Source organism: Somniosus microcephalus, chromosome 20, assembly GCF_052327205.1.
Source record: "Somniosus microcephalus isolate GS21.2 chromosome 20, FLI_Smic_1.0, whole genome shotgun sequence".
NCBI classification, from domain to species: Eukaryota; Metazoa; Chordata; class Chondrichthyes; order Squaliformes; family Somniosidae; genus Somniosus; species Somniosus microcephalus.
The window spans coordinates 57,297,558-57,369,646 of NC_141006.1; positions in this window are offsets into that span (position 1 = coordinate 57,297,558).

Below are 72,089 nucleotides of genomic sequence, written 5' to 3' on the forward strand. Positions count from 1 at the left end.
GAACGACACTTCTAGGCCCCCTGTCAGGGAATGGCTTGTGGCAATGAACGCAGCTGAATGCAGCCGCTCCGCAAGCCCTCAGCCGGTTAACGCAACAACCACTTGAAACATGACACCTGGACAAGCTGAATAAATAAAAAGCTTTATTTAACAAACTCAGGGCCCTTCCCACATGAAACAGAAAAACAGACAAGACCCCCAAAAAACAGTGAAAAACATATCTCACTCCCACAACCTGGGGAGGAATAACAAAACTTGTCAATCCAATTGGCCTTCATCTTCGGCCTTTCCAAAATAAGCCCCCCCCCTCCAGAACACAAACACCCCCACATAAAAAAAACAGTTGCCAACACCCTCTACTTGGTGTGCCGAGAGGGCGAGTCCTTGTGCAGGCTTCTCCGGCCCCTGCCCGACCTGTTGCTCCGCCTCAACCTGGGCCCTGTGGGTGTTGGAAGGCTGGGGGAAGGCTCCTGAGGGCCGCAATGCGTAACGGCAGATGCCCTTGGGGGTCGGCCTATACGAGGTCCGGCCCTGGAGGGTCCGGCTGCTGACTGCTGCAGCTGTGGCTGGGCAGCATCAGTCTCTGCAACAGCTCGTCGCACCTTGGCTGCGGGAGTGGCAGTGGCGGCTGCAGCAATGGGGGCAAGCTGGCTGATGCCAGGCGCTCGCTGGTCGCCAGAGACATTGGCACTCGGCCGGGCTGGCACTGCAGCAAGCGCAGCAATCTGGTGGAGGCCAGACCGCTGTGCTGCAGCAGGGCGGCGGGTGCCCTGTCGATGCTTCCGTGACACAGCGAGTGTGGCAGAAGTGAGTGCCCGAACTGCCCTGTTCTGTGCCCGCATCAGATCAGCCAGTGTCTGCACGGCACCACTCATGAACTCGCGACTCGCGTCCTGTGCTGCCGCGAGTTGGTCGACACCCCTGGCCTGTGCTGCCGCGAGTTGCTCGACACCCCTGGCCTGTGAGTCCCCGAAAGCGGCCACACTATGAGCCAGGGACTCAATGGCCTGAGGCAACTGTCCCACAACCCCCATGAACTCGTTGTGGCGCCGCTCGGAGGCCGCGGACATTTCATCAAGGAGGCGCACCTCCTGGGCGAGGACCGTCTCCGGACTGGAGGGCGGACTCTCCATCTGGGGAGAAGGCCGCCGAGCTGCCAGACCCTTCCTGCGTGCCTGGACGCCACTGGGCCCAGCAACTGCCCTTCCCTGCAACACTTCCCCCCTCTGGGGAGAAGGCAGCCGTGCTGCCCGACCCTTCCCGCCTGCCTGGACGCCACTGGGCCCAGGAGCTGCACCCCCCTGCAACACTTCCCCCTGGCTCTCCTCCAGGCAAGACGTGTCCCCTCCATTGCCATCCCCTGGCACGGATGAGGGTTCCCCCGATGTGCCGCCTTCCTCTTGGTCCTCGTCGTCCTCCTCTTCCGAGGGACTGGCACTTTCAGCTTCATGGACCTCCTCCTCACCAGCTGAAAGCAGGAAGGCACAAGAGTAGCTTTAGAGTGAGGACAGGGCGTCAGCGAGGGAGGCATGAGTGGTGGCATTATGCGCATTGGTCGGACAGTGGCAAAGGATGTAGATCTGAAGCGCAAGGGGAACGAGAGAGGTCCAAACGGTCATGTCCTTACCATTGGGGCCCAGCACAGGGTCGGCATCTCCAATAGCAACGGGGCCAACCACCCGGCCACGCATGAGTCGAGCCACGCGCTCCTCCAGGTCACTGAGCTCCTGGAACTGGCCACGGCCTCCCCCGGTGACATTCCGGCTCTTCATATTCTTGGCCAGCTTGGCCTGCAAGAGAAAGGACGGCCTCTAAGTACAGTGTGTTGCCCTGTTGTTGTCTGCACTGCCTCCCATGGTCGAATAGCATGGCCAGTGTGGTGCCCTGTTGTTGTGTGCACTGCCTCCCATGGTCGAATAGCATGGCCAGTGTGGTGCCCTGTTGTTGTGTGCACTGCCTCCCATGGTCAAATAGCTTGGCCAGTGTGTAAAGTGCAGAAAGTGCTATTGATGATCATGCCAGTGCCATAGCTGCGGGAGGAGGGATGGCCATTAGGCCTTTGAGGTCCCTTTGCCCATAATGTGAGGTGCACATGCAAGGATGAGGAGGACACTGGAAAGGGTACTCACCCTGACCATCCGAGTGAGGTCGTTGTACTTCTTGCGGCATTGGTCCGCACTCCTGGGGACATCGCTGGTGGATGACACCCTGTGGGCGATTTCCCTCCAGGCTCTCCTGTACTGCCTCCTGGGAGCCTTCTTGCCACTGTCCGGGCACAAGATCTCTCTTCTCTTTTCAAAAGCCTTAAGCAGCACCCTCAAAGCATGCTCTGAGAAGCGCTGCGCTCGTTCACGGGCCTTCTGCATGGCTTCAGGCGCTATTTGGGTCCACCAGCAGTGTTCAGGCCTAGCTGCAGGGCTCCACTATCCAGGGCGTGGCAGCAGACAAAGTCGACCCTTCCCCCTTTAAGAGCTGGCCGGCGTCAGGGTGTCTGCTGTCAATCAAAACATGACCGCACCTGCGCTGCGCCCGGCCTCGGCGTTATCAGTCCGCACCGCCGGCTTAGCGCCTAAAGATAGGAGTGCAACGCCAGTTTCAGCGCTCGCCCAAACTCCTTGGCCAAATCTACTGAATTTCGGCGAAGTGGCCTACACTTTCCGGCGGGCGCCCTACTTTAGCGCCCCAGAAGTGGCGCGACTGAATTTCTAGGCCACAGACTCAGGCTGTAGCTAACATGTTGTTAAAGGGAATTATATACAAACGATCTGAGTCCTTTAGTGGCTCCGCCACAATAGGCCCAATCTGCTCAATCTTTCCTCATAAGACAACCCTTTTATCTCAGGAATCAACCTCGTCAACCTTCTCTGGACTGCCTCCAATGCAAGTACAGTATATCTCTCCTTAAATAAGGAGAACAAAACTGTACGCAGTACTCCAGGTGTGGTCTCACCAACGCCCTGTATAGTTGTAGCAAGACTTCTCTACTTTTATACTTCATCCCCCTAGCAATAAAGGCCAACACTCCATTTGCCTTCCTAATTACTTGCTGCACCTGCATGCTAACTTTTTGTGTTTCATGTACGAGGACCCCCAGATCCCTCTGTACCGCAGCATTCTGTAGTCTCTTTTCATTTAAATAATATTTTGTTTTTCTATTCTTCCTACCAAAGTGGACAACCTCACATTTTCCCACATTATACTCCATCTGCCAAATTTTTGCCCACTCACTGAACCTCTCTATATCCCTTTGCAGGCTCTTTGGGCTAGATTTTACTAACGGAGGCGGGTTGAGGGCAGGCCAGCTGCTCGGCAGCTTTCAGACCCGCGCCTGCCTGTCGCCTCCCAGCAGTTCTGATTTTGGCTTCACTGGCCTCGTTACGGCCGACGTGCGGGCCCCTCCAGGCAATTGCTTGGAGGATGTCAGTTTCTCGCGTGTGATGACGTGTTGTTTGTTTGAAATTTAAAGGGGCTGTGTACAAATGTCATTGAGATGGCTTGGTGCTTTATTATCTTGAAAGGGGAGTTGACAGTGTCTGTTCTGAGCAAAATTTAATGAATGATATTCACAGAATCACAGAAATCACAGAAACCTCACAGTGCAGATAGAGGCCATTTCGGCCCATCGAGCCTGCACCGACACATATCCCACCCGATCCCCGTAACCCCTACACCAACACATATCCCACCCTATCCCCGTAACCCCACGTATTTAATCCCCCTAACACTAAGGGTCAATTTATCATAGCCATATTGCTGGTCATATTATTCCAGAAAGAGATTCATGATTTTTTGATATATGACTTTAATATCTGATTATGAATTGAAAAAGATGCCAGATGTGTTCCAATCATTTGCTTACTAATATTAATGCTTTTTCACTGAAAGGTGCTGCCTGCTGCAGGAACGGCAGCCCCAATAACTAAGGCTGCACCTAGGTTCAATGAGGGCTCTCTCCATGCTCTTGTTGAGGGAGTTAGAGGACGTCAGGAGCTCCCCTTTCCTGGAAATGGGAGGAAGAGGCCTCCTCAGCAAACCAAGGCAGTTTGGCTGCAAATTGCTGAGGAGGTGAGTGCGAGATCTGTGTGCAGACGCACATGGGTTTAGTGTCGAAAAAGGTTTAATGATCTGCTGAGATCACTTAAAGTGTGGCCTCCGTGTTCTGGGAAATGGAAGTTCAGGAGTGAGGGCTCAGGGCGATTTCTATGTAGAATGTTGGTGGTGACACTGAGCGCAAACCACCGTTTATTGGACAGGTGATGCCTGGGATTTGAGACTGTCAGACTTATAAAATTTATCCATGGACATGGACTTATAAAATCCATGTGCCAGCCACCTGTGGTTGAAGCGTAAGCTTACGCGAATCTGGCATGGATGAGTGCATCCCTTGACTGACCGCCATCAATGTGGTCGCCTGCTGCTGGATTGGCCACATCCGGCCCCGCAAGGCGTCACTCCCCGTCCTCCTCCTCATCCTCCTCCTCGTCCTCTTCATCTTCCTCCAAGGAGGCTGTGTGCTGAGCCACTTGTTCATCCGGCAGCACTAAGCCGCGCTGCTCTTCCTCCAAATCTGACAACCAGGATAAGAGGATGTACAGGAAATTTTGTTATATCCGGCACCGACGGGACCGAGCTGTTGCCAATCTATCAAAACTGCCGGACATACAAAGTTAATGTTGAAGCATACGGAGGTTTTCATCTCCGTATCTGACAACAAACACTGTTGCTTAGCAACAGCTTGTAAACAGTCGGCCCGTACCTTGGAAGCGTCTCTGTAGCTTAGCAACAGCTTCAGAGAGACATTCCAGAGCCCGACTGTTGAAAACAAAGTCACGAGAAGAAAAAAAACCTAACAAAACGGCTCCTGATTTCTGCCGGTAGATCGAGGTTTCCGGACATACAACCTCCGGATAAACCAAAGTTTCCTGTAAATGGTTCCCATCCCGTTGTTATAGATTTCAGTTGAGGCAAGAAGCTTGCAAGCGCACACTCAAAGTGGCCTGAAATTATTCCAATCAGTTCAAACAGCAGATGTGTGTCAGCTTGACCAGTCACAAGGTCAGTAGATTTGCAAAATCTTATCCCAAACCTCCAACAACAAAGTTGTTGCATTTGAATGCCAGCCATGTTTCAGGAGCGCTTTTAAAGTTCTGCACCAATAATGACTACAGATCATGTCCTCCACCAACTCGTCTCCTTGCAGCTGGACTGTTTCTGACAAGACGGGAAACAGGAGCCAGAGGCACGAAAATGGGAAACCACTATCAAAATAGGTTATCAAGGTAGTTAACAGGCTCTTAACTGCCTTAACGACCTGTCCCACCGGTTGCTGTCGGGTCAGTTTGGGAGCGGAAAATCGCGTGGGGGCGGGATGGAGGCGGGTTGGGTGTCTGCAGTCATTTTTTCTGATTTTCGCAGCCATCCCGCCTCCAAGTCCGCCTCCTCAGGGCTATTAAAATCGAGTCCAAAGTGTCCTTCTCATAATTTGCTTTCCCATCTATTTTTGTATCGTCAGCAAATTTGGCTACAGTACACTTTTCAATACAAGCTTGAATTCTGTGGTGTTAAATTTCTAGGGTCTCTGTGTTGTAGTGGGGACAGTTGGTAAATAAAGCGCCCTAGAGTATACCTGTAACTGGGGTATTGAATACATTTTTAAATTAATTAAAGGAGTAAGTCATGGCAGGAGAGCTCAGCCCCGTGTTCTGCTCCTCTTGCTCCATGTGGGAAGTCAGGGACGCTGCCAGTGTCCCTGGCGACCATGTGTGCGGGAAATGCATCCAGCTGCAGCTACTTGTAGACCGCATTGCGGCGCTCGAGCTGCGGGTGGATGAGTTTTGGAGCAAGCGCGATGCTGAGAGGGTCGTGGATAGCACGTTTAGCGAGTTGTTCATGCCGCAGGGTAGGGCTGCACAGGCAGAAAGAACTTGGGTGACCATCAGGCGGAGCAACAGAGGCAGGCAGGAAGTGCAGGGGCCCCCTGCGGACATCCCCCTTCAAACAGGTATACCAAGTTGGATACTGTTGAGCGGGATGACTCACCAGGGGAAGGCATCAGCAGCCAGCTTCCTGGCACCAGGGACGCTTCTGCTGCTCAGAAAGGGAGGAAAAAGAGTGGGAGAGCAATAGTGGTAGGGGATTCTATTGTAAGGGGAACAGATAGGCGTTTCTGTGGCCGCAAACGTGACTCCAGGATGGTTTGTTGCCTCCCTGGGGCCAGGGTCATGGATGTCACTGAGCGGCTACACGGCATTCTTAAGGGGGAGGGTGAGCAGGCAGAGGTCGTGGTCCACATTGGGACCAACGACATAGGTAGGAAGGGGGATGAGGTCCTGCATCAAGAATTTAGGGAGCTAGGTAGCAGATTAAAAAACAGGACCTCAAAGGTTGTAATCTCTGGATTACTCCCAGTGCCACGTGCTAGTGAGTATAGGAATAGGAGGATAGAACAGATGAATGTGTGGCTAAAGAGTTGGTGCAGGAGGGAGGGTTTTAGTTTCCTGGATCACTGGGTCTGCTTCTGGGAAAGGTGGGACTTGTACAAGTCGGACGGGTTGCACCTGAACCAGAGCGGGACAAATATCCTTGCGGGGAGGTTTGCTAGCACTGTTGGGGGGGGGGTTAAACTAACTTGGCAGGGGGATGGGATACAGAGGGGAGCTGAAATAGGGGGTGATGTGCTGCCAATTATAGAGAAAAAAACAAGTCAGCTTGGTAGACAGGGCAAATATACAAGGGCAAGGCTGGATGGCATCTATTTTAATGCAAGGAGTCTTGCAAATAAGGTGGATGAACTGAAGGTGTTGATAAACACATGGGAGTATGATATTGTTGCTATCACGGAGACGTGGTTGAGGGAGGGGCAAGACTGGCAGCTCAATATTCCGGGGTACAGAATCTTCAGGCGAGACAGAGGGGGAGGTATAAGAGGAGGGGGTGTCGCAATATTAATTAAGGAGTCAATTACTGCAGTAAGGAGGGATGACATATTAGCAGGTTCCTCTAATGAGGCCATATGGGTGGAGCTTAAAAACAAAAAGGGGGCAAGCACTTTGCTGGGAGTGTACTATAGGCCTCCAAACAGTCAGGGGGAGATAGAGGAACAGATATGTAGGCAAATCTCAGAGAAATGTGCAAATAATAGGGTAATAATAATGGGGGATTTCAACTTCCCCAATATTAACTGGGATAGTCAGAGTGTGAAAGGCACAGAGGGTGTAGAATTCTTAAAGTGCATCCAGGAGAGCTTTTTGAGCCAGCATGTAGAAGGTCCTACAAGAGAGGGGGCGGTACTGGACCTAATTCTAGGGAATGTGGCCGGCCAAGTGGAAGAAGTGCTAGTAGGTGAGCACTTTGGTGACAGTGACCATAATATGGTGAGATTTAAGGTGGTCATGGAAAAGGACAGGGATGGGCCGGAAATAAAGGTTCTAAATTGGGGGAAGGCCGATTTTAATAGGATAAGGCAGGATCTGGCCAAAATGGACTGGGATCAGCTACTTGTAGGAAAATCCGCATCGGAGCAATGGGAGGCTTTCAGAAGGGAGATTGAGATCATACAATGGCAACATGTTCCCGTAAAGGTCAAGGGTGGTTCCAAAAACCACAGGGAACCTTGGATGTCAGGGGATATACAAGAATGGATTAGAAAAAAAAGGAGGGCTTTTGGCAGATACAAAAGGCTAAAGACGGAGGAAACTCTAGAGGAGTACAAAAAGTGCAGGGGGATACTTAAAAAAGAAATTAGGAGATCAAGGAGGGGCCATGAAATAACACTGGCGAGCAAAATAAAGGAAAATCCTAAGATGTTTTATAAGTATATTAAGGGTAAGAGGATAACTAGGGAAAAAATAGGGCCCATTAGGGACAAAAGTGGCAATCTGTGTGTGGAGCCGGAAGATGTAGGAGGGGTTCTAAATGAATTTTTTGCATCTGTTTTCACTATGGAGAGGGACGATGTAGACATAGAAATAGGGCGGGGGGACTGTGATATGCTCGAACATATTAACATCGAGAGGGAGGAGGTATTGGCGGTTTTAGCAGGCCTAAAAATGGATAAATCCCCAGGCCCGGACGAAATGTATCCCAGGCTGCTGTGTGAGGCAAAGGAAGAGATTGCGGGGGCTCTAATACATATATTCAGAACCTCTCTGGCCACAGGGGATATGCCAGAGGACTGGAAAACCGCTAATGTAGTACCATTATTCAAGAAGGGGAGTAGGGAAAAACCGGGGAACTACAGGCCAGTGAGCCTAACATCAGTGGTAGGAAAATTATTGGAAAAAATTCTGAGGGACAAAATTAGTCTCCACTTGGAGAGGCAAGAATTAATCAGGGATAGTCAACATGGCTTTGTCAAGGGAAGATCATGTCTGACTAATTTGATTGAATTTTTTGAGGGGGTGACTAGGTGTGTGGATGAGGGTAACGCAGTGGATGTGGTATACATGGATTTCAGTAAGGCCTTCGATAAAGTCCCGCACAGGAGACTGGTCAAGAAGGTAAGAGCCCATGGAATCCAGGGTGCCTTGGCACATTGGATACAAAACTGGCTTAGTGGCAGAAGGCAGAGGGCGATGGTCGAAGGTTGTTTTTGTGACTGGAAGCCTGTGGCCAGTGGGGTACCACAGGGATCGGTGCTGAGTCCCTTGCTGTTTGTGGTCTACATTAATGACTTGGATATGAATGTAAAAGGTATGATCAGTAAGTTCGCGGATGATACAAAAATTGGTAGGGCGGTAAATAGCGAGGAGGGTAGTCTCAGTCTGCAGGACGATATAGATGGGTTGGTCAGATGGGCGGAACAGTGGCAAATGGAATTTAACCCGGAAAAGTGCGAGGTGATGCACTTTGGGGGGACTAACAAGGCAAAGGAATACACAATGAATGGTAAGACCCTAGGCAAGACGGAGGGTCAGAGGGATCTGGGTGTGCAAGTACACAGATCCCTGAAGGCGGCGGAACAGGTGGATAAGGTGGTAAAAAAGGCATATGGGATACTTGCCTTCATTAGCCGAGGCATAGAATATAAGAGCAAGGAGGTTATGATGGAGCTGTATAAAACACTGGTTAGGCCACAGCTGGAATACTGTGTGCAGTTCTGGTCGCCACACTACAGGAAGGATGTGATAGCTTTGGAGAGGGTGCAGAGGAGATTCACCAGGATGTTACCAGGGCTGGAGCGCTTCAGCTATGAAGAGAGACTGGGCAGATTGGGTTTGTTTTCCTTGGAGCAGAGGAGGCTGAGGGGGGACATGATTGAGGTGTACAAAATTATGAGGGGCATAGATAGGATGGATACTAAGGAGCTTTTTCCCTTAGTAGAAGGGTCAATAACTAGGGGGCATAGATTCAAGGTAAAGGGCGGGAGGTTTAGAGGGGATTTGAGAAAGAACTTTTTCACCCAGAGGGTGGTTGGAGTCTGGAACGCACTGCCTGAAAGGGTTGTGGAGGCTGGAACCCTCACAACATTCAAGAAGCATTTGGATGAGCACTTGAAATGCCATAGCATACAAGGCTACGGACCAAATGCTGGAATATGGGATTAGATTAGACAGGGCTTGATGGCCGGCACGGACACGATGGGCCGAAGGGCCTCTATCCGTGCTGTATAACTCTATGACTCTATGACTTGGTCCCTTCTTCCAAGTCATTAATATAGATTGTAAATAGTTGAGGCCCCAGCACTGATCCCTGTGGCACCCCACTAGTTACAGTTTGCCAACCTGAAAATGACCCATTTATCCCGACTCTCTGTTTTCTGTTAGTTAGCCAATCCTCTATCCATGCTAATATATTACCCCCAACTCCGTGAGCTCTTATCTTGTGCAGTAACCTTTTATGTGGCACTTTATCGAATGCCGTTTGGAAATCCAAATACACTACATCTACTGGTTCCCTTTGATCCACCCTGCTCGTACATCCTCAAAGAAGTCTAATAAATTTGTCAAACACAATTTCCCTTTCATAAAACCATGTTGACTCTGCTTGATTGTATTATGATTTTCTAAATGTCCTGCTACTACTCCCTTAATAATGGATTCCAGCATTTTCCCAATGACAGGTGTTAGGCTAACTGGCCTATAATTTCCTGCTTTCTGTCTTTCTCCTTTCTTGAATAGGGGCGTTACATTCGCGATTTCCCAATCCGCTGGGACCTTTCCAGAATCTAGGGAATATTGGAAGATTACAACCAATGCACCCAATATCTCTGCAGCCACTTATTTTAACATAACTTCACTACTTTTCAAGTCTATCCCTCTAGAAATAAACCCTAGTGCTTGGTTTGCTTTTCTTATGGCTTATTGATGGGCGTCGCTACTTTTAGTGATTTGTGTATTTGTACTCCCAGATCCCTTTGCTCTTCTACCCCATTTCGATTCTTATTTTCCAAGTAATATGTGACATCCCAGATTAACTCCCAGATGTGTGAGTTTACACCAATGCAGGGGCACTCTGTTGCTATAAATTCCCAGGGCCCCCTTGTAGATACTGACACACTCCTGAGGATTCCCTGTACATACTGGCTCACTCCCAGGGAGCACCTGTACATACTGACTCACTCCCAGGGACGACCTGTACATACTGACTCACTCCCAGGGAGCACCTGTACATACTGGCTCACTCCCAGGGACGACCTGTACATACTGACTCACTCCCAGGGGCCACCTGTACATACTGGCTCACTCCCAGAGACAACCTGTACACACTGACTCACTCCCAGGGAGCACCTGTACATACTGACTCGCTCCCAGGGACGACCTGTACATACTGACTCACTCCCAGGGACGACCTGTACATACTGACTCACTCCCAGGGAGCACCTGTACATACTGACACACTCCCAGGGAGCACCTGTACATACTGACTCACTCCCAGGGACAACCTGTACATACTGACTCACTCCCAGGGAGCACCTGTACATACTGACTCACTCCCAGGGACGACCTGTACATACTGACTCACTCCCAGAGACTACCTGTACACACTGACTCACTCCCAGGGAGCACCTGTACATACTGGCTCACTCCCAGGGACCGCCTGTACATACTGACACACTCCCAGGGAGCACCTGTACATACTGACTCACTCCCAGGGAGCACCTGTACATACTGACTCACTCCCAGGGAGCACCTGTACACACTGACTCACTCCCAGGGACCACCTGTACATACTGACTCACTCCCAGGGACAACCTGTACATACTGACACACTCCCAGGGACCGCCTGTACATACTGACTCACTCCCAGGGACAACCTGTACATACTGACACACTCCCAGGGACCGCCTGTACATACTGACTCACTCCCAGGGAGCACCTGTACATACTGACTCACTCCCAGGGACCGCCTGTACATACTGACTCACTCCCAGGGACCGCCTGTACATACTGACCCACTCCCAGGGACCGCCTGTACATACTGACTCACTCCCAGGGACCGCCTGTACATACTGACTCACTCCCAGGGACCACCTGTACATACTGACTCACTCCCAGGGACCAACTGTGCATGCTGACTCACTCCCAGGGACCACCTGTACATACTGACTCACTCCCAGGGAGTACCTGTACATACTGACTCACTCCCAGGGACCACCTGTACATACTGACTCACTCCCAGGGAGCACCTGTACACACTGACTCACTCCCAGGGACTGCCTGTACATACTGACACACTCCCAGGGACAACCTGTACATACTGACTCACTCCCAGGGAGCACCTGTACACACTGACTCACTCCCAGGGACCACCTGTACATACTGACTCACTCCCAGGGAGCACCTGTACACACTGACACACTCCCAGGGAGCACCTGTACATACTGACTCACTCCCAGGGACTGCCTGTACATACTGACACGCTCCCAGGGAGCACCTGTACATACTGACTCACTCCCAGGGAGCACCTGTACATACTGACACACTCCCAGGGACCACCTGTACATACTGACTCACTCCCAGGGAGCACCTGTACACACTGACTCACTCCTAGGGACGACCTGTACACACTGACTCACTCCTAGGGACGACCTGTACACACTGACTCACTCCTAGGGACGACCTGTACACACTGACTCACTCCTAGGGACGACCTGTACACACTGACTCACACCCAGGGAGCACCTGTACACACTGACACACTCCCAGGGAGCACCTGTACATACTGACACACTCCCAGGGAGCACCTGTACACACTGACACACTCCCAGGGAGCACCTGTACATACTGACACACTCCCAGGGAGCACCTGTACATACTGACTCACTCCCAGGGAACACCTGTACATACTGACTCACTCCCAGGGTCCCCCTGTTAATATTGACACATTTGAGGTGAAATTCGGGTCCCCACGGGCGAGTACGCGCTGTGTACTCACCCGTAGGGCCAACGGAAGTGCCGGTTTCACGTATGCACTGCGCATGTGCTGGAAATCGGAACTTCTGTTCTCTTGAAGAAAGTGGTTCGAAGGTCAACCGCGTGCGCTGGAGAGGCAGCGCGTACGCATCGAACTTCCGCTTTTTTCTCTGTTTTTTCAGTGCAGTTAAGGCCCGAGCAGCTGCGCGTGGGAAACCAGGCGCAAGGCCTGCTTTTAACAAGGTAAGAGGTGAAGTATGTAAAAGTTAAACATTTTTTCCACAGGTTTATCATTTTAAAATGCTTTAAAGGAAAGTAAGTTTATTTTTAGCCCCGTTAAAAACTTTAATTTTTTTTTCAAAAATTTAAATTTTTGTTTAAAATAGTTAATTTATGTAATTTATAGTTATTTTAAAAATGTGATTTTTATTTTTTTTATTTGAAGTTTTACTTAGGTTTTAAGGGGCTGATCTCTATTCATAGATTTGACAGGTCTTCCTGTCAAATCTATGAATAGAGATTCTCTGCTCCGATTGGCTCCCCATGGCCCACATGATCCCAGGGACGCTGTGAACTAACTGCGCCCCTGGGATACGTGGGCCCTGCACACCGGCAGCGGAGCAGGCACAGCAACAGAATTCAGCGCGGGCCCAGAGCATAACGGTAGGCGCGCTTCTTAAGTGCAGGTCGGGGGCTTGCGCCTGCGGGAAGCCTCCGACCAGAATTTCTGGCCTTTAATTTACAGAAGGAGGCCACTTCAGCCCATCTTATCCGTGCCAGGTGACAAAGAGCTATCCAGCCTAATCCCACTTTCCAGCTCTTGGTCTGTAGCCTTGTAGGTTACGGCACTTCAAGTACACATCCAAGCACTTTTTAAATGTGGTGAGGGTTTCTGCCTCTACCATCCTTTCAGGCAGTGAGTTCCAGACCCCCACCACCCTCTGGGTGACGAAATTTCCCCTCAAACCCCCTCTAAATCTCTGACCAATTACTTTAAATCTATGCCCCCTGGTTATTGAACCCTCTGCTAAGGGAAATAGGTCCTTCCTACCCACTCTATCTAGGCCCCTCATCATTTTATACACCTCAATTAGGTCTCCCCTCAGTCTCCTCTGTTCCAAAGAAAACAACCCCAGCCGATCCAATCTTTCCTCATAGTTAATATTCCCCAGCCCAGGCAACATCCTCGTAAATCTCCTCTGCACCCTCTCTAGTGCAATCACATCCTTCCTGTAATGTGGTGACCAGAACTGCACACAGTATTCTAGCTGCGGCCTAACTAGTGTTTTATACAATTCAAGCATAACCTTCCTGCTCTTATACTCTCAGCTAATAATGTTAATATATTTATGGGGACCCCCTGGAAATATTGATACTCTCGCTCGCGCTGATCCTCTGTAAATATTGGACCCCTTGTAAGTATTGGCACATCCCCAGAGACCTCTGTAAATATTAAAATACTCTGTGAGGCACCCTCTAAATATTGATAAACAATCCATTGCACCGTGTGCAAAGATGGAAACACTCTCTGGGAACTCCCCACCCTAATTTTTAAAAGCTGGTGGCAGATGTCCAAGGAAAACTGCTATTACTGTACAAAATTATTTTATTAGTTCTAGTTTTATTAGTAGCCCCTGCCACAGTACCGAAATGGCTCTCACCAAAGTCACAAATGACATACTTTGTGACTGTGACAAAGGTAAACTATCCCTCCTCGTCCTTCTTGACTTGTCTGCAGCCTTTGACACGGTTGACCACTCCATCCTTCTCCAACGCCTCTCCACCATCGTCCAGCTGGGTGGGACTGCACTCGCCTGGTTCCATTCTTATCTTTCTAATCGTAACCAGAAAATCACCTGCAAATGGCTTCTCTTCCCGTTCCCACATCGTTACCTCTGGTGTTCTATCCTTGGCTGTGGTGTATGTAACCTGTACCACCTTAAGAGAACTACCTTAAGAAGATGGACTACTTTCTCTTGCTACTGTATATTGTAGTACCGGTGGTGACCACACCGGTATATAAGCTCTGTGTAGTAATTTGTAAAGCAGTTCAGCCCTGACCTTCAAGTAGTAAAGACCTGTTTAAGTTTTTCCTGTTGTCTGTGTCCAGTTATTTAAAATAATTATATCTGGAACACACAGACTCAACAGTGGCGACGAGTCAATCTTACCCAGCGGCAATTGCATCCAAGGCAGCTTCGTCCCCAGAACGGGCGTCGAGAAGAGGCATCCGCCCTCATCATCCTGCTGAGCACCGCATTCGCACGGGAGGCATCGAGAACCCGGGTTGGAATTGCTGACCACGAAGTCCACCATCAGCGACAGGCAGTGATCATCCTTCTTCCACGGCGGTGGGTAAGCCGATCTAGCGACACGGGCAGAAAGTCGGCCGCGTTGTCAGTGGAGAAGGGGGGCGTGACCGGAGGAAAAAGGGCGGAGAACTCGACCGCAGCCAGTGTAAAGGGCCGGGCTGCAATCGGAACAGATGCGCAGCAAGAAAGGAAGCGCTAATACCCACGAGGACAGCGGGGAGTGAAAGCAGCAGCGTCGGGGGAAATTAAGGACCGTTGGGAGGCGAGAACGGCAACAGCGCGGTAATCGCCATTGTAGCCAGCGGGGGAAGAAGCCAAGCGCGGGAAGCCGCCATTTTAGTCGGCGCAGGAAGAAGACAAGCGCGGGAAAAGCCGCCAAGCATGGGAAGCCGCCATTTTGGAAAAAAAAAAATACTTAAAGAAACTTACAAGGATGCCTAAAAACGGTAACATCACTGCTTTTGATAGCGATGTCGAAGATTGGGCCACTTATGTGGAGCGTATTGAAGTTTATTGTACAGCAAATGAGATACCGGCTGAAAAGAAAGCACTAACCCTATTAAACTCGATGGGTGCGAAGACGTACGGGTTATTAAGGCACCTTGTAACACCAGATAAACCGGCGGATAAGACTTTCGCGAATATTGTTACTATCCTGCAAGAGCATTTAAACCCCACGCCGCTGCTGATAGCGGAACGATTTAAATTTTACAGAAGAACGCAGCTGAAAGAGGAAAGCAACGCTGAATTCTTAATTGAACTGCGCAAGCTATCAAAGTACTGTCAGTTTGGTACAGGACTAGCAGATGCTCTGTGAGATAAGTTCGTGTGTGGACTATTAAAAGAAGGAACTCAGAAGCGACTGCTAGAGGAAAAGGACCTTACGCTAGATAAAGCTGTCACCATTGCAGCATCGCACGAGGCGGCAGCACGAGGCACCACGGAAATGCAGCTAAGGCCATCGGAACTCAGCACCAATCAAATGGCATTGGGTGCAGTAAAGTGCTATCGTTGCGGAAGGACAACGCACGATCAGAACCAGTGCTGGTTCAAAGATCAAGAATGCAGAAAATGTGGCAGACTCGGTCACATAGCGAAAGTATGCCGGTCAGGAAAGAAGACCAGCAACAAAAAGTCACCACAGAAGAAGTACAAAAAAGTACACAAGGTGACAGAGAACAGTTCGGATGAACAGAAGACGGATTCAGACTCCAGCAGTAAGGAACTGGGTTGTCTAAGAATACATAATGTGGGTAACACAGCAGACCACCAAACTATTTGGGTTACACTCCAGATAGCAGGAGTCCAAGTGAAGATGGAATTGGACACGGGATCGGCATTGACGATCATGAATAAGCAAGATTACAAAAGGTTATTCTCACACATTCCCCTAAGGGATACGGAGATTGTATTAAAAACATACACGGGGCAAAGAGTGTACCCCATCGGAAAGATAAAAGTAAAGGGTAAGGAAAGCAAAGGAATGGACTTGTATGTGTTACCTGAGGGAGGTCCACCACTACTGGGACGGGAATGGATCAGGAGAATAAATATGGACTGGCATTCCTTAAAAGCACTAACTGTAGATTCCGGTAAAAAGGACGATGTCAAACCTAAACGACTGTCCAGAATATTGGACGATGCTAAGGAGGTGTTCCAACAGGGACTGGGAACACTGAAAGGAATTACGGCAAACATCAAGGTTGAAGAACATGCAAACCCGAAATTTTTCAAAGCCAGACCGGTACCTTATGCGATACGACCTGCTGTGGAAGCTGAGCTGGAAGGGCTAGAACGTTCAGGAGTACTGTCAAAGGTGGACTGGAGCGAATGGGCCATGCCCATTGTTCCCGTCATGAAGCGTTCATTGAGCAACAAGCCGGGGGAACCGGGGAATGTTCGCATCTGTGGCGATTTCAAGATCACTGTTAATCCGGTTCTTCATACGGTGCAATATCCGCTTCCGCGGATTGAGGATATCTTTGCTTCGTTGTCTGGCGGGAAACACTTCACCAAGATAGACCTGGCGCAGGCGTACTTACAGATGGAAGTTGATGAAGCGTCACGCCAGTATCTCACGATCAACACGCATAAGGGCTTATATCGGTATAATAGACTGGTTTTTGGAGTGGCATCGGCTCCAGCGATTTGGCAAAGGGCCATGGAGCAGGTATTACAGGGAATTCCTGGCACACAATGCTATCTGGACGACATTCTGATTACAGGAGATGATGATGAGGAACACCTTGCTAATTTGGAACAGGTGCTCACCAGATTGAAAGAGTATGGACTTCGAGTTAATCACCAGAAATGTGAGTTCTTTCAGAAGCGAATCTCGTACTGTGGTCACATCATTGACCAGGAGGGGCTTCACAAGTCACTTGACAAGATCGAAGCTGTTGTGAAGGCTCCCGCTCCGGAAAATGTATCCCAGTTGAGGTCGTTCCTAGGGTTGATTAACTATTACCATAAGTTTCTGCCAAATTTATCCACGGTGCTACACCCGCTGAACGCTCTTTTACAAAAGGGAGTGCCATGGAAGTGGAGCGAGGACTGTAAGCGGGCTTTTCACAAAAGCAAGGCATTGGTCACCTCTAAGGAAGTGTTGGCTCACTTTAACCCAACGCTGCCTATTCGTTTAGCTTGTGCTGCTTCTCCATATGGTATTGGGGCAGTGCTATCACATAAGTTGCCAAATGGCTTGGAAAGACCAGTCGCGTTCGCATCCAGATCATTGACCTCCGCTGAGCGCAACTATGCTCAGATAGATAGGGAGGTTCTCAGCCTCGTGTGGGGAGTAAAAAAATTTAATCATTACCTGCAAGGCCAAAAGTTTACGCTGCTGACAGACCACCAGCCGTTGGTTTCCATTTTTAACCCTAAGAAGGGTGTTTCGGTGATGACAGCGCAGGGGCTCCAGAGATGGTCCCTTTTCCTAGGGGCACATCAATATGAGATCGAATTCAAAGGTACAAAGCAACATGGTAATGCTGATGGGCTGTCGCGCCTGCCACTACCTACAGCGGAAGAGGCACCGACAGTTGACCCTGTTGAGTTATTTCACTCGACCATCATCGAATGTCTGCCAGTCACCAATGCGAGTATTGAGAGGGAGACCAGGAACGACCCGACACTGTCTCGGGTCTACGAATTGACAGTGAAGGGATGGCCAGCACATGGCGAACCACTGTTACCGGCATTCTCAGCCAGACGAGAACAGCTGTCCGTTTGTCAAGGAACATTGATGTATGGAACAAGGGTGATTATTCCTCCTAAATTAAGGGAGAGAGTTCTAAAGGAACTGCATGAAGGTCATCTGGGGGGAGTCAAGATGAAAAGCCTTGCTAGGGCTTATGTGTGGTGGCCAGGTATCGACAAACAAATAGAGGATCTGACTAAAAGCTGCTCAGGGTGCCAAAAAGTTCAAAATGCACCTCCAATTGCACCGCTGCATCCATGGGAATGGCCTTCAACCCCATGGCAGCGTGTACATATCGACTTTGCAGGTCCATTCATGGATTCCATGTTTTTGATAGCGGTAGACGCACATTCTAAATGGCCAGAAGTGATTAAGATGGCGACCGCTACCTCGGAAAAGATGATCGCAGTTCTAAGAACCATATTTGCAAGAAATGGATTGCCAGAACAGATATGTTCAGACAACGGACCGCAGTTCATGTCAGAAGAATTCCAGAAATTCATGAAGAAGAATGGGGTGAAACACTATACATCTGCCCCATATCATCCGGCTACAAATGGGTTGGCCGAGAGATTTGTACAAACGTTCAAAAAGGCGATAAAGGCCATGAGCGAAGACCATATTCCACTACAACACAAGGTGGACAATTTCCTAATGGCATATCGAAACGCCACACATGCAGTGACAAATCAAAGTCCTGCCATGATGTTTTATAACAGGAGGTTGCGGTCCAGGTTGGATTTGTTAAAACCAAATGTGCGTAGGGAAGTCGAAAACAAACAGTTCCAGCATGTAAATAACAAAACCACTTGGAGTTTCGAAATAGGACAACCAGTGTTAGCCCGGGACTATAAGAATGAAAAATGGCAATCTGGAATAATTCGTGCCAGACAAGGACCCCTGATGTACACGGTAGAGATTGGTGAAAAAGTAATACGACGTCATGCTGACCAACTTGTAGAATCAAGAACAAGGGTCGAACCCATGGCTACGGCAGAGACACCAGTGGAAGAAATTATTGAACCTGTAGCATCTACCTCAAACGCGAACGTACATGAGGATGTTCAATCCATAAGAGATCAATTAGAGGAGTCACCCCAGCAACCAGAATCAGAGACCCCTGAAAGGCGTTATCCAACTCAGATCAGGAGGCCTCCTCAGAGACTGAATCTTTGAACAGTTGCATGAAAGTTGTATATATGTTATCCATGTTATGTTTAAATTGGGGTGTACACTGTTAAGCTAAAAAGGGAGGAATTGTGGTGTATGTAACCTGTACCACCTTAAGAGAACTACCTTAAGAAGATGGACTACTTTCTCTTGCTACTGTATATTGTAGTACCGGTGGTGACCACACCGGTATATAAGCTCTGTGTAGTAATTTGTAAAGCAGTTCAGCCCTGACCTTCAAGTAGTAAAGACCTGTTTAAGTTTTTCCTGTTGTCTGTGTCCAGTTATTTAAAATAAGTATATCTGGAGCACACAGACTCAACATTGGCCCCCTCCTATTCCTCATCTACATACTGCTCCTTGGCGACATCATCCGTAAACACAGCATCAGTTTCCTCATGTACACTGACGACACCCAGCTCTACCTCACCACCACTTCTCTCGACCCCTCCATGGTCTCTAAATTGTCAGACTGCTTGTCCGACATCCAGTTCTGAATGAGCAGAAATTTTCTCCAATTAAATATTGGGAAGACTGAAGCCATTGTTTTCGGTCCCCACCACAAACTCCATTCCCTAGCCACTGACTCCATCCCTCTCCCTAACATCTGTCTCAGGCTGAACCACACTCTTCGCAACCTTGGTGTCATATCTGACCCTGAACTGAGCTTCCAACCACATATCTGCGGCATTACTAAGAACGCCTATTTCCACCTCCGTAACATCGCCCATCTCCGGCCTTGCCTCAGCTCATCCGCTGCTGAAACCCTCATCCATGCCTTTGTTACCTCTAGACTTGACTATTCCAATGCACTCCTGGCTGGCCTCCCACATTCTACCCTGCGTAAACTTGAGGTGATCCAAAACTCGGCTGCCCGTGTCCTAACTTGCACCAAGTCCCGTTCACCCATCACCCCTGTGCTCGCTGACCTACATTGCCTCCCGGTTAAGCAACGCCTCAATTTCAAAATTCTCATCCTTGTTTTCAAATCCCTCCATGGCTTCGCCCCTCCCTATCTCTGTAATCTCCTCCAGCCCCACAACCCCACGAGATATCTGCGCTCTTCTAATTCTGCCCTCTTGAGCATCCCTGATTATACTCGCTCAACCATTGGTGGCCGTGCCTTCTGTTGCCTAGGCCCTAAGCTCTGGAATTCCCTGCCTAAACCTCTCTGCCTCGCTACCTCTCTTTCCTCCTTTAAGATGCTCCTTAAAATCTACCTCTTTGACCAAGCTTTTGGTCACCTGCCCTACTTTCTCCTTATGTGTCTTGGTGTCAAATTTTTTGTCTTATAATACTCCTGTGATGCGCCTTGGGATGTTTTACTGCGTTTTAAAGGCGCTATATGAATACAAGTTGCTGTTGTTTAAATAACAAGCTAACATAATATGTAGTAAATACAGAAATAACAGACAGACCGGCAACTGAGGTTCTCACAGATTGCCTAAGGCTTGGAAATCCCTGTTTGAGAACCTAGGCCGAGACTGTGTATGTCTATTTGACTCCGGGGCTATTCAACTGTGGGGGCATCACAGCCAGGCCAGCCCGATTCTGTTATCTGATGCCTGCGTTCCATGCATTTTCCAACAGATGACATTGGGTAGTGAACAGGGGTGGTAACCTTAGCTAATTCAACATCCATTCCACCCCACCCCCCGCCCCCATCCCCTGGTTATGTGTCAGTTTGGTTCATAACAGCTCTCTAGCCCCTAAGTCAGAGGGTCATGGGCTGAAGCCCCCACTGCAAGACGTGAGCACATCATCTAAACTGACACTTCAGTGCAGCTCTGAAAGAGTGCTGCACTGTCAGAAATGCTGTCTTTCAGAGGAAACCTCAAACAGAGGCCCCGTCTGGATATAAGAGATCCCACATTTTTGGAGACGAGGCAGGGAGTTTGAGAAGAGTCTCGGTCAATATTCATCTCTCAACCAACACCACCAGGATACAAACAGACTATCTAAAGAAAGGACGAACTTGCATTTATATAGCACCTTTCACAACCTCGGGATGTCCCAGCTTTGCAGCCAGTGAAACACATTCGAAGTGTAGTCACTGTTGTAATGTAGGAAACACAGCAGCCAATTTGCGCACAGCAAGCGCCCAACAACAGCAATATAGTTTGTGGGATCTTGCTGTGCACAAATTACCCGTCGTGTTTATCTACAGAAAACGGTGATTGCATTTGAAAAGTAGTAGATTGGCTGTGAAGTGTTGTGGGACATCCAGAGGATGTGACTGTCGCTATATAAATGCAAGTCATTGGTCTTTTCTTTTCCTCTGGCCTGTTGAGCTGAGGTCAGTTGTGGTGCCCCCTGCTGCTGATTCATGGGTTATCAGCTAACACAGCACAGACCAGGAATCCAACATTCCAGTCAGTGTGGTTCGGTGTCACACTGGGAGACGCCGGAAGCTCGATGTCCAATTTAGAGACAATCCTCAGTAGGGGGAGCAAGCGGGGCAGTAGGACAACAACAACTTGCATTTATGTAGCGCCTTTAATGTAGTAAAACGTCCCAAAGAGTTTCACAGGAGCGTTATCAAACACAACTTGATACCGAGCCACATAATGAGATATTAGGGCAGGTGAACGAAAAGCTTAGTCAAAGAGGCAGGTTTTAAGGAGCCTCTTAAAGGAGGAGAGAGAGGTAGAGAGGTGGAGAGGTTTAGGGAGGGAATTCCAGAGCTCCGGGCCCAGGCAGCTGATGGCACGGCCACCAATGGTGGAGCGATGAAAATCAGGGATGCGCAAGAGGCCAGAATTGGAGAAGCGTAGAGACCTCAGAGAGTTGTAGGGCTGGAGGAGGTTACAGAGATAGGGAGGGGTGAGGCCATGGAGGGATTTGAAAACAAGGATGAGAATTTTAATATTCTGGCATTGCCGGACCGGGAGCCAATGTAGGTCAGTGAGCACAGGGGTGATGACAAAATTGGACAAATCGTGCGGACTACATAGATCGATGCCACTAAACCATGGTCCCGGTGAACGATATAATAAACTGTTTGACCAACCCACTTAGATACTTAGCAAGCAGCCTGCTCCTTATGAAGGTGAGAATGGAAGATGAGAGACTGCTGCTTAATTGTCCCTTGTTAAACCGGGCCATTCCTTCTATATGCTTATTACCAAGGTTTGATTGACAAGGGTGGATGTGGGGTTCCCAGCCCCCACTGGTGTATCCCTACCCGGGGTGACATACTTTTTGTCCTTGCGAGGGCTGGAATCCGCCCTATCTCTGCTGCATATCGACTGATTATTGATATTAAGATTATGCTTCATAGCAGATGGTCATAAATATTCTAAAAGGGTCAGGCTGCATGATTCCAAAGGATACAGTTAACCATTTGACTTCCAAGGGCAAGTTTTTGATGTAGAATTTTCTGTCTCTGACTTGCATTCCTTTCACAAACAAGAACTATCAATTGGTGGATGTAAAAAGTCCCATGGCACTATTCGAAGAGCAGGGGAGTTCTCCCCGGTGTCCTGTGCCAATATTTAATCCTTCAACTAACATCACTAAAAACAGCTTAGCTGGTCATTATCTCATTATCTCATTGCTGTTTGTGGGAGCTTGCTGTGCGCAAATTGACTGCCGCGTTTCCTACATTACAAGAGTGACTACACTTCAAAAAGCACTTCATTCACTGTAAGGTGCCGTGGGATGTCCTGAGGTCGTGAAAGGGGCTATAGAAATGCAAGTCTTGTTGTATTTTATACATAGGAAGATTTATCATTTTAAAGTATTTTTGTCTTGCACTTGATCTTGGTGTCCAACATCTCATCTATCAAGGTGCAGTCTAACTGGTACAGAGTGCGAGCGAGTCTGGCATATGGAATGACCTGTGGGTGACCAGGGAGTGGATCTGGGGCATGCTGGCCTGACCGGGAAGGACAATGCAGGAGGAAGTAAAGAGGAGGAGAGAACAGGTTCTCTGGAGGTGAAAGCAGATTCATAGAAACATAGAAACATAGAAGATAGGAGCAAGAGTAGGCCATTCGGCCCCTCGAGCCTGCTCCACCATTCAATGAGATCATGGCTGATCATCCAAACTCAGTACCCTGTCCCTGCCTTCTCCCCATATCCCTTGATACCTTTAGCTCTAAGAAATATATCTAACTCCTTCTTGAATATATTTAAAGACTTGGCCTCAACCGCCTTCTGTGGTAGAGAATTCCACAGGTTCACCACTCTCTGGGTGAAGAAATTCTTCCTCATCTCTGTCCTAAATGGCTTACCCCTTATCCTTAGACTATGACCCCTGGTTCTGGACTCTCCGACCATCGGGAACATTCTACCTGCATCTAGTTTGTCCAGACCTGTCAGAATTTTATAAGTTTCGATGAGATCCCCTCTCATTCTTCTAAACTCCAGCGAGTATAAGCCCAATCGACCCAATCTCTCCTCATACGTCATTCCTGCCATCCCAGGGATCAGCCTTGTGAATCTTCGCTGAACTCCTTCCATGGCAAGAACATCCTTCCTCAGATAAGGTGACCAAAACTGCACACAGTACTCAAGTAATTCAATAGTAACTTTCAAAAGAGAATTGTATATACATTTGAAAAGTATAAAAAAAAGTTGCAAGGCTATGAGGAAAGAGCAGGGGAGAGTGGGACTAATTGGATAGCTCTGTCAAAGAGCCAGCACGATGGGATGAATGGCCTCCTTCTGTGCTGTAAGATTCTATGAGCTGTTCGATGTAATGATTTCAAGTCTGCTAACAAAGAGGCAGCTTGGAGGGGTGGATGAGCACTTGTAAAGTTAACCAATCTCCCTCGTTCACGTGCTGGCTGCATATTTTCTGTTTTCCTTCCAACTACTGAAGCAGTTTGGGATTAGGCTGATGAACAAAGTGTTAAAGGGGCACGACCTTCAGCGTGTAAAACGGTCGACTGATCGGATCACATCAACATTGATCCCTCAACAATTGCTTGTCTGTAAGCAAACGGGGAAAGATAAAGGGATGGGATGCCCCTATAGCAGGACACCCCTTGAAACACTTCTCAAACGTGTTGCCCAACGTGTCAGTACATACACAGCACACATTGACACCTCAGCTTCCAACTTGGGATTTGCCCAGATTGAAGCCAAGCTAAAGAGCATCTCGTTCCCTGCCCCCGTCCCCCGTCCCCCTCGGCCCTGCCCGGTAACCTCTGCAGCAAGTATGGCAGAGCGAGCCATGCAGCTGGTCTGCAAATGACCCCCTATCTCTCTCTCTCTCCTGGGCAGAAAAAACGTAATAATCTGCTTCATTGTGTCCGGGCAAGCCTGCATTGAGCAGCGCGCGAGGAGAGAGCACGCAAGCACAGAGTGCAGCTGTCAGCTGAGGTCTACGAATGTGAAATATAACCAGACTTAATAACATTCATTTTTTAATTACAGCCCATCACACGGGATTAGGCAGTAGCTTTGCTGTCAATTCGCAAGAGGGAGAAAAAAAAATCGAATGAAAATTTAAACAAAAAATAACAGGACAAGTGCTGCTAAATATCATTCTGACATTGCACCCCAGGAACTTATTTCTGATCCCATCAAATTTGACTGTTCTTTCGAGGAATGGTCACGGAGCAGGAACGCAAATCTAAATGTTAGGAAAACTGTTTGTTCCCATATTTAGGTACCAAGTTATTTTATGAAGTGGATGTTATTGCAGTCTACAGGCCTGTCCCTGAGAGTATTTGATATATTATCATTGGCTTAATATCAGGGTCACTCTTAAACCTTGACTGCTGAGGGAATGTATTCGAAACAGCTTTATCTAACACTGTTTAAAATACATGTCATGGTGTGGAGATGCCGGAGTTGGACTGGGGTGGACAAATGTAAGAAGTCACACAACACCAGGTTATAGTCCAGCAGCTTTATTTGAAATCACAAGCTTTCGGAGCGCTGCTCCTTCGTCAGGTGAAGTGGAGAAATGCATAAAGACACAGCTTATATAGTCAGAGAATAATGTCAGATGTTTACAGGTAATATTTCCAACTGCCATTTATCACACCTCGGCAGAGAGATAATCACAGCAATCAAAGGTGTGAATGGTGTCCAAACAGGTCAGTCAGGGAAACATTACATCAAAGAACAATGAGGTGGGGTCACAAGGGGTCAAATATTGCAGATGCTGGGGTCTGTATGAAAAACAAAAAAACAGACAAAAACATTTTTTTTGCTGGAAATCACAGCAGGTCCGGCCGCATCTGTGTAGAGAGAACAAGCCAATGTCGACTCGAGTCTGGATGACCCTGCGTCAGGTGGGGTTACATGTAGCGTGACATGAACCCAAGATCTCGGTTGGGGCCGTCCTCATGGGTGCGGAACTTGGCTATCAGTTTCTGCTCGACGATTTTGCATATATAAACCCTGAGTAGGGATCTGTACTTTAGTTTTTGAGTAACCTGCATCCAGTAAACACCTGTTAATTGTTCCTCTGCAGTCTCTGTCGATTTATTGAAGAATACCATACATTAACATTCACGGATTCAACAAGCCCCACTCCAGATACTTAAGGCCATAGTCAGCAAGGAGTGCTGCGCTGTCGGAGGTGTCGTCTTTTGGATGAGATGTTAAACCACAGGCCCGTCTACTCTCTCAGGTAAAAGATCCCATGGCAGTATTCGAAGAAGAGCAGGGGAGCTCTCCCCTGGTGTCCTGGGGCCAATATTCATCCCTCAGCCAACATCACTGAAAACAGATTATCTGGTCATTTATCTCATTGCTGTTTGTGGGATCTTGCTGTGTACAAATTGTTTCCTACGTTACAGCAATGACTACAATTCAAGAAGTAATACATCAGCTGTGAAGTGCTTTGAGACGTCCCGGGGTTGTGAAAGGCGTTATATAAATGCATATCTTTTCTTTATAACCGTCTGTCTCGATCCATCCGCCCACCCCTGTGATATTTGCTGCTGCCCAATCGTTGACACGTGAGGAACATTTCCCAGCCTGTGGGGAGTCCCACCGCTCAGAAACAAGGCCACACGGTACGACCTTCTGTCCACTGCGCATGCAAGGCTTGCACACGCGCAGCTGTTTGTTGCTCAGGTGTTGTGCAGTCTGCCCTCCAAGGCTTGAGGGACAGAGTGGAATGTGCTGAGTATCACAGGATCCCCAAGCAGAGCTAGAAAAAAAAACCTTGTATTTATATAGCTCCTTTCAGGACCTCAGGACATCCTGAAGCACTTTACAGCCAATGAAGTACTTTTGGAGTGTAGTTACTGTTGTAATGTAGGAAATGTGGCAGCCAATTTGCGCACAGCAAACTCCCACAAACAGCAGTGTGATAATGACCAGATACTCTGTCTTAGTGATGTTGGTTGAGATGTAAGTATTGGCCAAGGTACCGGGGGTAACTCTCCTGCTCATCATCAAAATAATGCCACGGGATCTTTTACATCCACCTGAGAGAGCAGATGGGGCCTCGGTTTAACGTCTCATTTGAAAGACGGCACCTCTGACAGTGCAGCACTCCCTCAGCACTGGCACTGGGAGTGTCAGCCTAGATTTTGTGCTCAAGTCTCTGGAGTGGGGCTTGGTCCCACGAGCTCCTGAGTCAGAGGCGAGAGTGCCACTGAGCCACAGCTGATGGTCATAAAGACCTGACTAATAGCTCCTGGCACGGGGTGGGAATTTCCTCGACGCAATGCCTGTAAAGTTGGAGTGTGAGTTTCAAACGGAGCCGTATAAACAGAGAGAGACTGGTGGGGTGTGAATTCCCAACATTCTGTGGCCGCAAAAAGTAAGTTCCTTGATTTTCATGTCAGTTGGCTGGATAAGTGTCACGGTGTGTTTGTTCTGGAAAGTTCCGGACTGTTTGAACAGCTGTCTAATAATAATATATTTCCCCCGTCAAAAAATATGTGCAATAATGAAATTCCTGAACAGATTTTGCAGATATTTTTGTAGCTGATGTGATACCAGAATGATACCGGGGCTAAAAGAGTTCATTTATGAGGACAGGTTGCATAAACTAGGCTTGTGTTCCCTTGAGTACAGGAGATTAAGGGGTGATCTAACTGAAGTGTTTAAGATGATTAAAGGAGTTGATGGGGTAGAGAGAGAGAAACTATTTCCTCTGGTGGGGGAGTCCAGAACAAGGGGGCATAGCCTTAAAATTAGAGCCAGGCCGTTCAGGAGTGATGTCAGGAAACACTTCTTCACACAACGGATGGAAATCTGGAACTCTCCCCCCCCCCCCCCAAAATGCTGTTGAGGCTGGGGGTCAATTGAAAATGTCAAAACTGAGATTGATAGATTTTTGTTAGGCAAGGGTATTAAGAGATATGGAACCAAGGCGGGTGGATGGAGTTTAGATACAGATCGGCTGTGATTTCACTGAATGGCTGAACAGGCTCGAAGGGCTGAATGGCCTACTGCTTCTCCTCTGAGAAAGAAAATGGCTGACAGTGCACGGAGGAGGGCTATCTCTGTCTGCTGGTCATTGGAGTCCAGTGTAACATGAGTTTGCCAGGTGTGTACCAATGACCCTATTAGTTCCTCTCTATGCATGGCACAATGCTGTCCCTAACTGGCACTAAGCAGGCAATTTGGGAAAAGCCAGAATCATGCATTGGGTATGGGGGGTGGGGGGTTGCGGGTGGGGAGTTGGGGGCCCTCTTCACAGAATGGTGTGAAGATATTTGCATGATATTTTACAAGGATGACACCAGAACTGAGAGGTTATTAATATCAGGAAAGATTGAACAGACTGAGGCTCTTTTCTTTAGAAAAGAGAAGTGCTGCGGGGTGACCTCATAGAGGCCTTTAAAGTTATGAAGGGGCTCAATTAGGTAGACTTGGAGAACATGGTTCCACTTGTGGGGGAGTCCAAAACTAGGCCTCAGAAGTATGAGGTAGTCACCAATAAATCCAAAAAGAAATTCAGGAGAAACTTCTTTACCAAGAGAGAGAGAAAGTGAGAGAGGGTGAGAAAGTGGCAAAAAGTTGAATCCTTCCCAAACTCTGGTATCTATTTACAGGAAACTTTGGTTTATCCGGAGGTTGTATGTCCGGAAACCTCGATCTAACGGCAGAAATCAGCAGCTGTTTTGTTAGGTTTTTTTTCTTTTTTTTTCTTCTCCTAGCATTTTTTTAAACAGTCAGTCTCTGGAAAGCCTCTCTGAAGCTGTTGCTAAGCTACAGAGATGCTTCCAAGGTACGGGCCGACTGTTTACAAGCTGTTGCTAAGCAACAGTATTTGTTGTCAGATACGGAGATGAGAACCTCCGTATCCTTCAACATTAGCGCTGGTCTGTCCGGAAGTTTTCATAGATCGGCATCACGCCGGTCCCGTCGGTGCCAGATATCGCGAAGTTTCCTGTACTGTTATAAATTACCTGGGCAGCCTGCTTCCAATTAGCTCGGGTTGCCAACTCTAGTTGGACGTATTCCTGGAGGTTGAACCACATGATCTCCTGCCTCCAACTGCCCCGCCTGGTCAAACAGATGTTAGTCGTTATTTTTATGACTAATAAGCAAAAGTGCTCAAAGTAAATTTAAAAAAAACTCCATCTTTTTAATGCCTCTATGATTTTTCTCCTGGATTTTCTCACAGCAGTGCCCAGGAGATGAATCTTCAATTGCTGGAGACTCCAGGGCAATCCTGGAGGGTTGGCAACCCTACAACATGTTAAATTATTGGTCACCTATGGGGTAGCGTTTCAGCTTTGGACGCAAGCAGCGATCCGGGCGCAAATTGCGCTCGTTTTGTGAAGTGTTTTTTTTCCCCAAGTTGCTTTAGAAAATATTTATTGATGTATTTAAGAGTGGTAACTCGGTGCAGTTTGATTAATACAGCTGAAAATGGGTTTATCACCAAAAATAAACATTTTTAATCAGCAAATAACTGAAAATGACTTTCAAAAAACTATAAAGAACCATTTGCTAGTTATATTGGTGTACAACAACAACAACTTGTATTTATATAGCGCCTTTAACGTAGTAAAACAACCCAAGGCCCTTCACAGGAGTATTATAAGACAAAAAAATTTGACACCGAGCCACATAAGGAGAAATTAGGGCATGTGACTAAAAGCTTGGTCAAAGAGGTAGGTTTTAAGGAGCATCTTAAAGGAGGAGAGAGAGGTAGAGAGGCGGAGATGTTTAGGGAGGGAATTCCAGAGCTTAGGGCCCAGGCAACAAAAGGCACGGCCACCAATGGTGGAGTAGTCAGTTTCTTAGTAAATTGAAAAAATGATATTCAAAAGCTTTTAAAATGTGCCTATTAGCGTCCTTGTGCCTAAAAGAATCAGTTTAATTTTAAGAGCCACCTCGAAGGGTTGTAAATGGGCGCAATTAGCGAAAACTCGCCATGGTGATTAATTCTCCCTGGGGGCACGACAAGGCTTCTGGCTTCTAGCGCGATGTTTTTTAAACTAGCGCAAAAGATTGTGAATTTGCGTTTGAAATTCCGCGATCGTTTGCGCAGGCTTAGCCAATTTTCGGCAAATAGCGCCGGTAAAACCAGCGCAACTGAGCGGAAACTCTACCCCCCCACAAAGTTTAAATAGCTTTTAATCTGTCTCCTTTCAGCCGTATATATGAAGCAAAATGTTAAGCTATTTGTTAATGCAAAAACACTAATGTTATCGACTAGCCCGTAACCCAGAGATCAACGAAATCTGGAGAGAATAGCTAGAGTTGTTAGTGAGGGTGGTAGGAGTTGGGATGTAGGTAAAGGAGATAGGGGCTGCACCCAAAGTAGGTGATAGGTGAACTCATCCCATAGTCAATCTGGTGCAGCTAAAGGTATTTTAACGTGATTTAGTGCGGGATGGTTCAGCCTTCAGATTACGCCAGTGGTTGATACTGTGTGGGAGCCGTGGCACACAATGGCAGCACTCACCAGCTGCTTCCCCCTTTCTTTTAAGTCCTAACATTAAAGTGACAGCCGCAGATTTATTCAGCAGCAGGTTAGCCTGCAATGCCTCACGATGCCGGCCATTATCTTTCCTCGCTGGCAAATTGTGATCTGGTGAACAAGGAGAAATCGGAGAAGAATAAAAATCCAGAGATCAGGCCATCTTAGACTGGGTATTATGTAACGAAAAAGGATTAATTAGCAATCTTGTTGTACGAGGCCCCTTGGGTCGGAGCGATCATAATATGATCGAATTCTTCATTAAGATGGAGAATGAAGTAGTCAACTCAGAGACTAGGGTCCTAAATTTAAATAAACGAAACTACGATGGTCTGAGGCGTGAGTTGGGTAGGATTGATTGGGGAATGTCACTCAAAGGGTTGACGGTGGATAGGCAATGGCAAACTTTCAAAGACCGCATGGATGAACTACAGAATTTGTTCATCCCAGTTTGGCATAAAAATAAAACAAAAAAGGTGACTCAACCGTGGCTAACAAGGGAAATTAGGGATAGCATAAGATGCAAGGAGGGGACATATAAATTGGCCAGAAAAAGCAGTAAACCTGAGGATTGGGAGCAGTTTAGGATTCAACAAAGGAGGACAAAGGGATTAATTAAGAAAGGGAAAATAGAATATGAGAGTAAGCTAGCAGGGAACATAAAAACTGACTGTAAAAGCTTTTATAGATATGTGAAGAGAAAAAGATTGGTGAAGTCAAGCGTAGGTCCCTTGCAGTCAGAATCAGGGGAATTTATAATGGGGAACAAAGAAATGGAAGAACAATTAAATACATATTTTGGTTCTGTCTTCACAAAGGAGGACACAAATAACCTCCCAGAGATGTCGGGGAACATAGGGTCTGATGAAAGGGAGGAACTGAAAGAAATCAGTATTTGTAGGGAAATGGTGTTAGGGAAATTGATGGGATTGAAGGCCGATAAATCCCCAGGGCCTGATAATCTACATCCTAGGGTACTTAAGGAAGTGGCCCTAGAAATAGTTGATGATTTGCTGATCATCTTCCAGCATTCGATGGAATCTGGAACAGTACCCATGGATTGGAGGGTAGCTAATGTTACCCCACCATTCAAAAAAGGTGGTAGAGAGAAAATGGGGAATTACAGACCGGTAAGCCTGACATCAGTAGTGGGGAAAATGCTAGAGTCCATTATAAAAGATGTAATAGCAGAGCACTTGGAAAACAGTGACAGGATTGGACAAAGTCAACATGGATTTACAAAAGGTAAATCGTGCTTGACTAATCTACTGGAATTTTTTGAGGATGTAACTGGTAAAATAGATAAGGGAGAACCAGTGGATGTGGTGTATTTGGACTTTCAGAAGGCTTTCGATAAGGTCCCGCATAAGAGATTAGCGTGTAAAGTTAAGGCATATGGGATTGGGGGCAAGGTATTGACTTGGATAGAGAACTGGTTGGCAGACAGAAAGCAAAGAGTTGGAATAAACGGGTCTTTTTCCGAGTGGCAGGCAGTGACTAGTGGGGTACAGCAGGGATCGGTCCTTGGGCCCCAGCTATTCACAATATATATTAATGATCTAGACAAGGGAACTAGATGTAATATCTCCAAATTTGCAGATGACACAAAGCTGGGTGGGCGTGTGTGCTGTGAGGAGGATGCCGAGAAACTCCAGGATGATTTGGACAGGTTGGGTGATTGGGCAAAAGCATGGCAGATGCAATATAATGTGGATAAATGTGAGGTTATCCACTTTGGTGACAAAAACAGGAAGGCAGATTATTATCTGAATGGCAATAGATTGGGAGAAGGGGAAGTGCAACGAGACCTGGGTGTCCTTGTGCACCAGTCGCTGAAGGTAAGCATGCAGGTGCAGCAGGCGGTTAAGAAGGCAAATGGCATGTTGGCCTTCGTAGCGAGAGGGTTTGAGTACAGGAACAAGGATGTCTTGCTGCAGTTATACAGGGCCTTGGTGAGACCACATCTTGAGTATTATGTGCAGTTTTGGTCGCCTTATCTGAGAAAGGATGTTCTTGCCATGGAATGAGTTCAGCGAAGATTCACCGGGCTGATACCTGGGATGGCAGGAATGACGTATGAGAAGAGATTGGGTCGATTGGGCTTGTACTCGTTGGAGTTTAGAAGAATGAGAGGGGATCTCATTGAAACTTATAAAATTCTGACAGGACTGGACAGACTAGATGCTGGAAGGATGTTCCCGATGGTCGGGGAGTCCAGAACCAGGGGTCATAGTCTAAGGATAAGGGGTAAGCCATTTAGGACAGAAATGAGGAGGAATTTCTTCACCCAGAGAGTGGTGAACCTGTGGAATTCTCTACCACAGAAGGCAGTAGAGGCCAATACATTAAATATATTCAAGAAGGAGTTGGATATATTTCTGAAGGCTAAAGGGATCAAGGGGTATGGGGAGAAAGCAGGGACAGGGTACTGAATTTGGATGATCAGCCATGATCGCATTGAATTGCGGAGCAGGCTCGAGGGGCCAAATGGCCTACTCCTGCTCCTATCTTCTATGTATCTATGTATCCCCAGAAGTGCTCTCTGGTGGTTCAGTGGATAAATGCACTGCTGAGCGTGGTATGGAGCCACACAGAACAGGCAGGCCCCAAGTCTGATGTATTGATCTCAAGCCAGGAGAGCAGTTGGGCTGCTACAGTTGCCCTCAGTGCCCCCAGGTTAGGGCGGGGAGGCTGTGGTGCTCCGGCAGGAGATTGTTCACCTTGGCACAGAAACTGGAACCTTCTTGGTCTGTAGGGAAGAAGCTGACCACCACCATTCCTCACATCCTATTTGAAGACCCCCATTAGCAGCACTGTGTAGCAGTGCGGTATGGAAGAATGATTCAAGGACCCTCATAGAGACACACCCAGTCACCACTCGTACATCCCTCCTAACACGCTATGGTGGCTGCACGGGAAGACCATTTGGGGAGAGAGTGACTGCAGAGGGGTGACCTTTGGGGAGAGAGTGGTTGCATGAGAGACATTTGGAGCGAGACTGGCCCTGAATTTCTGTGCGGGTTATCCCATTTTCACACCATAACTTTGGCGGGAGAATGCTGGAACCATCAGAGAGACAGCTTTTCGCCAGCCCAGCAATATAAGGCCTCATTTCAACTCCCTCCTCGGAAGAAGTTCTGGGCCCTCTCCAGTTTTAACCATGGTGAAAGTGACAAACGTGTTGTCCCCGGCTTCAATGACCTGCTTAACCTGATGTCTGACTGATCTGGCAAATATCACCAATGGCAGATTAAATTAGAGGTTTGGGGAGGGAATTCCAGAGCTTGGGGCCTAGACAGCTGAAGGCACAGCCACCAATGGTGGAGCCATTCAAATTGGGGATGTGCAAGAGGCCAGAATTGGAGTATGCAGAGATCTCAGAGGGTTGTAGGGCTGGTGGAGGTTACACAGATAGGGAGGGATGAGGCCATGGAGGGAGTTGAAAACAAGGATGAGAATTTTAAAATTGAGGCATTGCCGGACCAGGAGCCACTGTAGGTCAGCGAGCACAAGGGGTGGTGGGTGAACGGGACTTGGTGTGAGTTAGGATACGGGCAGCAGAGTTTTGGATTAGCTTTTTGCTTTTTTTGGTATATATAAATGATCTGGATATTGGAATACAGAGTAGAATTTCTAAATTTTCCGGTGACACCAAACTTGGGGCGTGGCGAACAGTGAGGATGATACCAATCGACTGCAACAGGACATAGAAAGGCTAGCAGAATGGGCAGACAAATGGCAGATGGAATTTAATACAGAGAAGTGTGAGGTGATGCATTTTGGCAGAAGGAACAGGGAGAGGCAATATGCACTTAATGGCACAGTTTTAAAGAGTGTGCAGGGACAGAGGGACCTGGGAGTTAATGTACATAGGTCCCTGAAGGTGGCGGGACATATTGAGAGAGTGGTTAGCAAAGCTTAAGGGATCTTGGGCTTCATAAATAGAGGTATTGAGTACAAAAGTTGAGAAGTTATGCTGAATATTTATAAAGCACTGGTTAGGTCACAACTGGAGTATTGCATCCAGTTCTGGTCACCACACTTTAGGAAGGATGTGAAGGCCCTTGAGATGGTGCAGAGGAGATTTACCAGAATGGTTCCGGGGATGGGGGATCTTAGCTACAAGGACAGGTTGGAGAAGCTGGATTTGTTTTCATTAGAGCAAAGGAGGTTGAGGGGTAATTTGATAGAGGTGTACAAGATTATGACAGGTTTGGATAGGCTAGATGGGGAAAGGCTGTTCCCACTAGTTGCCACTAGTTGATGGTACAAGGACTAGGGGACACAGATTTAAGGTCTTGGGCAAGAGATACAGGGGGGGTGTGAGGAAAAACTTTTTTACACAGCGAGTGGTGAGGACCTGGAACTTCCTGCCGATGGAAGTGGTGGAAGCGGAGACACTCAGGGGTCGATTTTCCTGAAGCTGTCGGGAAGAAGGCAGGACTACAACTTTCAGGTTTTAGACCCGCCTACTTTGACGTCCGGCCAATCCGCGCGATTTTCCCTTGATTGACCTTGTTGAGCCCGCCCAGCGGGCGTTTGAAGCTGTGAAACACTGACAGTCTGAGTTCTAACATGAGTCCTTCTGCACAGACTCAGTTAGAACTCTCAGCAGCACTCAAAGCTGAAGGCTGTCACTTTTCACAGATTGCAGCCGTTCAGCTTTAAGTGCCGGCTAAGTGATGGGCTCCCGACAGCTACAGGAAGAAAGGCTGTTAAGGTAAGTACAGGTAAGTAAAAGTTCTTTACACACTTTAGACACACCAAACACACTTACCTTTGCACTCATGCACCCATCACTCACCTGAACACTGACATCGCGACCCCTCCAACTCCTTCAACCCGACAGCCCGCCTGCTTTAACCTGGCGTGGTTTGGAGCCGTCGGGAATCCCACACGAAACCCCTCAAAATAGGGATTAGGCTAAAAACTGCCTGTTAACTACCTGTTAACAGGCAGTTAATTGGCACTAATCCCTTCCCGCCTGGTTTCTGCGGGTCCCAGTGCGGGGCGGGTACCCACCGCCCCTGAAACTTGCGTGGGGCGGGGTTTTGGGCGGGATGGTGTCGGGACCCCCAAATTCAGGATTCCCCCCCCCCCCCACACGCCTGAAACCCCACCTGACGGCTCCAGGAAAATCGACCCCTCAATGTTTTCAAGGGGAGACTGGATAGACACTTGAGGGAAATAAACTTGCAGGGCTATGGAGATAGAGCGGGGGAATGGAACTGACTGGATTGCTCTACAGAGAGCCGGCACGGACTCGATGGGCCAAATGGCCTCCTTCTGTGCCGTTTTGACTCTATGAGCTGAAGTTTATGCAAGGTGGAAGGTGGGAGGCCGACCAGGAGAGAGGAGAAGAAATTGAGTTTTATTTTGAAAGAGAGTTTCTGGACGACCTACACCAGAAATGGCATGTCCAGTCCAAAACCAGATGAGTGCAATCACTGTGTCAAACATGGGGGAAACAGTATTCCTGTCACTGAACCAGTACCAGGCTGTCCCTTTAAGTTAGGTTCAATTGATGATCATAACACTCAGTACCCTGAGGTCAAATTGCATCATTGGGCCTACTCCTGCTCACCGATGAGGAAGTGGCTGTGGTAACAGCTGGCGAGAAGGCTATAGCCTTGAATGCACATCATCCCCCATCCCTCCCAGAGCAGGATCAGCAGCCCAGTGTGACAATCAGACTGGACTGCAAACAGAAAACAGCTAATATTACAAACTCCTACCTCCACCTGTACTTCCCCCAAACATTAATACTTATTGATTAGGATTAAATGAAAGCTGTAAAGCCATTAAGAATAAAAAAGATTAGTGTAAGAGGTTGATAATGCAGAGATATTTAGCGCATGTGCCTCACAAGCTCCTTTCCTTTATTTTAGTGAAACTGGTTAAACCAGCTGAACCATAACTGATCAGAGAGGCCCCAGCTCCATCTGTACTGAGCTCACTGATCTCCAGCCCTCCTGCTTCAGATGTCACAAGCTAGTGGAAATTTAAAGGATTGCGCACAACGTCAGGAGAATCAACACTGGGATCCTTCAGCTGCCTAGGCCCTGAGCTCTGGAATTTCCTCCTTAAACCTCTCTACCTCTCTCTCCTCCCTTAAGATGCTCCTTAAAGCCTCACTCTTTCACCCATCCTGATATCTGCTTATGTGGCTCAGTGTCAAATTTTGTTTGATAATCACTCCTGTGAAGTGCCTTGGGATGTTTTATTACATTAAAGGCGCTATATAAATGCAAGTTGCTGTTGATCCATTCAAGATGATAGTTATCGAATGAACTGATTGCACCATAATGATCTTTGACCTTGTTGCCTGCAGGATTTTTGGAATGTTCACTACTTGACCAAATATTGGATCCAAACAAGAGCTGGAGCATCATGGAATTGTAGAATCTTACAGCACCAAAGGAAGCCATTTGGCCCATCGTGCCTATGCTGGCTCTTTGAAAGAGCTATCCAATTAGTCCGATCTTCTATCGTCTAATATATAATAACTTGCATTTATATAGCACCTTTAATGCAATACAATATCCCGAGGCTCTTCACAGGAGCATTATCAGATAAAATTTTACACCAAGCCACATAAGGAGATATTAGGACAGGTGATTAAAAGCTTGGTCAAAGAGGTAGGTTTTAAGGAGCGTCTTAAAGGAGGAGAGAGAGGTCAAGGGAGGGAATTCCAGAGCTTAGGGCCTAGACAGCTGAAGGCATTTAATTTAAGATCCTTGGATTAGGTAAGAAAATCCTGCAGGTGCTGTAATTAAGTATTGTTCGGGGGAAAATGCTTGTAGTTGGTGTCCAATGTACTCGCTGTCGGGTCTCACTGTAAGTATCAGGCCTGGACCTGAGCCAATAGTTGCACCTGTGGAGCCCTAACTGAGAGCAGCCAGGATGTGTGGCTGAGTAATACTCAGCACATCTTATCAGAGAGACAGTCTGACAAAAACAGAACTGGAACTGACACCTCTGCAGTAATCCACAGCCATAACACAAGGATTGTCTGCTACAAGCCAGTTCCTTCCCCTTGGTGTGTGCAGTATTAATTTCAACCAATAAAAAACATATTAAAATGCTTGTGGTTTCTTCGGGATAAGCCAGCCCCGCTTTGTCAGCTAGAATCCTTAGGATGTGTTCATGATTTGGGGTGAGGTATTTCAAGGTGAACCTTAGCCTTTCTTGGGCCTCCTTGGGTCAAGTATCTCAGTGGCCAAGAGGGCTTTTGGGTCTCTAGCATTGGGGCTGAGAGGGTTAAATTATGAGCACAGATTGCATAGACTGGGCTTGCATTCCCTTGAAATTAGAAGATTGAGGGTGATCTGATCGAGGTGTTTAAAATGTCAAAAGGATTCGATAGGGTAGATACAGAGAAACGATTTCCTCTGGTGGGGGAATCCAGAACAAGGGGGCATAATATTAAAATTAAAGCGAGGCCATTTAGAAGGGAAATCAGGAAGCCCTTTTCCACACAAAGGGTAGTAGAAATCTGGAACTCGCTCTTCCATAAGGAATTGCACTGTGGAAATTCACACCAGTGCATGAAGAGATGTTAAAATAACACCAACCCAAGCCTTCTCTTCTTCGATTGGGCAGAAACATGGCAAATGCACTATAATGTGGATAAATGCGAGGTTATCCACTTTGGTGGCAAAAACAGGAAGGCAGATTATTATTTGAATGGCAATAGATTGGGAGAAGGGGAAGTGCAAAGAGACCTGGGCTTCCTTGTGCACCAGACACTGAAGGTAAGCATGCAGGTGCAGCAGGCAGTTAAGAAGGCAAATGGTATGTTGGCCTTCGTAGCAAGAGGGTTTGAGTACAGGAACAAGGATGTCTTGCTACAGTTGTACAGGGCCTTGGTGAGACCACACCTTGAGTATTGTGTGCAGTTTTGGTCGCCTTACCTGACGAAGGACGTTCTTGCCATGGAAGGAGTGCAGCAAAGATTCACCAGGCTGATACCTGGGATGGCAGGAATGACGTATAAGGAGGGATTGTGTCGATCGGGCTTATACTCACTGGAGTTTAGAAGATTGAGAGGGGATCTCATCGAAACCTATAAAATTCTGTCAGGCCTGGACAGACTAGATGCAGGAAGGATGTTTCTGATGGCCGGGGAGTCCAGAACCAGGGGTCATAGTCTAAGGATAAGGGGTAAGCCATTTAGGACTGAAATGAGGAGGAATTTCTTCACCCAGAGAGTGGTGAACCTGTGGAATTCTCTGCCACAGAGGGCGGTGGAGGCCAGTTCATTAAATATATTCAAGAAAGAGTTGGATATATTTCTTAAGGCTAAAGGGATCAAGGGATATGGGGAGAAGGCAGGGACAGGGTACTGAATTTGGATGATCAGCCATGATCTCATTGAATGGCGGAGCAGGCTCGAAGGGCCGAATGGCCTACTCCTGCTCCTGTCTTCTATGTTTCTATGTTTCTTAGGCTGTCCCTCGGAACAGAGGATGACTTGCTTCCACATTAAAAATGAGTTCTCAGGTGACTGATGAGTCCAATGCGGGACCCACAGTCTCTGTCACAGGTGGGGCAGGCGGTAGTTGAAGGGGCGGGTGGGTGGGGTGCTTGGGTTGACGTATGCTCCCTGCGCACGCCAAAATCGGAGGAGCGCAGAGATCTCGAAGGCTTGTAGGGCTGGAGGAGGTTATAGAGATAGAGAGGGGCGAGGCCATGGAGGGATTTGAAAACAAGGATGAGAGTTTTAAAATTGAGGTGTTGCCGGACTGGGAGCTAATGCAGATCAGCGAGCACAGGGGTGATGGGTGATGGTACTCAAGGAATAGCCATCGCTGAGAAAGGCAATGTATCACAGAGAGACGATCTGTTACTGGGACCAGCCAAACCTCCCCCAAAGAGATAGATCCACAGAGATCAGGGCACCCAGAAAACTCCCAGAGGAATATAAAGAGGAGCTGTTGTCAAATAGCTAGCTACGTCATGACACAACCTTCTTCCGCTCTATCCAAGAACAATGAGAAAGACTTGCATTTCTAAAGCACTTAATCACATCACTCAGCAAAGTCCCAAAGTGTTCTCTCAGACGATGAATGACTTTGTTGTACAGCAGTAGCAGCAGCAGAGTCGAGTTTCTGGTTTATTTCTCTGGCACACAACCTCCCACCACGGGCATTCAGGACAAATGTTCAGCACGAGCGACACCATTTTAAACACATTCATTGAATGGACGGGATATTGTGCGGGGTTCCTGACCTCCAGTGTCTGAATTCCTGAGATGTGCTCCCAGCGCATGCAGCCCCGAGGCTGGGAGCACTAATTCTCACAACTTACCTCAGTTGGGCTTATTATTTGTGACAGTATGTTAACGAACTGATGGCATCAGCCTCTTGAGTGAAATGTTGTCCTGGTAACCTTGGTGTCGCATTTCACTTTGAGCTTCCGACCACATATCTACTCTATCACCAAGACCACCTTTTTCCACCTCCGTAACATTGTCCGTCTCTGCCCCTTGCCTCAGCTCATCTACTGCTGAAACCCTCATCCATGCCTTTGTTACCTCTAGACTTGACTATTCCAATGCTCTCCTGATCGGCCTCCCATCTTCCACCCTACATAAACTTGAGCTCATCCAAAACTCTGCTGCCCGGACCCTAACTCACACCGAGTCCCGTTCACCCATCACCCCTGTGCTCACTGATCTGCATTGGCTCCCAGTCCGGCAACACCTTAATTTTAAAACTCTGATCCTTGTCTTCAAATCCCTCCATGGCCTCACCCCTATCTTTATAACCTCCTCCAGCCCCACAAGCCTTCAAGATTTCTGCGCTCCTCCAATTTTGGCCTCTTGAGCAACCCCGATTTTAATCGCTCGACCATTGGCGGCCGTGCCTTCAGCTGCCTCGACCCTAAGCTCTGGAATTCCCTCCCCAAACCTCTCTACCTCTCCTTCTTTAAGATGCTGCTTAAAACCTACCTCTTTGACTAAGCTTTTGGTCACCTGTCCTAATAATCCTCCTGTGAAGCGCATTGGGACATTTTACTATATTAAAGGTGCTGTATAAATTCAAGTTGTTGTTGTTATTGTTGTAATGAGTCTTTTTATGGGCTTCGAGGCATTTGTCATATTTATAACACCTTCGATGGATATTTGATGGGATTCTTTACATTGTGGGAGTGACAGAGCTTGGCACTAGCCTCTGTTAACTCGTTCTTTAGACACTGTCATACTCAATTTGCCCATGGAAATTCATTTTTAGCAATAGTTATTTTGGTGCTTGTGACCTTGTAAACAGCATAGTTTAAAGATTCTGTATTAGATTTCACTGAGGTCTGCATTTGAACATCCCTGTCCCATACAGGATTGCTGTCAGCCATGGCTCAGTGGTAGCTCTCTCACCTCTGAGTTAGAAGGCCATGGGTTCAAGTCCCACTCCAGACACTTGAGCACATAATCTAGGTAGACACTCCCAGTGCCAGTACTGAGGGAGTGCTGCACTGCCGGAGGTGCTGTTTTTCGGGTGAGGCATTAAGCTGAGGCCCTGTCTGCCATCTCAGGTGGAAGAAAAAGATCCCATGACACTATTTTGAAAAAGAGCAGGGGAATTCTCCCTGATATCCTGGTCAATATTTGTCCCTCAACCAACATCACTAAAACAGATTATCAGATCGTTATCACATTGCTGTTTGTGCGCAAATCGGCTGCCGCATTTCCTACATTACATGAGTGACTACATTTCAAAAAGTACTTCATTGGCTGCAAAGCGCTGTGGGACGTCCTGAGGTTGTGAAAGGCACTTTAGAATTTCAAGTATTTCTTTTTTCCCATACATCTTAGCCCCAACCTAAGAACAGCATCCTTGCTGTACCAGCATGGCAATTTTCTCTTTCTCACACCAGACATTGTTCTGAGCTAACAACAGAAAATGCTGGAAAAACTCAGCAGGCCAGGCAACATTCGTGGAGAGAGAAATTAGAGTCAACGTTTCAGGTCGCAACCCTTCGTCAGGACTAAAAAAACACAGGAAATGAAACAGATTAAAAGGCCAGTTTGGGGACTGGGAAATGGGGATGAAAGAGCAAAAGAGAAGTGAAGAGACATTAAGAGGTATTCAAAACGAGACGAGATGATTGTTCTGAGCTCTCTGAGTCTGACTGAGCTCTCTGGGCTAGATTTTCATCTTCACATCCTGGGTGATAATGGGCAATTAGCGACGGGCAATAAAATGCTGGCCTTGCCAGCAACGCCCACACCCCGTGAATGATTTTTTGTTAAAGTTTTTAAAATATAGGGAAGCGCCTTTTATAGAATCTGCCTGAATGCCATTCCATTGAAAGCAACGGAAAGTAAAATTGGCCGAGTTCTGTAAGACGGGTGATCCACTCAGCCAGACTACTGCTCAGATGGTGAAGTCAAAATTCTACCCATCTGATTTTGATTGATACTAAAGCTGTTCTGACAAAAGTTCATCGACCTGAAATGTTAACTCTGTTTCTCTCTCCACAGATGCTGCCTGACCTGCTGAGTGTTTCCAGCATTTTCTGTTTTTATTTCTGATTCCGCTTGATCTCTGATTCCGATTGTTTGCTGAGTCTGATCTCTCTGGGCTTACAGCAAGATAGTGGGAGTAATGTTTGAATGAAAGTGTAACAGTGGCGATAGTGATTCAGGTGCCTGTTATACATCTCTCCTGATTTTCATTTCCATTCACTTTAATGTGAGAGATGGATAACGAGCGGCAGAATCAACATCACCCGTTTTACACTGTCACCCAAAGCCAAAATGACCTCCAGTGACTGCAGGTGACCCCTATCCTGTCCTGCACTGTCCCTCTCACCCAGCACCCCTGTCCTCGCTGCCCTACACTGGCTCCATCACTCCCAACATGTTAAATTGGAAATCCTTCATCTCATCTTCAAATCCCTCCACATCCTCGCCCCAGCCTTGCTCAGAAACCTTCTCCAGCCTTCCATTCCACCCACCCCCACAACACCCTTTGGTCGTCTAGCTCCAGCCTTCTCTTCACCTGCCTCATCCCACCATTGGTGGCCATGCTTTCAGATCTTTGACAGCTCCTCTGATAAAAATAGTGGACAAAGGGATTTTTTTTTTTAATGTATTCGCTTGTGGGATCTGGGCATTGCTGGCAAGGCCAGCATTTATTGCCCATCCCTAGTTGCCCTTGAGAAGGTGGTGGTGAGCTGCCTTCTTGAACTGCTGCAGTCTGTGTGGTGAAGGTACTCCCACAGTACTGTTAGGGAGGGAGTTCCAGGATTTTGACCCAGCAACGATGAAGGATCGGCAATATACTTCGAAGTCAGGATGGTGTGTGACTTGGAGGGGAATTGGAAGCGGTGGTGTTCCCATGTGCCTGCTGCCCTTGTCCTTCTAGGTGGAAGAGGTTGCGGGTTTGGGAGGTGCTGCCGAAGAAGCCTTGGCGAGTTGCTGCAGTGCATCTTGTAGATGGTACACACTGCAGCCACGGTGCGCCGGTGGTGGAGGGAGTGAATGTTTAAGGTTGTGGATGGGGTGCCAATTAAACAGGCTGCTTTGTCCTGGATGGTGTCGAACTTCTTGAGTGTTGTTGCAGTTGCACTCATCCAGGCAAGTGGAGAGTATTCCATCACACTCCTTACTTGTGCCTTGTAGATGGTGGAAAGGCTTTGGGGAGTCAGGAGGTGAGACACTCGCTGCAGAATACCCAATCTCTGACCTGCTCCTGTTGCCACAGTATTTATGTGGCTGGCCCAGTTAAGTTTCTGGTCAATGCTGACCCCCCAGGATATTGATGGTGGGGGATTCGGCGATGGTAATGCTGTTGTATGTCAAGGGGAGGTGGTTAGACTCTTTCTTGTTGGAGATAGTCATTGCCTGGCACTTCTGTGGCGTGAATGTTACCTGCCACTTTTCAGCCCAAGCCTGAACGTTGTCTAGGTCTTGTTGCATGCGGGTATGGACTGCTTCATAATCTGAGGAGTTGTGAATGGCGCTGAACACTGTGCAGTCATCAGCGAACATCCCTATTTCTGACCTTATGTTGGAGGGAAGGTCATTGATGAAGCAGCTGAAGATGGTTGGGCCTAGGACACTGCCCTGAGGAACTCCTGCAGCGATGTCTCGGGGCTGCAATGATTGACCTTCAACCACCACAACCATTTTCCTTTGTGCTAGGTATGACTCCAGCCAGTGGAGAATTCCACCCCCCTTCCCCCGCCCCACAATTCCCATTGACTTCAGTTTTACTAGGGCTCCTTGATGCCACACTCGGTCAAATGCTGCCTTGATGTCAAGGGCAGTCACTCTCACCTCACTTCTGGAATTCAGCTCCTTCGTCCATGTTTGGCCCAAGGCTGTAATGAGGTCTGGAGCCGAGTGGTCTTGGCGGAACCCAAACTGGGCATCAGTTATTTCATAGGAGCATGTGAGGCACTCCTGTCCTACTACACTGAGAACTTAAAGTAAATTCAAACAAATTATATGTTTGTTATTATTGAAACATTAAAAATTTCTCACTGCATAAGATGTGACATCATTGGTATGTTATTATACACTGTGTCTCGCAAAACAACAATTCCCCTTTAAATGTGGCCTGGTCGTTGTACAGTATTTCATTGTGTCTCCGGTGTATGACAATCGAGTCTGATAACAGCCAGAGGATCCAGTTACAGGAACCAAAAAGTGGCGAAGTGTTAGACTAGGAGACAAGTGAATCTTTCACCCACAGCAGAGCCTGAACTCTGGAGATGCTGAATTTTTTGTTTTTCAGAAGCTGAAACACAGTCGCCTCACAGGTGACCCAGTTTAAACAAAGGTGGCATGGATTGTGAGAAGCAGGATTGAGCGTGACTAATATTGGTGCTGCTTTCTCAGGAGGTATGGGAAGGGAGGGAGGTAGGAAGGAAAGAAGGATGGGAGGGAGTGATGAATGGAGGAAGAAGGGAAAGGAGAGAGGGAGAAAGGATGAGAAAGAGGGAAGAATGGAGGATGGGAGGAAGGAAGGATGGGGGAAAGAATAGAGGGAGGAAGGATGAGAGAGAGGGAGAAAGGGAGGATGAGGAAGAGAGGCAGGGCGGAAGAGAGGGTGGAAGGAAGAATGAGAGGGAGAGAGGGGGAAAGGAGGAGGAAAGGAATGGAGAAGGATGGAAGGGAGGGAGAATGGAAAATCCTAGAGGGCCATGATTTTAGCAATGCCTGAACTCCTCATCTCTGCTCCAAGCATACATTGCTCTACACTAAGTGTGCTAAAGGTAAAAACTTACTCTTAATATTTTTATTTTTGCATGAAATTGTATTTAATTTAGTGGTTTAATATTCCAGTGTTAAATCTATCCCTGTTGTTTGGGTCCCTTTATTGCTGTAATGTTTGTGTTTGTTTCAGTGTCAGGCACTCTGATGGTGACCTGAACCTGCTGGATGTGGGAGGTATTAATGTGCCCTCTGAGTTTACGATACCCAACGTAAAGAGCAAATGAAAGGAATTGAAATCAAAGGAGTTAGATCGATGCCCCACCATTGACAAGCAGAATGCTTGACGGTAAACCGTTGAATATGGAGCCAATCCAAGATTAAATGGGACCTTCAGACCTTGCTCATCTCTGTGGGACTGATCAGTGAAGATATAACCTGTGAGGTGTGGTCTGTTTATAACAGCTGATCATCTAATATCTGCTATAAGTGCTGTTAGTTCCAGGATTATGACCCAGTGACGATGAAGAAATGGGCAATATATGTCCAAGTCAGGATGATGTGTGTGACTTGGAGGGGAACTTGGAATGGTGGTCCCATGCACTTGCTGCACTTGTCCTTCCAGATGGTGGAGGTCACGTGTTTGGGAGGTGCTGTCGAAAAAGCCTTGGCGAGTTGCTGCAGTGCATCTTGTAGATGGTACACACTGCAGACATTGTGCGCCGGTGGGGGAGGGAGTGAATGTTCAAGGTGGTGGATGGGCTGTCAATCGAGTGGACTGCTTTGTCCTGGATGGTGTTGAGCTTCTTAAGTGTTGTTGCAGCTAGACATTCAGATAGACATCTCTGAATTCCAATGGATGAAACCTTTCCCATTCATTCCATTCCATCGAATTCCATGGACCAGATCCATTCTCATTTGCTCCAGTTGTGTGGAATTCCTGATCAAAGTAAAACTGCCTCTTAACAATTTGTGTTTTATCATTTTTAACGTGCTACATCCCACCTACAAACATCAGCACACGTCGGGGGCCTAATCAGTTTTGCATAAAATAAATGTTTCTGTTCAGTATGTTCTGTTTTGATTAGGTGGAACTGCAACATCACTGATTAAATGAGCAGAATTTACAAATGGATGACTTTTATCTTATCCAGAGTCAACCATAGCTTTTCTTGGCAAACCAGATCTACATTTATTAAGGCGCCACTGTTAATAGATGGAGACTGTGGACTGAGCTAATCTATAGCAAAGTGTAAGTCTCCATCACCAGCTGTGCCAGATCATTGGCCGCGCTATGATCTGGTTCATAACAATAACAACAGCTGCATTTATATAGCGCCTTTAACGTAGTAAAATGTCCCAAGGTGCTTCACAGGAGCATTATCAAACAAATTCTGACACTGAGCCACATGAGGAGATATTAGGACAGGTGACCAAAAGCTTGGTCAAAGAGATAGGTTTTAAGGAGTGTCTTAGAGGAGGAGAGAGAGGCGGAGAGGTTTAGGCAGGGAATTCCAGCGCTTGGGGCCTAGGCAACTGAAGACACGGCCGCCAATGGTGGAGCGATTAAAATCGCGGACACGCAAGAGGCCAGAATTGGAGGAGCGCAGAGATCTCGGAGGGTTGTAGGGCTGGAGGAGATTACAGAGATAGGGAGGGGAGAGGCTATGGAGGGATTTGAAAATGAGGATGAGAATTTTTAAATTGAGGCGTTCACGGACCAGGAGCCAATGTAGCTCTGCAAGCACAGTGGTGATGGTTGAACGGGACTTGGTGCGAGTTAGGATACAGATGAGCGGAGATTTGGATGAACTCAAGTTTACAGAGGGTGGAAGGTGGGAGGCCGGCCAGGGAAGCGTTGGAATAGTCGAGTCTGGAGGTAACAAAGGCAAGGATGAGAGTTCCAGCAGCAGATGGGCTGAGGCAGGGGGCGGAGACGGGCAATGTTATGGTAATAGCCATTGTTCTGACTTTGCACCTTTTGTGCTCTAATTAATGGGGCTGGCAAATCGTGGGCTTTCATCATTCTGACCCATACCAAGCCATTGACGATAGCAAAATACTGCGGATGCTGGAAATCCGAAATAACAACAGAAAATGCTGGAAAAACTCAGCAGGCCAGGCAACATCCTTGGAGAGAAATTAGAGTCAACGTTTCGGGTGAACCCTTTATCAAGACTAAAGAGGCACAGGGAATGAAATAGATTAAGAGGCCAGGCTGGGAGAGAACAAAAGAGAAGAGACATCAAGAGGTATTCAAAATGAAGATGAACAAGGTTGAAGAGCCAAACCATTGACTGGTGTGTTAGTTGCCTTGTGTGAGGCCTTATAGGGTTTCCAACCCTCCAGGGTTGCCCTGGAGTCTCCAGGATTGCCCTGGAGTCTCCAGGAATTAAAGAATAATCTCCAGGACACTGCTGCCAGCAAATGTGGGAGAAAATCATAGGGGCATTAAAAAAATTGTGTTTTCAACTTTTTTTCTATGAACACTTCTGTTTACTAGCTATAAAAATATTGGGCATGGGAAAGAAAGTGCCTTTACCATTCTCCTGAAAAGGCAGGCGCGGTCTCAGTTTAACATCCAATTCAAAAGTGATGCAGCACTCCCTCAGCACTGCACTGGAGTATCAACCTAGACGCTCACTGGGCTCAAATCCACAACCATCGGACCCAGAGGCTAGAGTTTAACCAAATGAGCCAAACTGACACTCGAAACATTACATTGCAGAAAAGCTGCATTCTGAGCGTGTCTTTTCTTAAATTAATTCTGGGGATGTGGGCATCACTGGCAATGCCGGCATTTATTGCCCATCCCGAGTTGCCCTCGAGAAGGTGGTGGTGGGCCTTCTTCATGAACTGCTGCAGGTCCCTTTGTAGCGGTTTCATACAACTGGCTGGCATGCTCAGCCACTTCAGTTAAGAGTCAATCATGGTGGTGTGGGACTGGAGTTACATATAGGCCCAGACCGGGTAAGAACGGCAGGTTTCCTTCCCTAAGAGACATCAGTGAACCAGTTGGGATTTTACGGCAATCCGACAGCTTCACGGTCACTTTTATTGACACCAGATTTTTACTTCCAGCATTTTTTTTAGAATTCCAGTTCCCAAATTTCCATGGTGGGATTTCATTTGATTATTAAGGCGGGCCTCTGGGTGGCTAGCGCAGTAACAATCATAGGGCGGAAAATTCGGTTGCTTTGTGCCTCATTAGCGCCCTAAGAGGGCACTAATGGGGCGCAAAGCAACTAACGCCCAGGCACGACGCCGCCAATGCCTCCCGCGAAATTCAGCAGGAGGTTAGCGGCGGCGCTAACCGTTAGCGCCCCGCAGCGCTGCGCCACCGGCGATGACGTTATCGGCGTGCGCAGCACCCCGCTCGCGCCCCGGCTGCGATCTTCGGTAGCGCCCCCCGACTTACCGCCGGACGTTATGTCCGACGGGGTCAGAGGGGCCTACCTGCGGCCGGGGTGGCGCTATTTAAAGGCAAGGTGCCGGGCGCCCATTTTTGTTGCTGGCCGCCTGCCAGCACCTGCCTCCGCTCCCGTCCCCAGCTTCCTGACCCGCCTCCACCCCTGCAGAGTGCCGGCTGCGCTCCATGAGCCCGGCACTTCTCTTGAGTGCCGGGCTCTTTTGCCGGCACTCTGATCCCCGGTGGCCCAGCTGGGTCCCAGGTCGCACTGTGCTAGGCCCCTCCCCTTTAAGAAGGGGAGGAAGGCCTGCAATACCACGGCACGTATTGCCACGATATTCCCTTGCAGCGCCCCAAGAGGGAGGTGGGGCACTTCCAGTAGCGCCCGGCTTCCCTCTTGGGGCGCTACCACTCAATTTCAGCCACGGGGGTGCTAATTTTTCCGGGGCGCTAAAAGTAGCGCCCCGGCAAAGTTAGCACCCCAACGGGGGCATGACCCAATTTCTCCCCCTATAGAATCTGACAGCACAGAAGGAGGCCATTCAGCTTGTCATGCCTGTGAAAGAACTGTCCAAGTTATTCCCACACCCCAGCTTTTTCCCTATATTCTTGAAAATGAGTCTTCTTCAAGTACATATCCAATTTTCTTTTAAAAGTTGCTATGGTATCTGAAATCGACCACCCTTTCAGGTAGTGCATTCCAGATTATAACAGTCCTCTGTGTGAAGAAATTTCTCCTCATTTCCCCTCTAATTCTTTTGCCAATTATTTTAAATTTATGAGCTCTGGTTACCGACTCACTTGCCAAAGGAAATAGTTTCTCCCTACTTGCTCTATCAAAACCCCTCTTAATTTTGAATTCCTCTATTAGGTCTCCCCTTCACCTTCTCTTCTCTAAGGAGAACAATCCCAACTTCTCCAATCTCTCCACATAACTGAACTCCCTCACCCCTGATAAAGATTATCATCCTGATAACCACTACACTACCGTACCCTCTGTGTGCCTTTTCCAAATAAACCAGTAAGGAGACACTGGGTTGCCTCAGAGTCATCACACAAAAACCCAAACAAAAGTGTCTCCTTCTTAGAGGGGCACAACTACTAAAGAACAAAACCGTAAAAAAACAAAGGAAATTTATAAACTTAAATAATAATGTTGCTGCTGGTATCCAGTACACACTCCAGTCCCTGTGGTGCCCACCGGTCACGGAACACCTCAAGCGTTCCACCTCCACTGCATTGACTGTACCAGTAATTCCTGGTTAACATGGATGATATGGGTTTTCTCAGAGTATACTCTGGAGGCAGGGCTATCCCAATATAGTGAAAGTATTCTGTTAATACCGCAGCCCCTTGCTTGCCACGATTAACCATGTGTCTGTTTCTTTTTTGGCACGAAGCAATGTCTTGGGTATACAACTGACTCACGACTTAAAATGTCAGAGTGGGAATTTACCCAATCTTGACAGTTCCGTAATAGAGTGATAAGTAGACTAGCACATCAGCAACAGGTGCTACAGTTTCTCAAACCATGCATTAAAAAATCTTAATTGTTGAACTTGACAGCTCTCTGTTGTCAGTTGGAGTGGAGTACGGTTTTACATAAAATTACATAGTATTTACAGCACAGAAACAGACCGCTTGCCCAACTGGCATTTATGCTGGCGTTTATGCTCTACACGAGCCTCCTCCCACCCCTCTTCAGCTCACCCTATCACCATATCCTTCCATTTCTTTCACCCTCAGGTGTTTATCTAGCTTCCCCTTTATTGCATCTATGCTATTCAGCTCAACTACCCCATGTGGTAACGAGTTCCATATTCTCACCACTCTCTGGGCAAAAAAGTTTCTCCTGAATTCCCAATGGATTTATTAGTGTCTATCTTATATTTATGGCCCCACGTTTTGGTCACAAGTAGAAGTATCTTAGGGTATCTTCTCTACGTCTACCCTAGCAAACCCCTTATGCACTGAGAAGATAGGAAAGATAGAAAGAAAAGGAAAGAGAGGCAAACAGAGGCCTACTGGAGACAGTCAAGCCTGACTAGATTTTGTTTAAAAATTATGCTTGTATGCCAATATTATCATTTTTGTTAAGCCAAGTTAACATATTTTTCATCTCTGGCTTGCCTCAGTGGGAGGCACTAAATAGGCCTGTGCCCTCAACAATGTATATTTTAAGAACATTCCTTTATTAGGTTATCAAAACAAACCTCAAGGACTAAATTAAGCAAAAGTCCTCAAGATATTGGTTATCATGAAGTTAGGCAAGTGGAATTTGTTTAGTCTGCTATGCTAATGTTAATCCTTGAGTCTGATCATTCAAGGAAAACCCAAAGATGTTTTATAAATATATTGAGAGCAAGAGGATAACTAAAGAAAGAGTAGGGCCTATTAGAGACCATAAAGGTAATCTGTGTGTGGAGGCGGAAGACATGGGTATGGTTCTTAATGAATACTTTGGGCTGGATTTTCATTGAGCCGTTGAGGTGGGATTGGAGGCGTGTGGGGGGTTAAAATTGCAGAAACTGGCAGGCGGGCTCAACCCCGCCTCCAAGCAATTTTCAAAAAATCGTGTCTACTGGTCCCGTCTCCGTCCCGCCTCCAAGAGGCGGGATAGGCTGTTAAGGCCCTTAACAAGCACTAAATTGCTTCTATAATGCCATTTTGATATGCCTTTGTGATTTTAACATAGAAACATAGAAGATAGGAGCAGGAGAAGGCCATTCGGCCCCTCGAGCCTGCTCCGCCATTCAATGCGATCATGGCTGATCTTCCAAATGTAGTACCCTGTCCCTGCTTTCTCCCCATATCCCTTGATCCCCTTAGCCTTGAGAAATGTATCTAACTCCTTCTTGAATATATTTAATGAATTGGCCTCAACTGTCTTCTGTGGTAGAGAATTCCACAGGTTCACCACTCTCTGGGTGAAGAAATTCCTCCTCATCTCAGTCCTAAATGGCTTACCCCTTATCCTTAGACTGTGACCCCTGGTTCTGGACTCCCCCGCCATTGGGAACAGCCTTCCTGCATCTAGTCTGTCTATGTCCTGTTAGAATTTTATAAGTTTCAATGAGATCCCCTCTCATTCTCCTAAACTCTAGTGAATATAAGCCTAATCAACCCAATCTCTCTTCATCATTCCTGCCATCCCAGGTATCAGTCTGGTGAATCTTCACTGCACTCCCTCCATGGCAAGAACATCCTTCCTCAGATAAGGCGACCAAAACTGCACACAATACTCAAGGTGTGGTCTCACCAAGGCCCGGTACAACTGCAGCAAGACATCCTTGCTCCTGTACTCGAATCTTCTCGCTATGAAGGCCAGCATACCATTTGCCTTCTTAACCGCCTGCTGCACCTGCATGCTTACCTTCAGCGACTGGTGCACAAGGACACCCAGGTCTCGTTGCACTTCCCCTTTTCCCAATCTATTGCCGTTCACATAATAATCTGCCTTCCTGTTTTTGCCACCAAAGTGGATAACCTCGCATTTATCCACATTATACCGCATCTGCCATGCATCTGCCCAATCGCCCAATCTATCCAAATCGTATTGGAGTTTCTCTGCATCCTCCTCACAGCACACACGCCCACCCAGCTTTGTGTCGTCTGCAAACTGAAGATATTACATCTAGTTCCCTCGCCTAGATCATTAATATATATTGTGAATAACTGGGGTCCTAGCACCGATCCCTGCGGTACCCCACTAGTCACTGCCTTCCACTCGGAAAAAGACCCGTTTATTCCAACTCTTTGCTTCCTGTCTGCCAACCAGTTTTCTATCCAAGTCAGTACCTTACCCCTAATCCCATGTGCCTTAACTTTGCATGCTAGTCTCTTATGCGGGACCTTATCGAAAGCCTTCTGAAAGTCCAAATACACCACATCCACTGGTTCTCCCTTATCTATTCTACCAGTTACATCCTCAAAAAATTCCAGTAGATTAGTCAAGCATGATTTACCTTTTGTAAATCCATGTTGACTTTGTCCGATCCTGTCACTGTTTTCCAAGTGCTCTGCTGTTACATCTTTTATAATGGACTCTAGCATTTTCCCCACTACCGATGTCAGGCTTACCGGTCTATAATTCCCCATTTTTCTCTACCACCTTTTTTAAATAGTGGGGTACATTAGCTACCCTCCAATCCATGGGAACTGTTCCAGAGTCTATAGAACTTCTAGGGCCACTGCCTGAAGTACCCTAGGATGTAGATTATCAGGCCCTGGGGATTTATCAGCCTTCAATCCCGTCAATTTCCCTAACACCATTTCCCTACAAATACTGATTTCATTCAGTTCCTCTCTCTCATTAGACCCTATGTTCCCCAAATCTCTGGGAGTTTATTTGTGTCTTCCTTTGTGAAGACAGAACCAAAATATGTATTTAATTGGTCTGCCATGTCTTTGTTCCCCATTATAAATTCCCCTGATTCTGACTGCAAGGGACTTACGCTTGACTTTACCAATCCTTTTCTCTTCACATATCGATAGAAGCTTTTACAGTCAGTTTTTATGTTCCCTGCAAGCTTACTCTCATACTCTATTTCCCCCCTCTTAAATAATCCCTTTGTCCTCCTTTCCTGAATCCTAAACTGCTCCCAATCCTCAGGTTTGCTGCTTTTTCTGGCCAATTTATATGTCCTCTCCTTGGATCTTATGCTATCCCTAATTTCCATTGTTAGCCACGGTTGAGTCACCTTTTTTGTTTTATTTTATGCCAAACCGGCATGAACAAATTCTGTAGTTCATCCATGAGATCTTTAAATGTTTGCCATTGCCTAATCACCATCAACCCTTTAAGTAACATTCCCCAATCCATCCTAGCCAACTCGCGCCTCATACCATTGTCGTTTCCTTTTTTTAAATTCAGTACTCAAGTCTCTGAATCAACTACTTCACTCTCCATCTTAATGAAGAATTCTATCATATTATGATTGCTCCTCCCCAAGGGGCCTCGCACAACAAGATTGCTAATTAATCCTTTCTCATTACATAATACCCATAAAACATTTTTCCCATGTGAAGCACGCCTGTTCTGAAACACGACGGTGAAACCTGGCGGTAGCACAATTGGATTGCTGACTATCAGCTGCAGCTCAACCATTAAATAGGAGGTTTGATCAGCCATCATTTGCAGGTGGCAGGACTTTGTTGTCTCAGGTCTGGGGGAACTTTTAGAAGGCATAACCACAGCTGTGGAAGTTTGGAGCCTGACACACATCTCCAGTGTGACCTCCTGGGAAATCCCTCTCTCCACCTTGACTGAGCACTTCCTCAACTGAGGCATATACCAGAAGCATGGGAGCCATTTATTTCCTTCCCTTCTGGACATTAGATGAGGACAAACACCAGCACCAGCAGAACCATGAACAACAGCAGCACCAACAGCAGCAGCACCAGCAGAAGCACCAAGCTGCTGCTCACCCAACTGAAGCTGCACAGGCCAGAAGGGGCCAGCGTATGGAAGCCCGTTGGCGCAGGAGATACCCCCCAAACAGCGCCTACAGACACAGGGTCAGCTACCTCAACATGTCTAAGCAGCAGTGCCAAAGGTGGCTCCGAATTTCACGAGAGGTAGTGGGTGACATCTGCGCAATGCTGCAACAAGACCTGCAGTCCAGAGGACCAGGCAGACAACCCTTACCAGTGGCCGTCAAAGTCACAACCGCACTCAACTTTTTTGCCTCAGGCTCTTTCCAGGGATCAGCAGCAGACATCAGCGGCATCTCCCAGGCGGCCGCACACACTTGCATCACGCAGGTAACCGATGCCCTTTGCCATCGTGCAGAATCATTTCACCAAGGATCAAGCAAGTGTCACGGCGCGTGCGGTTGGATTAGCACATCTGGCAGGCTTTCCAAGGGTGCAGGGCGTCATTGACTCCACACGTGGCCCATAAGGCACCCCATCGCAATCCAGGTATTTTTGTCAACCACAAGGGCTTCCACTCCCTTAACGTTCAGCTGGTGTGTGACCACAAGAAGGAAATTTTACACGTTTGTGCCAAGTACCCTGGCAGTTGCCATGACTCCTTCATACTGCGGCAGTCTAGTGTACCTCCGCTATTCAGTCCACCAGACCAACTTAACAGATGGCTACTTGGAGACAAGGGCTATCCCCTGAAGAAGTGGCTAATGACGCTGTTGAGGAGACCATCCAACGAAGCTGAGGAGAGCTACAACTCCAGCCACATGTCCACCAGAGCCATAATCAAGCAAACCATCAGTTTGCTGAAGATGCGCTTCAGATGCCTGGATAGATCAGGTGGAGCCCTGCAGTACTTAGCAGTCAGGGTCTCCAGAATCGTCATGGTTTGCTGTGCACTTCACAACATGGCACAACGTCGTGCCTTGCAGATTCCTGAGGATCAAGAGGCTCGTCACATATCCTCCTCAGATGAGGAGGAGGAGGAGAAGGAGAAGGAGGAGGAGGAGGAGAGCGAAAACGAACATCTTGCAGAGGCCCATCAACCAGCGGCAGCAGTACGCGAGAACATTGCTGCCCGGGATGCAAGGAACGCACTCATCTTGGCCAGGTTTGCTTAGCCTAGCCAATCAAGCACTTTTGCCTCGCAGCTTCTTACCTGAGCATTGACAATGTCCAAGAACCAGCGGATTCCTAGCAATTTGACCACCGTACTGACAATTGCAAGAAATCCTAAGCCCTCAATGTGCAAGTCCCATTCGCGAAATGACACACGCCACAACTACAGCAGTAGCCATCAGATGTTTTATTTACAGTAATCATCTGATGGCTTTTTAACATAAAACATCAAATTTCACCCAAGTGGCTACCCTTGTGACTATTTGTGCAGTATCTTTCTCTTACGCGTGCTCCTACGTGGTGCTTCCCCATGGCTTCAGCAGATGTGGAGGCCCCTTGCTCACTTTCTTGCTGCTCCTGTCTCGACACCTTTGGCAGGCGTCCTCTGGGGTTGCGAACCTGTGAGGGCTCATCAACAGTCTGCTGCTCCTGCGGCTGTGCAGGGGTTGAGATGCCGATCTCAGTTGGGTGTGGACTCTGGTGTGGCTCTGACTGAGGGCTCTGCAGTGGCATGGAAGTGTGAGCGATTGGAGCGGAACCACCACTTCCTTGATGACTGCCACCAACTTCCCTCTCATGGGTCAGGTCCCCCTCAGCGCTTGCAAGTGGCTTGAGAGCACCTTGCTGCACATCATGGGGTCCATGGGGACCCGTATCTGCACTGGCAGTCCTACTCAGAAGGACTTCCATGAAGATCTGGTTTCTCTGTTCAATAGATGACCATCGCTCCTCCAGAGATGTCATTCTATTCAGAACACTCACCATGTTTTCTGCACTCTGGCGACATATCACCTCCATGGAGGTTGCCATCCGTGATGCGTTTATGCGCCAATGACTCCACAAAGGCTCTGCTCATGTTCGCAATGGACTCCTCCATTCACTCCACACTCGCAGCGACCCTGGAGACAAAACCTGAACAGAGACTCCTGCATCTGTTCCTGGAGTTCCAGCACTGCTGATCTTATGGATGGACCCAGAGGCAGAGGATCGACATGCAGCTGAGCCGAGCTGGCAGAGTCCTGCGCCCTCTGACTAGGACTCTCCACTGCTGTCCCTGTCTCCACAATCTGCTGATGCTGACTTGTGAGCTGTGATACACCAGATGACAACACTACTCTATCTCGCGATGGTCCCACCGAGGTGTGAGTGTCTGCGCTAGTGCTGGGTGCATTGAATTCTGCTGACGCTGCACCCTCAGAGGTTGCAGCTTCCTCTGAGGAGTCTGGATGCTCAGGCTAATCCTCCTGGCTAGTGGGGATAGGTGCTTGTTATGGTCCTGTGGGGGAGTAAAGGAAAGAGTCAGAGATGTGATGCCAATGTTACATGCACATTGCATATTGCAGATGATCATAAGTCCATCTGATAGAGCTTCAGAATCATTATCAACGACTCATGCAATGTCATTGAGAGAGATGGAAAACTATTCTGTCACCAGCTGGCTGTGATGCGCCCGTCTGTCCGTCCCCCACTTGGGGATCCTCCTCCACTCCCACGATCTTCAGGGCCGCCTCCTCCCAGGTGGTGAGCTGGGCTACTGAGGGTTGCCCTCCTCCTGTCCTTGCCCTTTCCCTTTTATTGTGAGCTCTCTTTTCCTGTAATGAGGGAGACAAGTGGAGTTTGAGTGAGAATGAAGGAGTGAGTGTAGAGAATCCATAGCATAGATGCTTAGAAGGAGACAAAGATGGAGTGAGGTGGCAAGACCAAGGACCCTCCCTGTGTGTTGTAAGTTGTAATTGCATCACAGTGATAGGGAGTGTGAGGGCTGCATAGTCGAATAGTTAGGTGAATGTGACCATAGAGAGAGAGGGAATGGGTAAGGGTGCATGGATGTCAGTGTCAAGTGGGATGTGGAGGAAGAGATTGCTAAAGCTGAGTGCTGGTGAGGAGAGGCAATGGGGATCAGATTGAGGATGATGGGAAATTCATACTCACTTTTCCAGTGCGCAGAAGGTCATGAAATCTCTTCCTGCATTGAAGCCAGGTTCTGCGGGTTATCGACAAAGAGTTGACCTCCTCTGTCACCTGGATCCACATAGCCTTGGTCTGCTGGGGAGGATTCTTCCTCCCTGAAGAAGGGACGAGCACCTCTTTATTTGCTCTTGTTCCCTCTACTAAAGCCTGCAGGGCAACGTCATCGAAGCGGGGTGCAGACCTAGGTCTCTGGCTGGCCATTCTGCCTGCAGGTGCCTCTCTCTGCAAAGGCCAAAAGGTTGTCAGTCTGCAGAAGAAGCAAGGCTTGTTGCAGACCTTAAATGCAGCAGGAATGATGATGTCATCGGAGGCGACTTTCAGACTGGAAAAACTCATTGGCCATGGGTTCCCACACGTTGGAACTCAATTGGCCAATTATGTTAAAATCGCATCATTCTCCCACATCGAGTTAGAATCGGGTGGCTAACACGAAATGCGGATTACACGACCCCAGCCCGCCCCAATATCAAAATCCAGCCCTTTGCGTCTGTTTTCACAAAGGAGAGGGGCGATCAGGGAGGAGGAGTGTGAAATATTAGATGAAATAAACATAGTGAGAGAGGAAGTATTAAGGGGTTTAGCAGGTTTGAAAGTAGATAAACCCCCAGGCCCGATGAAATGTATCCCAGGCTGTTAAGAGAAGCAAAAGAGGAAATAGCGGAGGCTCTGACCATCATTTTCCAATCCTCTCCAGCTACAGGAGTGGTGCCGGAGGACTGGAGGACTGCAACGTTGTACCTTTGGTTAAAAATGGATAAAGGGATAGACCGAGTAATTACAGGCCAGTCAGCCTAACCTCGTTGGTGGGAAAATTATTGGAAAAAGTTCTGAGCGACAGGATAAATCTTCATTTAGAAAGACACGGATTAATCAAGGACAGTCAGCATGGATTTGTTAAGGGAAGAGCGCGTCTGACTAACTTGATTGAATTTTTTGAGGAGGTAACAAGGAGGGTCGATGAGGGTAGTGCATTTGATGTAGTCTACACGGATATTAGCAATGCTTTTGATAAGGTCCCACATGGCAGACTGGTCATGAAAGTGAAAGCCCATGGGATCCAGGGCAAAGTGGTAAGTTGGATCCAAAATTGGCTCAGAGGCAAGAAGCAAAGGGTAATGGTTGATGGGTGTTTTTGTGACTAGAAGGCTGTTTCCAGTGTGGTTCCGCAGGGCTCAGTACTAGGTCCCTTGCTTTTTGTGGTATATATCAATGACTTAGACTTGAATGTAGGGGGTATGATTAAGAAGTTTGCAGATGATACTAAAATCGGCTGTGTGGTTGATAATGAAGAAGAAAGCTGTAGACTGCAGGAAGATATCAATGAACTGGTCAGGTGGGCAGAACAGTGGCAAATGGAATTCAATCTGGAGAAGTGTGAGGTAATGCATTTGGGGAGGGCTAACAAGGCAAGGGAATATACATTAAATGGTAGGACACTGACAAGTGTAGAGGAACAAAGGGACCTTGGAGTGCATGTCCATAGATCCCTGAAGCCAGCGAGCTCAGCAGACCAATTAAAGGAAAGCCGGTTGCAGAGAACGGTATGACGTTTCACCTGTCAAAAATTTTTGACAGATGAACTGTCATCGTTTGACAGCTCAGTGAAGCTGTCAAACACTGACATTCTCTGTAGTTTGATGAGTTCTTGAATTCAAGACCTCATCAAACCTCTTTCTTTTGTAGAAATTAGATGGTTGTTGCATTGGAGAATGCAACGGCCATCTGTCATCTCTACCGCGAAGGTGTGAGACTCTCTGCATCCCCACCGATTGAAACCTGCAGGACAAAACAAAGGTAAGTAAACTTTTTCTAACACTTTGCACTTACCTCAAATACTCACCTCTCCACACTTGCATCCATCACTTACCTTCACAGCGCACTTTTGGACCCCTCCGACCCCCGCAGACCCCCAACTCGCCTCGGTGAACCTGGCGGGTTTCGGAGCCTTCGGGAAGCTCGCACTTGTGTGGGCAAAATGGGGATAATCCTCTTATCTGCCTGTTAACAGACAGTTAAGTGGTTGTAATCCCTTCCCTTCGGCGTGGGATGGCTACCCGCCTCTTGGCAAGGTGGCACGGAGGCGGGTTGGGAGTGGGTTGGGCACCCGCCCCCAAATTCTGCCATTTTCCCGGCAGTCCCACCTCCAAACCTGCTTCCCCAGGGCTGGCAAAATCCAGCCCGATCTTCTCTATGTCTATCCTATCGAACCCCTTCCTAATTTTAAAGACCTCTTTCAGCTCACTCCTCAGTCTTCTCTTTTCTAGATTATTATAGTTATAGACATGGACAAAAATGATTTAGGTACTCCAAAAGTAGAAGAAGAAAAAAAGCCAAGGTGGGGGGGTGGTGCGATTTTAAACCCACTGGCCTGGCCTGGCAAAAACCGGGTGGGTGGGCAGGTAAAATCGTCTGCCAGAAAGATGCCAGGAATCCACCGTTCCTGGCTAAAAGGATTAAATTGTGAGGACTGGTTGCATTGACGAGGATTGTATTCCCTTGAGTTTAGAAGATTAAGAGGTGATCTAATCGAGGTGTTTAAGATGATTAAAGGAGTTGATAGGGAAGAAAGAAAGAAAGAAAGAAAGAAAGAAAGAAAGAAAGAAAGACTTGCATTTCTATAGCGCCTTTAACAACCACCGGGCGTCTCAAAGCGCTTTACAGCCAATGAAGTACTTTTGAAGTGGAGTCACTGTTGTAATGTGGGAACCGCGACAGACGATTTACGCACAGCAAGCTCCCACAAACAGCAATGTGATAAATGACCAGACAATCTGATTTAGAAACTACTTGCCCTGGTGGGGGAATTCCAGAACAATGGCCGGAATATTTAAGTTTCTGGCCTGCCCGGAGCGGGAGGGGCCCAGTAGACCGCGGGAAAGTCTGGGTTTCGCCACACACTGTGGAAGTTTATCAGGAGCGTTATCAAACAAAAGTCTGACACTGAGCCACATAAGGAGATATTCGGACAGGTCAAAGAGGTAGATTTTAAGGAGCATCTTAATGGAGGAGAGAGTGGTAGTGAGGCGGAGAGGTTTAGGGAGGGAATTCCAGAGCTTAGGGCCTAGACGGCTGAAGACACGGCCGCTAATGGTGGAGTGATTAAATATTCCAGAAGTTTTCTTGATGTCCTTTGGGGATAGCAGAGTAATTAAGCCACGTTTTTCCTCAGAAGATTAAACGGGTGTGTACAGTCCTTTTCAAAAATTCATTCTTAGGATATGAATGTCGCTAGCAAGGCCAGCACTTATTACCGGCATTTATTATTTGATAAGGACTGTTGGCCCCGTCGTTCACCGAGGTCCCAGATGTCCCGTTGTTCTCGCCGTGGTGTTATCAACTCGCACTTCCAGCAACTTGTAGGGCAAAAGAATTTCCGAGCTGAAGGCTGAGGGAAAAAGGCTAACTAACAGGGCATGCCATGAGACGCCCCACTCCAGCAAAATCTGGGCTAATTATAAATGCAAGTTGTTGTTGCATCAATCAGCCACAAGAGGACAATCACACATTAAAAAGGTTTGGGATGAATTGTTTTTAGGCAACACCAGGTGGCACCAAATCATCCTTATTTCTTTGCTGAATTTTATTTTGCTTCCTACGGTGAAGGTTTTCGTCTCTGGTGCTCCTGTTGACTTAACCCTTTCAGGGCAGTTATGTTGCACATTTTGTATTGCTTCAAAGTAGTTTCCAGTGACGCGCGAATCGCAGTATAACTGCAGCCAGTTCACCATTTTGTGTCTCTGGGTGGGACCATCCTGAGGAGGAGGTAGACATCTATTTCTTTGTGAGGAGGAGGTAGACATCTAGAGCCATCCTTTGTTTCTTAACCTGTCCCATTACCATCTCCTTTTGCCTTGAATATCTCTTAAATGTCTCTTAACTTCTCCTGCTTTCTATCCTATCACAGATCTTCCCCTTTGTTCTTTCATCCCCTCCCCCATTTCCCAGCCCCTACACTTGCTTAAAAATCTGTTCCATTTCCTGCTTTTTTCCAGTTCTGACGAAAGGTCATCGACCTGAAACGTTAACAGGAGCACCAGAGGCGAAAACCTTCCACAGATGCTGCCCTGGCCTGCTGAGTATCTCCAGCATTTTCTGTTTTTATTTCAGATTTCCAGCATCTACAGTATTTTCTTTTTATCTATTTCTTTGTACTCCACAAGATGAGACATGTCAGTGCTAGGGAGAGGAACACTTTTCATTTCAGGCACCCAGTGTCAGCATCACACACTCCCAGGCCAGTATAGCGCAGTTGGATATAGAGTAAAGCCCGCACTACCCAGCAATGGGCCTAGGGTTGCCAACCCTCCAGGAATTAAAGACTATTCGACAGGACACTGCTGCGAGCAAAACCAGGGAGAAAAATCATAGGGGCATTAAAAATTTCAGTTTTTTAAAACATTTTCTTGGAACACTTTTGTTTATTATTTATAAAAAATATTGGACATAGGGAAAAAAAAGGCTGTTTGACTGACAGTCAAAAATTATCCAATCGGATAACAAAAAGTCTGTTCGTTACCCGATTGGCCGTGGGAAGGCGGGGCACTGTGAGGATTGACGTGTCGGGCGACCAATGGCAGGAGTGTGGGGGTGGGTCGGTTGGAGGCAGGCGGTCATGTGACGACAGCCTCGGAATATGCCCAACCAGAGTTGGCAAACCTCAATAGGCCTCAGCCCCAAGTGTGTGACAATTTTCCAATTCCTACACCAGTATTGCTGTGGTTTCTCTGAGAGAGATTGCCAATTTAGTCCTCAGTCCTAAATGGCTGACCCCTTATTCTGAGACTGTGACCCCTGGTTCTAGACTCTCCAGCCAGGGGAAACATCCTCCCTGCATCTACCCTGTCAAGCCCTGTAAGAATTTTGTATGTTTCAATGAGATCACCTCTCATTCTTCTAAACTCTAGAGAATATAGGCCTAGTCTACTCAATCTCTCCTCATAGGACAATCCCCCCATCCCAGGAACCAGTCTGGTGAACCTTCGTTGCACTCCCTCTATGGCAAGTATATCCTTCCTTAGGTAAGGAGACCAAAACTGTACACAATACTCCAGGTGTGGTCTCACCAGGGCCCTATATAATTGCAGTAAGACGTCTTTACTTTTATACTCAAATCCTCTTGTAATAAAGGCCAACATACCATTTGCTTTCCTAATTGCTTGCTGTACCTGCATGTTAATTTTCAGTGATTCGTGTACAAGGACACCCAGGTCCCTCTGAACACCAACATTTCCCAATCACTCACCATTTTTAAAAACTCTGCTTTTCTATATTTCGTACCAAAGTGGATAACTTCACATTTCTCCACATTATATTCCATTTGCCATGTTCTTGCCCACTCACTTAGCCTGTCTATATCCCCTTGAAGCCTCCTTGCATCCTCCTCACAACTTACATTCCCACCTAGCTTTGTATCATCAGCAAACTTGGATATATTATATTTAGTCCCCTCATCCAAATCATTGATGTAGATTGTGAATAGCTGAGGCCCAAGCACTGATCCTTGTGGTACCCCACTAATTACAGCCTGCCAACCCAAAAATGATCCATTTATCCCTACTCTCTGTTGTCTGTCTGTTAACCAATCCACAATCCTTGCTAGTATATTACCCCCAATCCCATGAGCCCTAATTTTGTTTAATAACCTCTTTTGTGGCAAAAGGTAGAAGCAATGGAAGGGGTGAAAACTGATAAACAGCATGTACTAGAAAGGTTGGGTATGCTTAGAGTGGATAAGTTGCCTGGTCCAGATGGCTTGCATCCCAGGTTGTTAAGGGAATTGGGGGAGGAGATAGCGGAAGGGCTTACTATAATTTTCCAATCATCCCTAGATGCGGGGGAGGTGCCTAAGGATTAGAAAGTGGCAAATGTGACACCATTGTTCAAGAAAGGGTGTAAGGACAATCCTAGTAACTTCAAGCCAGTCAGTTTAACATCAGTGGTAGGTAAAGTTTTAGAAACAATAATCAAGGAAAAAATGAATGGGCACTTGGAGAGGTTTAAGCTAATTAAGGAGAGCCAACACGGATTTGTAAAAGGCAAATCATGTTTGACTAATCTAATTAAATTTTTTGATGAAGTTAACAGGGAGGATTGATGAAGGGAATGCAATGGATGTTGTCTACATGGATTTTCGGAAGGCGTTTGACAAAGTACCACATGGAAGGCTGGTTAACAAAATTGAGGCTCATGGAATAGGTGGGTCGGTGGCAGCTTGGATAAGGAATTGGCTTAAGGGTAGAAAACAGCGAGTTGTGGTAAATGGTTGTTTTTCAGACTGGAGGATGGTAGACAGTGGTGTTCTCCAAGGGTCTGTGCTAGGGCCACTGCATTTTTTGATGTATATAAATGACCTGGATATTGGAATACAGAGTAGAATTCCTAAATTTGCCGATGACACCAAACTTGGAGGTGTGGCAAACAGTGAGGATCATACCAATCGACTGCAACAGGCCTTAGAAAGGCTAGAATGGGCAGAAAAGTTGCAGATGGAATTTAATACAGAGAGTGTGAGGTGATGCATTTTGGAAGAATAAACAGGGTAGAGGCAATATACACTTAATGGCACAGTTTTAAAGGGTGTGCAGGGACAGAGGGATCTGGGAGTTAATGTGCATAGGTTCCTGAAGGTGGCGGGACATATTGAGAGAGTGATTACAAAGCATATGGGACCCTGGGCTTCATAAATAGAGGTATTGAGTACAAAAGTAGAGAAGTTATGCTGAACCTTTATAAAGTGCTGTTTAGGCCACAACTGGAGTATTGCATCCAGTTCTGGTCACTACACTTTAGGAAGGATGTGAAGACCCTGGAGAGGGTGCAGAGGAGATTTATCAGAATGGTTCCAGGGATGGGGGATCTTACCTACAAGGACAGGTTGGAGAAGCTGGATTTGTTTTCATTAGAGCAAAGGAGGTTGAGAGGTGACTTGATAGGGGTGTACAAGGTTATGACAGGTTTGGATAGGTTAGACGGGGAAAAGCTGTTCCCACTAGTTGATGGTACAAGGACTAGGGGACACAGATTTAAGGTTTTGGGCAAGAGATACAGGGGAGACATAAGGAAAACGTTTTTACGCAGTAATTGGAGAGGACCTGGAACTCGCTGCCGATGGAAGTGGTGGAAGCAGAGACATTCAATGTTTCCAAGGGGAGGCTGAATAGCCACTTGAGGGAAATAAACTTGCAGAGCTACGGGGATGGAGCGGGGGAATGGGACTGACTGGATTGCTCCACAGAAAGCCGGCATGGACTCGATGGGCCGAATGGCCTCCTTCTGTGCCATTATGACTCTATGGGCTGGATTTTGTCAATGGGGAGCTTTTGGAGGCGGGACTCCCACTTTTTGGGTTGTAGTCCCGCCTCCATCGACTTGTGGCCAACCCACGCTATTTTCCCTTGATTGACCTTGTTAAGCCCGCCCAGTGGGCTCAGCAGACCAATTTATGGACATTTGGTTACTGGTGACGTCAGCAATTGACATTTCATCTGTCAAGAGCTTTTGACAGATGAAAAATCAGCGTTTGACAGCTCTGTGAAGCTGTCAAACACTGACAATCTGTCTTCTAACTTGAGTCCTTCTACTCAGGCTCAATTAGAGAGCTCTCCAGACCAGAAAGCAGAGGCTGCAGCTTTTGACTGTTCAGCGGCCATTCTGCTTTCTGTGCCGGTGAGCTCAGGGACTCCCGAGAACAGAAGGAAGGAAGCCTGCAGGAGAAAGTAAAGGTAAGTAAAACTTATTAAAACACTTTACACTTACCTCACACACTTACCTCTGCACACATTCACCCATCACTCACCTGCACAACGGACATCTCGACCCCTCCAACCCCTGCAGACCAACGGTCCGCCTCGCTAACTTGGCGTGGTTCGGAGCCGTCAGGAAGCCCACACTTCAGGGCTAAAAATAGGGATTAGGCAAAAAACTGCCTGTTAACTACCTGTTAACAGGCAGTTAATTGGCACTAATCCCCTTCCCGCCTTGGGGAGGTGGGACCCAGCACAGGTCGGATACCCGCCTCCTTGGACATTGGCACGGAGGCGGGTTGGAGGCAGGATGGGTTCCTGCCCCCCGATTCTGCAATTTTCCCACCACTCCCGCCTCCAAACCTGCATCCTCGGGGCTTGGAAAATCGAGCCCTATGACTCTATGACCTTATCAAATGCCTTCTGAAAATACAAATACACTACAGCCACTGGTTCCCCCTTATCTATTCTGCTAGTTACAACCTCAAAAAACTCTAACAGATTTGTCAAACACGATTTCCCTTTCATAAATCGGTGTTGACTCTGCCCAATCCTATTATTATTTTTTAAGTGTCCTGTTACCATGTCCTTAATAATAGATTCTAGCATTTTCCCTACTACAGTATTGATATCAGGCTAACTGGTCTGTAATTCCCCATTTTCTCTCTCCCTCCTTTCTTAAATAGTGGGGTTCCATTTGCTACCTTCCAATCCGCGGGAACCATTCCAGAATCTATGGAATTTTGGAAAATGCCAACCAATGCATCCTCTATCTCTATAGCCAACTCTTTCAAAACCTTAGAATGTAGGCCATCAGGTCCAGGGGATTTATTGGCTTTCAGTCCCATTAATTTCTCCAGTACTATTTTTTTTATTAATACTCACTTCTTTCAGTTCCTCATTCTCGCTAGACCCTTGGTTCTCCACAATTTCCGGGAAGTTTTTTGCGTCTTCTTCCGTGAAGACAGCCACAAAATATTTGTTTAATTTCTCTGCCATTTCCTTATTCCCCATTATAATTTCTTCTGTCTCAGCCAGTAAGGGACCCACATTTACTTTCGCTAACCTTTTCCTTTTTACATACTTTTACAGTCTGTTTTTATGTCTCATGCTAGTTTACTCTCATATTCTATTTTCCATTTCTTTATCAATTTCATGGTCCTCCTTTGCTGAATTCTAAAATCCTCCCAATCTTCAGGCTTACTACTCTTTTTGGCAAAATTATAAGCCTCTTCCTTTGATCTAATACTATCTTTAACTTCTCTTGTTAGCCATGGTTGGAACATTTTTCTTGTGGGGTTTTTGTGCCTTAAAGGAATGTATATTTGTTGTAAATTATGTATTAATTCTTTAAATGCTAGCTATTGCTTGTCTACCATTACCTTTCTCAATCTACCATAGCCAACTCACCCCTCATACCTACGTAGTTTGCTTTGTTTAGATTTAAGACCCTAGTTTCGGATTTAACTAAATCACTTTCAAATTATATTATGGTCACTCTTCCCTAAAGGCCCCCTTACTACAAGGTTATTAATTAACCCTTTCTCATTGCACAATACTAGATCTAAAATAGCCTGTTCCCTAGTTGGTTCTTCAACATATTGATCTAGAAAACTACCTTGCATACATTCCATGAATTCATCCTCCACACTATTACTGCAAATTTGGTTTGCCCAGTCTATATGTAGATTAAAGTCCCCCATGATTACTTTATTACCCTTGTTACATGCACCGCTAATCTCCTGATTTATACTCTGCCCTACATTAAAACTACTGTTTTGGGGCCTATAAACAAGTCCTAACAATGGCCTGTATTTTCTGATGCCTACGGGTGTGTTCGGGCTGTGTACACACCTGTAGGGACATCGGAAATGCCGGTTTCAGGCATGCAAAGCGCATGCGCTGAAAACCAGCATTTCCGATCTGTCAAGGATCCTCTTGACAGAACGGATGCCTGCCCTAGAGAAGGGCCTCTGCGGGGGGGGGAGAGTTCCACTTTCTGCAGAACCTCCGCCCGCTGAAAACCCTTAGAAATCTTACGCCTGGTAAAAGGCATTATTTAATGTTTTAGTGTGTTTTTGGGGTGATCTCCATTCATATATTTGACAGGTCGATCTGTCAAAAGTATGAAGGGAGATTCCCTTCTTCTATTAGCTGGCCTGGCCCACGTGATCCCAGGGATGCTTGCGAACTGCATGAACCTCCCTGCGCATTTCAACTTTGGAGAGGCCCAGGAGCGGAAGTGTCCGGACCTCGGGAGCCCTCGGGTCAGTTCGTAGACTTTTTTCCGATAGGAGGCATCTGCACGCAGGGAGCCTCCGATCGGAAATTACAGGCCAATGTTTTCTGCTCCTTGCTGTTTCTTAGCTCCACCCAAACTGATTCTACTTCTTGATTTTCGGAGTTAAGATCCTTTCTCTCTACTGTCTTTATCCCGTCCTTTATTATCAGGGTGACCCCTCCTCCTTTTCCATTTTGCCTATCTCTTCTAAAAGTTAAGTATCCTGGAATATTTAGTTCCCAACCTGGGCCACTTTGCAACCACGTCTCTGTTATGGCTATTAGATCAAACCTGTTAATTTCTATCTGCGCTATTAATTCATCTAATTTGTTGCGAATGCTTCACGCATTCAGATATAGTGCCTTTAGCTTTGACTTATTTCTATTTTTTCCTGATGTTACCTTAGTCACTGATGCCTTATTACCTTTGTTACTCTCTCTGTCCCTTCCTGACCCACTCTGATTATTTTTACCCCAAACTCTACTCTGCTCTAGAGCCTTGACATTTCTCTCGCTGCTTTTAAATTTACTCTTTCCTGAGCCCTCTCCCCCCCCATTCATTAGCTTAAAGCCCAGTTTAATTTTAAGTAATATTCAGGGTTAACTTTTTCTATCCCCCGTAACAATCTTGCATACTGCTATACGATCGTCTCTCAGATGCCTAATTTGCAGCCTTAAAATCCTAGGTTTCTCCAGTCTTTTCTTATAACCAAGGCTCCGGACACTGGGGTTGAACCTCATGGCTCTTCCCTCAACGCCCCCAGTGATTGAATGTCTCTCGCTGACCAGAACTGGGCGCAGTAGTCAAGGTGCGGTCTGACTAGAACACTATAAAGATTGACCATAATCTCCTCAGTCTTATAGTCTACTGTTTTAGCCTGTTTATTTCAACATTCTATTGGCTTTGCTGATTTCTGGTCTTCGTTGGCTGGACATATTTAGCGTTGAGTCTACTAAGACTCCTTGGTCTCCTTCAGCTGCATCTCTCGCTATTTTAACACCATTCGTAGAGTAAGTGTGTTGCATATACTTTCTTTATACGTGCAGTATTTTACATTTGCCTACCTTAACTTTCATCTGTCAGTGGGTGGCTCACTTACGTAACTTGTCCATTTCATTCTGACATTCCAATTCCAATGTCCCCCCTAGTTTGGTATTATCTGCAAATTTCACCACTTAGCGTTGAGTTTCTGAATCCAGGTCACTGATGTAAATTGGAAACAGTAGGGATCCCAGCACTCAGCCCTGGAGCACCCCATTCAGTACTTCCCTCACTTTGACAGAACTTCCTTAATGACTACTCATAGTTTCCTACCCTCATAGTTTCCTACCCACAAAATCTAGGCTGACATCTCAGTGCAGTACTGAGGGAGGGCTGCATTGTCGGAGGGGCCGTCTTTCAGATGAGACGTTAAACCGAGGCCCCGTCCGCCCTCTCAGGTGGACGTAAAAGTTCCCACGGCATTATTCAAAGAAGAGCAGGGGAGTTTTCCCTGGAGTCCTGGCCAACGTTTATCCCTCAACCAACAGCTAAAACAGATTATCTGGTCATTAGCACATTGCTGCTTGTGGGAGCTTGCTGTGCACAAATTGGCTCCTGCGTTTCCTACGTTGCAACAGTGACTACACATCAAAAGTACTTAATTGGCTATAAAGCGCTTTGTGGCATCCTGAGGTCGTGAAAGGCACGATATAAATGCATGTCCTTTCTTTCTTTCAACCTACCCTTCCCATCCATTCCCAGGGTGTACCCTGAGTCCCACAGCTTTGAGTTCAATTAATAGCCTTTCATGTGGGACTGTGTCAAAAGCTTTTGGGAAGTTGTTTTTTTGGAAATTGGGTTTTATAGCAAAAAGGGAATTGGATAAATAGTTGAAGGGGAAAAATTTACAGGGCTGTGGGGACAGAGCAGGGGAGTGGAATTAATTGGATAGCTCTTTCAAAGAGCCGGCACAGGCACAATGGGCCGAATGGCCTTCTGTGCTGTATGATTATATGATTCTATCATTCTAAGTCGAGATACACCATGTCATGGAGGATCCCATAGTCCACTTGGGTTGTCACTTCCTCAAAGAAGTTGAGGAGGTTGGTCAGGCAAGATCTTCCCCTCTCGAACCCATGCTGACTGCTGTGAATTGTTGTACAGATTTCCTTAAGCTTACGCCTGATACTCAGTTCCATTGTTTCACATGGAATGGAAGTAAGAATACTGGGTCTCTTGTTTCAATATGGGCACCACATTAGACCATTTCCAACCTTCTAGTACCTTCGCAATGTCCAATGACTCCCTCACGATGATTGTCAGTGCTTCACAAATCTCTCTGGAAGAGCAGAAAGATTTGGGGGTTCACATTCACAAAACATTCAAAGTAGCATCTCAAGTGAATAAGGCCATAAGCTAATCGAATTTTGGGCAAGAGATATATATAACATTTGAGATGTAATGGTGAATCTCTATAAAACCCTAGTAAGACCACAATTGGAAGACTGCGTGCAGTTTTGGGCTCCACGCAATGGGTAGGCTGTAGAGAGGGTACAGCCCAGATTCACAAGGGTTCTGGCTGGTGTGAGGAAATACAAATATGAGGAAAGACTCGGAAAATTGGGGCTATTTTTGTTAGAACAGAGGAGATTACAGGGTGATTTGATAGAGATGTTTAAAATTATAAAGGGATGGGGCAGGATAGATAGAAATAGATTGTTTCCAATCTTTGAGGGATCCAGAATGAGAGGACATAGATATGAATAAATGTAAGAGATTTAGGGCAGAGAGCATGAGAAATCAGTTTGCGCAGAGGGTTGTGAGGCTGTGGAGTGTGCTAGTGAATGAAGCAGAGTCAACATTTAATAAGACGTGTGTTTGAAAGAAAGGGGGGATAAAGGGATATGAGAACAGGACGGGCACATGGGATTAGGATACCGCTCGCGTGGTGGATAAACACCGACACGGACTGGTTGGGCTGAAAGGCCTGTTTCCGTGTTGCAATCTCTGTGTAATTCTATGTAAGGTGAGAGTCCATCCAGTATCTGACTCACCTTAGGCTTGGTTGCCCTTTCAATCCCAATGCTCCAGATTCTTATTGAGAATGAAATTTCGCTTCTACAGCTTGGCAGTCAAGCGCCATGAATTTAGTTGGAATTTTTATCCGTTCCCATGCCCCCCCCCAAAAAAAAATTGTATGCCAACCAATTATTGAATGATTCCTATGGTGTTGTATTTGCACTCCCTGATTCCCAGAATCAAGAGTCAGTTACAGAGACTAAGCCAAAACAAATTTCAAAAGCGTAAGCTGTGTAAATAATGGAGGGAGGTGCAATGTGTGGCACGATGAGTCAACAGATTCTCACAGTAATTGAGTCCAACGGTTACATTGCCGCATGAATTGGGTTGTTGCAAATCCAGTTTTGGACAGAGTGGCAGAAAGCAAACATCGGAATTCGCATTCCCTGCCCCTCCCCTATCCTGACACCAGTTTGGTTCTGAGTCATAAGGTTGTGGGTTCAAGTCCCACTCCAGAGACTTGAGCCCAAAAACCTAGGCTGACACTCCAGTGCAGTGCTGAGGGAGCGCTGCACTGTCGCAGGTGCCATCATTCGGATGAGACGTTAAACCGAGGCCCTGTCTGCTCTCTCTGGTGGACGTAAAAGATCCCATGGTGCTATTTCAAAGAAGAGCGGGGTAGTTCTCCTTGGGGTCCTGGCCAATATTTATCTCTCAATCAACATCTCAAAAAAACCAGATGATCTGGTCATTATGACATCGCTGTTTGTGGGAGCTTACTGAGTGCAAATTGGCTGCCACGTTTCCTACATTACAACAGTGACTACACTTCAAAAAGTGGCCCCTCATTATCTCTGTAACCTCCTCCAGCCCTACAGCCCACCAAGAACTCTGCGTTACTCCAATTCTGGCCTCTGGCGCATGCCCCACTCAGCTGCATAGCCCCAGAGCTCTGGAATTCCCTCCCTAAACCTCTCCACCTCTCCACCTCTCTCTCCTCCTTTAAATCGCTCCTTAAAACCTACTTCTACCTCCAAGCTTTTGGTCACCTGTCCTTATATCTCCCTCTTTAGCTCAGTGTCAAATTTTGTCTGATAACACTACTCTGAAGTACCTTGGGAAGTTTTGCTACATTAAAGGCACTATATAAATGCAAGTTGTTGTTGACATGCAAACACCTTCAACTTCATTTTGATTAACTAACAATTCTGAACACATTATTGTTGTGGAGCCACGTGAGGTGGTGTAGCAATGCCAGAAACATCACTCACAGAGTCATAACGGCACAGAAGGAGACCATTCGGCCCATCGAGTCTGTGCCGGCTCTCTGTAGAGCAATCCAGTCAGTCCCATTCCCCGCTCTATCCCCGTAACCCTGCAAGTTTATTTCCCTCAAGTGCCTATCCAGTCTCCCCTTGAAAACATTGAGTGTCTCCACTTCCACCGCTTCCGTCGGCAGCGAGTTCCAGGTTCTCACCACTCACTGTGTAAAAAAGTTTTTCCTCACGTCCCCCCTGTATCTCTTGCCCAAAACCTTAAATCTGTGTCCCCTAGTCCTTTTACCATCAACTAGTGGGAACAGCCTTTCCCCATCTAGTCTATCCAAACCCGTCATAATCTTGTACACCTCTATCAAGTCACCCCTCAACCTCCTTTGCTCTAATGAAAACAAATCCAGCTTCTCCAACCTGTCCTTGTAAGTAAGATCCCCCATCCCCGGAACCATTCTGATAAATCTCCTCTGCACCTTCTCAAGGGCCTTCACGTCCTTCCTAAAGTGTGGTGACCAGAACTGGACGCAATACTCCAGTTGTGGCCTAACCAGCACTTTATAAAGGTTCAACATAACTTCTCTACTTTTGTACTCAATACCTCTATTTCTGAAGCCCAAGATCCCATAAGCTTTGCTAACTACTCTCTCAATATGTCCTGCCATCTTCAGGGACCCACGCACATTAACTCCCAGGTCCCTCTGTCCCTGCACACTCTTTAAAACTGTGCCATTAAGTGTATATTGCCTCTCCCTGTTCCTTCTGCCAAAATGCATCACATCACATTTCTCTGTATTAAATTCCATCTGCCAATTGTCTGCCCATTCTAACCTTTCTATGTCCTGTTGCAGTCGATTGGTATCATCCTCACTGTTTGCCACACCCCCAAGTTTGGTGTCATCGGCAAATTTAGAAATTCTACTCTGTATTCCAATATCCAGGTCATTTATATACATCAAAAAAAGCAGTGGCCCCAGCACAGACCCTTGGGGAACACCACTGTCTACCATCCTCCAGTCTGAAAAACAGCCATTTACCACAACTCGCTGTTTTCTGTCCTTAAGCCAATTCCTTATCCAAGCTACCATTGACCCACCTATTCCATGAGCCTCAATTTTGTTAACCAGCCTTCTATGAGGTACTTTGTCAAATGCCTTCCTAAAATCCATGTAGGCAACATCCATTGCATTCCCTCCATCAATCCTCCCTGTTACTTCATCAAAAAATTCACTCACTCCTGGTACCCAAGACTGCAGTTATACTGTTGCTTTAGCGTTGGTGCAAAGCAGCTTCGGGTGCACTTTGATGTGAAGCATGACAGCATAACCCAGTGCCAGGTGCCAAACAGACACTAAAAGTGAGCAGTCTCCGACCAAACGGCTGGTTTAAGATCACACAGGCTGCAGTATAACTCCACTCCAATACACAGCCGCATTTTTAAAATGTCTCGGAGCTTTTAAAACTTTGTATGGAGTCTTTTTTAATGTTAGGACAGAGTGGACTCCTAATATGACAAATTAGTGGCTGAGGAGCAAAATTAAATTATCTTCTGCATCCCATTGTCAGTCAGACTGAAAGATGTCTACAGTATAACAACAACAACTTGCATTTGCATAGCGCCTTTAACGTAGTAAAACGTCCCAAGGCGCTTCACAGGAGTATTATAAGACAAAAAATGACACCGAGCCACATAAGGAGAAATTAGGGCAGGTGACCAAAATCTTGGTCAAAGAGGTAGGTTTTAAGGAATGACTTAAAGGAGGAAAGAGAGGTAGCGAGGCAGAGAGGCTTAGGGATGGAATTCCAGAGCTTAAGGCCTAGG